The following is a 72,089-nucleotide window of genomic DNA, read 5'->3' as shown; positions in this document are numbered from 1 at the left end:
TTGAGAACTAATGCTAGTGGTATTATGAGCTTAAATAGCTTCTGAAATCGATGATCGGTTAACAAACAATTCGAATAGCAAACCTCGGCTTTGGACGGATTATGTTCGTTAACTGATGACCCATAAAAATAATGATTAAAACATTATTATTTCAATTGTTGTGAAATGAAAAAGTAAATATTTGAAGAAAAGCAATGTTAGTTTTAAAACATGCAGAATATTTTCATCAAAAAATGTTATATAAAAATAGATGTCCTGGTTTTGATATTTACAAATCTGAAAATACGAGGAAAATAATAAATATATACACTCTCGAAATGAATCAACAATAATTTAAATAAGCAAAGTCTATAATTTAGAAACTTAAATAAGTAATATTGTAGGGATTCGGATTGGAATAAATAAAGATTAATCTGAATGTTTGCAGGAAAATTTCAAATTTTAATAAAATATATTAAAAAATAGGAAATACAACAAAAACATTTATATAAAATATTCTTCAGCTTTGACTAGTTTACAAATTCTCTTTGGAATATAATTTATAAGCTTCTTATAATATTCTGAATCAATGTTTAGTTATTTTTTTTCTTGTAAATCTTCCATGCTTGAATATATCTCATAAATGTGATTTTAAATTCATATCTGACGACCGAGAAGGACAGTTATTTCCATTTCTATTTGAAACATTTTTTATTCATTCAGTGAAGACTATTTTTATGCTGATTTGAAGTCTTCGGGACTACGGTTTCAAACAGTGCGGGATATTGGCGGAACCGTTTCCTGCACTATATAAGTATAGTTACTGTATTCACGTAAACAACAATACATTGTATAGCAGCATGCACTTAACCTATCCAGAACTCTGTCTTTCTTCATCACTTGATATTGATATTTCGGTATTTTGATATTTATCCACAATGCAGATTGTCTTTTATCATATCAGTTCGACATGTGTCGGTGTCCTCTACCACTTTCTTCCTGGGCCCTCTACTGTCTCTGGTCATCATCTTCCTTAAAGGAGAGCACCCCTAACAAATATTTTACTATAATGTCCCACCTCTCTTGGCAATCTACCATTTCACAGTTATGCTGCATCTTCTGCACTTTTAATCTATAAACATAATACCTTTGCTGACTTATTTAAGTTTTCCACTAATATTTACTCTTTTTGAAAATATACATAACCATTATACTACCACTTCTATGTTTAAAATAGTTACACAATTATTAGTATCATATGTAGTACTAGGTTTTATCTTGCCTCTTTGATGAAATATGATTAAGTTCATCTTCTCTCAGTCGCTTTATTCTTAATTGGACCACTACTAACTCAATTGAATTTCTGCCGGCATTACTTTTTTCGAAATTCTAAAATATATTTTCAGACTTTTCTATTCTTTCTAAGTCTTCTCACAAAAAAATAATGACTGACTCTAATTTATAAATTTTGTTCTTTTCCCGCCCCAAATCATTTTTTCTTCCATTGTTACTACTTTATTATTATTATAAATATTTATAAATCTTATCTCAATTTGTCAGTATCAAACATAATAATTTTGTTATAAAATTGTTCCTTTTTATCATAGCCAGTTTATTTTTAACTTAATATTTTTAAAACCGTGTAAAAACGAAAACGTATCAATAGTACCGTGTAAAACGAGGATAGGTTATATTCAATATTTATTTTTTAATTTTTTTTGTACCGTGTAAAGAAAGTAATATAAAACAAGGAATAGATGTACATAACATATATATTTTTTGGAGCAAATTTAGTTTTTTGTGAAAAAAATCATAAAAATACCTAAAATCAAGCCAAAAACATAAATAAAAATGTTTTACAAATTTTGATATTACATTCATAAATAGATTTTAATAAAATTAAATAATTTATGTATCGTTCTTTCTTTCTTAACAGTATACATAATTGTTCTCGTGCAAACTGTACTTTTTAGAGGATTTACTTTGTAAGTGGAAGTTGATTGAGTTTCGATTTGAAGCGAAGAGTAAATGTTTGTTTTTGATTTTAATTTAAGGAACAATGTCCTTCGTGGCTATTTTCCTTCGTCCGTCCCAATAAATGGCACAGCGGTATCGATTCGTATCCGAGGATTTAACCGAACACATGCATTGCATTTATAAAGGTTCTGTACGTGTATACACATGCAATTAATCCGTTCCGCGAATCGAATTAATAATGGAAGCATTCTTCCAAACCATCGGAGCCGAGTATGCCGATGAAGGCTCCACCATCAAGATGCCATTCCCATCCATAATTAATAACCGTAGGAATAATTAATACCGTGCCTCCATTCCGACAAAGTAGCAGCGTTTCGGATACACGCGAACCGCACAACCGGGACCATCCGCCCATTGTTTTATACCCGAATTTATCGTCGTCGGTTCGGGTGGTTTTGCTCATACGTGGACGAACATTAAAAACTCATAGCCAGATATGCAAATCTCTGATTGCAGTTTCACAATGAAATTTTCCGCGCTCCATGGAAGACATTGTAAATCACGCACTAATTCCTGCCGGATTACGAAATAAAAGAAAAAAACTAGTACCCTTTGCGGAATTATCTTTTCTTTGTTGCAATCGAATGAATACGATAACGTGCAACTTTGAATTACGGTGAATTTTTTAATTAAAAAATTTAGCTTAAGTTAAAGTTTTCTTTATATTAAAGAAATGGGGAAACCATTTCCGGCTCACATTTGTTGTCGTCGCCAACTTTTGGGCATAGAAAGTTGGAGGGATATTTCAGTTCTCGGAATGCTGAGTAGAAAAAGTTGTTTCAGAGACGGCAAGTAAATTTGCATGGATACACAATACAATACCAGGCGCATCCACCAAATTTTCATTGTTTATATTTTATTTACATTTATATTACATTTCCAAATTCGATTCTTTACATCTTCCGAAATTTAAGCAACTTATTATGTGAATAGTTATTGGATTTTATTATTATGGAATATTATAAAAATATTATATATGATACATGATATATATCGGAGGCCGCTCCCAACAAGTCGATCGCGAGGTCTATACTAAATAATTATGTTATTTTTTACATAAGCAGACATATAAACATAGCATATATTTCACATATCACCCTACGTCTATAATAATCAGTAGATCGAGACACATTTTTAAGATAAGAGGTAGATCGTTTGTACATAAAAGTTGGCCACTGTAGTTCAGTTTGAAAATTTCAAAACAAACTAAATTTGAATTTAACAATATAAAAAATAATTATTTAAAGTCCTTGATTAGTCCACTTTCAAACAGTGGCGGAATGTTGGCGTAACGTAATATTTTCTTTGAAATAATTGTTTTAAAGAATTGAAATATGATAATATTATTTTTGTTATTTTTATTTTAACCCATTTTTGTCCAAACTCCAACACAGAAAAAAAACATTGATTTTATTTTAAAAATCCCCTCATTTATAATAACTAAGCACAAAAAATAACATAGTACATTTTTTCAAAAACATACAAAAATTTGGTGTGTTCGGGTGGGTACATCAAAGCATTTTTTTTACAAATCCATCTAATTACGCTACTACGTAAACGGCTACAAATTCTTTGTGCAAAATATCTAGTATTATCATTTTCAAGGAGTGAAGATTATCTGCGACAAATCTTATTTGATCTAAATAAATAACTCGAAATGAGTTAGTTTTTGGTCAGATGATAGTTGTTATAGTTTCCATGCGTTCGTCCATTCGTCGTCGAACATATATGTAAAAAGTACCTACCAACATTTCTTGTCACGAATGGCAATACAATATGTGTTCACAGACTGATCACTTAGATCGACCCCTCCTTTTCTCGTATTATAATTTTTGAACGCACTGACACTACTTCTCTGTTATTTTGATAATACATTGTAACGGACATTTCAACATTCTATTCACTCTAATTGATGCTGTTGCCCTAAAGCCCTTTTCGGTTAGAGTTTTCATCACTTACCTTTATACAATTTCATTTGTGTTTCATTTGTTTTATATAAAGAGATTTCAAAATCAGATGTGAGTATTCAAAATACTTGGGAAATACTTGGGAAAATATACTGATTAAAATTGCATAGTTAATATGTAGGGTGTCACAGTAAAAGTGGAAAATCTACATTTTAATTTAATTGAACATACCAAAATTTTGATTTAATCGTAAAGTACACATGTGGAAGTTATGTATGAAACAACATATCTGATAAATGTCCTCTTTACTGGCTACGTATTTTTGACAAATTTTGCAAGCCACGTTGGGGCTGGATTTCAGCGATAAAGCGTCCAATCTTCTCCTTCAAGGCTTGCGTAGTCGTGGGGTTATTGACATAAACCTTTTAATTCAAAAATACCCAGAGAAAGAAGTTCAAAAACGTTAAATCGAACGATCTGGGTAAACAATTCTGGTCGACCAGGGATTGTCTTGTGCAATAATGACTTTGTTTCACGTGATTTTGTACAAAAAAACAAAAAACTAGGTTATCATATCCAAGAAAATGACGAAATGTAGCCTTCAAAGTTGAGGAGGGCATTTATCAGATGTGTTATTTCATTAAATCAAAATTTGGGTGATTTCTCAAAACACATAAAAAGAAAATGTTATCATTTTCTTTTCAAATTTATTAAGCTAATTCTTAAATTTGAAGTATAAATATTTTTTTTACTGATTTAAATACATTGTATTATATGTATTTAATAATTGCCAGTTTATGGCAGATTTTATTATAAATAAATTATATGAAAATTATATTTATATAATACATATATACAATTGATTTGTACATAATATTATTATTTATATAAGTAATGTAAAATAATAGTAAAGTTAATATATAAGTAATATTAATAACGTTTATTGTAACAGTCACAATAACAATACCTCGCATAGTGCGGGTTCTGCCAATATTCAGGACATTTTGAAACAGCAAAAATATAAACTACATGTATAATTTTTTATACAATATTTTTAGAATTTATTTTTATTTTATTAAGTAAAAGTAAGTTTTATTTACAAGAAATAAATCGTTACAGATCCTGAATTTGATTTTTTCATAAAATTTAAAAATTGAATTCTTAACTGCCTTTATTTGCGAATCGTTATAATATTATTTAGTATATATCGTTGAGAATCATCAACTATTCGCAGCGGTTTTGATAGGAATCTCTGCATTATTTCAATATTGGGGTTGCTTATTGAAGCAAATTATCTTACTGCTTTGAATATAGCTATGCAAATAAGTTGTTTGTTATGCAAGCAATATTTCGGATAGTTACGTAGAATTCCAAATTATCTTCCTATCACAGTTTGGTGAATTTGCTTACCTTTACCTTTGTAAAAAAAAGGAATTTTTTATTTTAATTATATTTTTGGGTAATCATTTATATTTGGTTCTTAATAATTAGTTTATTTCTTTAAGGGTTTTATGTTTTATTTTTGAATTCATATTATTTTGATGTTTTTTTTTCTTGTTAAATATTCTTGTTAATTAATTTATTATTCAGTTATTTTGTTTTATTATTATAAATAACTGTTTGTACCTGCATATATTTATACATTTCATATGCCAACTATTTTCATATAATTAGTTATTACATTTTATCGATTGATGTATGAAACATGCACTTATGCAAATGACAGATTAATTAAATTATTTCATTTTGATTTGATTTGATTTCTTGCTATAATCCGATATATTGTTGTATTCAATAATATTCTATCTCTAATATTATATTAATTATATTATATTAATTATATTATTAATTATATTATATTAATTATATTATATTAATTATAATATTTAATATAATGAAAACATATTTACTTGTAAATTATTATTTGTTTTGTATTTTCCAAAATAATTAAATTTTAGCAATATATGATAATAAGGCGGAAAGACTTAGGTCGATAGGCATTTGGTTGCATTGTAACTAATAAATTTGAAATATTAAGAAAGAAATTTGAAATATTAATGCAGCAGGACTAAAGGTGAAAGCCTGTTTGGCCACAGTGAGTAAAGGAAAACTTACTAATTATTGATTGACTAAGACTAAGACCAACAAAATGCATCGTTTTAAGCATATAAATCAGGACAATATAAGCCATCAATCTTTACCCAGTATATCAGTACTGTGGCCAACAGATCAGCAGAGTCCACTACGACTGTAAGCAGTCTGATGCTAAACAATGATTGAAGAAATGATTGCTTGTACAATCTATACAGTGTCTCTATATGGAAAGACGCATGCGTATCAATCTAGCATAGAAAATTCTCCAAACAGAGAGAACCACATAACAAATTCTACCAAGAGGATATGCAAGTTATAGCTCATGTGCCATCTAGAAAGCTCCTAACTAAGGACAGAGATGAGATACACAGGAAAGTCAACAAAGAGGCTGCCAGTCAGACTGATTGAAAAATGTCACAGTTTAGAGACGTGAGTCTAATTCAAGACAAGAAATAGAGCATTGTATAAGAAGAAAACACGGCGAAAACCTACCACCAGAGACTAGTTCTTTCTAGTTGGTTACTTAAGTACCTGTATTTCATTACGAAAAAGGGATATATAAAATGTTGGTAGTGTAAAGAAGATAACAGACCAAACCATACTTTATTTAGATAATGTAGATAAAGAGTACCGATCTTGTTTGTAGATTTAAAAAACTAGGTGGATTTTTATATAAAAGTTCATTATGCAGTGGATGTGTAATTTTGTTAATAATATTATGTTTTTTTTTAAATAAGTAAATCCAACTTTTACCGAAAATACAATTCTTGATGATACGTAATTTATAATTAATTATTGTTGTAGATATTTTGAAACTACAAATATTTAATCAAAGAAGTTTGTAGTTTATTTCTATATTTTAATATTAAAAAAAGAATCAAATTCATTAAAAAAAATCATAAAAAAAGTCGTATTATTTATAAAAATTTCAATTTAATTATAATTTGGAAAAAAGTACTTAACCAAAGTTTTTCTGCCTGAAAAAATATAAATTAATTGTCAAAAACCTTATTTTTGTAATTTAATGTACATCAAACGCTTCAAAAACTTTATGTAATAAAAGTAATTACGTACAGTAAATATTTTGTTTGACTAGTATAGGATGTGACCTGAAGTTGTAATTTCCTGACAGAGGAAACATCAAGACTCGCATGGAAATGCACGATGATTGGTGGGAAATCTTCGTTGAAAACTAATAGCATTCGGAAAAACTGCCAGGCTCTGTAATTAAGTTCGAACGAGATGATTATAATTAGTTGGTGCGAAAATAAAAGGGCGCATAATTATAATTAGTTCGTTCTGTTTTCGGTTTCAACTTTCGACACGTAATGAACCGCACGAGGTAACAACTTGTAATTATTTACACGACGAACGTTGTTATTTCGATCGGCACTCTTCATTTATTTACGTTTTAATCCTATTGAACGGACGAATGAAGCATTCGAACATCATTGAATTGAGAGCTTTTTAATGATAAATGAATAACGTAGAAATGACAAATTGGCAGGTGCTGCGTTTTGTCGTTTTTTTTTATTCCCTGTTCCTTCGCTCTGAATAAATCCTCGTCGGGTTTTCCATTGGCAGAGATTAGTCCGATTGATCGGTCCATATTTCACGTTATCTGCGTTCCAACAGTTTCAAGGATTTTCCATAAGAAATAGTCATGTACTCAAAAAACATATTGTGACATCAATATTATTTAGTCATACTTATTTTAAAGTTACCTCTGATAACGAAGTTTCGATATAACGAAGTCTACAATACCAAATAAAATGTGAAGAGAATGTCAGAAATTTATTGAATGAAGGTTATGGTTTTAAGAAAACTTAAGACACATAAAATTAAGACAAAATTAAAGAAATTCCTGTCGAAAAATATTGTTAACCAAAGATTTAACTTAAATATTATTGATTTTATGTTTTTTATTGAAATTCATATAGATTTATTAAAAAAAATGTTAGTGTTAAATTCAATAAATGTGTTAAATCAAAAAAAACACAATCAACTTATACTTTAGAATGTCATTTTACTTTGTATATGTATAAATGGACAATAACCAAACTTTTCTTTGTTCAAAAAAAGAAAAAGCTTTTTGTTTTCTTTACTGTATTTATTTACTTACCTGCAATTTTGGTGCAATGAATGACTCAAAATATTATTTGTTATTAACTATAAGAGAGAATATCTATATTAGACCACTATTGTGATTTCACTTGTATAGGAAATATATATTGTGTGGTAGCCAAAATTAATTGTCTAGATCACAAATTGTCTGTGCACAAAATTGAAGAAAAAGTTCACCCTGAGATAGACCAATTAATTGACTTGAGGTACAGCGAAAAAAATCTGATATAGGGCAAACCAAAAATATTTGGGAATCCCTGCTCTAATTGTAATGCCGACTGTAATGTGTGCTAATAAGTAGTCAATTGTATTCCTGTAAAGTATAAACTTATATAATAAAAAAAGGTAAAGTTGCTTTGATTGGACCTGCTAACGTATATTATCAATTGCATTTTATTTTAATGTTCCTTTAATTTGTTTTTCTCTAAATACTTCGTTTTTTTAAAACTATTTTTTATTAGATGGTATAAATATATTTACACGCAATTAATAAATTTAAATGTAGTTGATTATACGTATTTGTATATAACCCAATAGATCAGAATTTGAGACTTGATTTATTAACTTCTTGTTGTTTCAGGTCCTTAACCTTCCTCCGAAATTTTCGTCCAGTGTCAAACATCCATTTACTTTGCCAATGTCAAAATCCCGTCCTAAAAAATCTATTCGTGTCCTCTCCAAAATACGACATCTTAATAATCCTCTCCAAAGTCAAAATAGTTTCTCTCCTTGTCCGATACCTTTCGTTCTACGTGAAACTTAAATCCAAAGAATCCAATATCGCCTCCCTGTCTAGATACTATAAAACAAGAATTGTGTGAAGAGAAAACAAAAACGTAGCACAAATTGGGACTCACCATCAAGGTATATTAGGTATTGGAAAAGGGTTAATATGAGATATTTAAATTTGGGAAGGATATTAGCGTTTAGAGGAATATAGAATCTATTGAGGGCTATATTGGATTGTTTGGATTTAAATTTCATGGAAAGGGTAGAATTTTTACATAAATAAAATATATAGGAAAGTAACAAAATAATTATTTACTTTATATATCTACTTACCTACAATTTTGGTTTAATTAAATAAACTTGGATTCATTTGATTACAACCGTATTTATAAAAATGATAATAGATATTGATATTTACTAAACTAAATGATATAGAAAATAATGTAATTTAGTAAAAAAATATTTTAAAAACAATAATTTTCCAAATTTATTTGTAAAAATTAAATAGGTATAGGATAAATAAAATATATAGGAAATAATCAAAATAATACTAATTTATTATACCTGCAAATTTCGGTGTAATTAATAAAGTCGAAAAGTGATAAGTTTCAAATTTATTTATAAGAATTAAATTGGTATAGATTTGGGATATTTACATAACTAACAGATGTAGAAAATAAACAAACAATACTAATTTAAATAAAATTAAACTAAATTTCTACACAATTAAATAATGAAACAATAATGAGACATGTATGTACATTGAAACAGCTTACAGAGTAATAGTGACATAGAACGTATTGGAAAGTCTTTGTGTTTTATTTATATATTTATTGATTTATACATTTATTTAATCATTAAATTATTTATTTATATAATAGTTCATTTATTTGTAGAGTTAACGTAGAGAGCGCATTTATTTCCCCCCGAGAAAAAATATATTTATATTATGTAATATATAGATATTCATTTAGAACGGAAGATTCAGATTATATAATTCGAATAAATATTTCAACACTTCGGTGTTCTGGATGCAAGCAATTGGAGCATGAGGAACAAAGTGAAATAAATGTGTTTCCCATGGATTAAGCTTACATATTTTTATGTTTTATTCTACTATTTTTTTTCTCCTTGTACTAAATTTAACTTAATCCCTCGGACACGTTTATTGCGTTCCGAAAGGCGTTCGGGTTTTTCACTTATCTTACTTTTATTAGCGATAAAGTGAAGCGTTTTGTTCCATTTTGCATACCAAAAATTTCTTGCATCCGTTACTCCTTTAATGTACATTCATTTTTTACATATATTCTCACTCTATCTACAATAAAAAAATATTTGACGAGTTCCTGCTCTTCGATTCAACCATCTGCCTTCCAAATCTCACCTGAATTGAAATTATACTATTTACAATTATGTTTTTTTTGGTATTGGATAACATTTACTTCAACTTTCTTTCAATTATTCCAAAGAAACAACAACAATTTTTTGCTGTTATTTTTGTCTATAATGTTGATCTGTTGCATTATTTAGAACAATTTTATGGCAATTCTAATAATTTATATTAGAAGAATATGTTTTTCAATTAAAAATATTTATGACAAACAAAAAATAAACAAATATTAAAATATTCATTGAAACACTAAATGCAAGCGTTTAATTAATATAACAAATTGTAAGAATTAAGAACAATTTATCCAAAATTCTTACAGATTATAATTAATTATTTAAAAGGAGACTTAATAATATAAAAAATACTAAAGAAGTGTACACAATCGATTGTACAATTAGTTTATAATGCAAATTATTGTATACAATTTATGTAATAATTAACATATTACCAGTTTCTTATAACTTTGAATTACTATATTGTATGTATTTAATCCTTTATTTAAAAGCTTTTGCCTTTAATTACAATAAGTTTTATTGAATCAAAACAAAATAATGATATTAGTATATTAGAACGTTCTGTAATAGGGCTTCCTTCCTGATTACCGAAATTATCGGTAAATTTTGAAAAGAAATACCGCTAATTTCAGTTTTTTTTTACTTGAACGTGATATTGCACGTAAAGTACATAGTAATCTTGTTTCGTATTTGTTCCTATTAATTATTTCTTTCAATCATTTTTTCTTTTTTATTAGGTAAAAGTGTATATTTTTGTTTTTAAACACAAAATTTTCAATTTTAAAAAAATTACCGGTAATTTATCGGTTAACCGCTTTTTCCTTAAAGAGTTTTACCGTTTACCGGTAAATTACTCACAAATTATATGCTATTAATAAACAACTTATTTATTTATGAATATACAGCAATACTTCACATAGTGCGGATACTCGATACCGCCTATATTTCGGACTGTTCAAAACCAGAGTAATAAAAATGACTTGGAAAAGAAAAAACTGCTCAAAATGAAACTTAAAACAAAAAAGAAAGTGTACTTGTTTTGTCTATTCAAATTTTGTCTTATAATATGAAATATTACTAAATCTAGGTAATTCATTTTTTTTACTCTTCTGTATATTTTAAATCATTGATTATGTAAATATAATAAATTTCTTGTTATGATTAATTCTTGAATGACAGTTATATAGAAATATGAAAGATACTTTAAAATTTTTCTTGTATCTAGTTTGGGCCAAAAGCTATGACTAATATTATTTTTAATAATTGTACGTAAAATTTGTCGAACATATTGTCGTTACTTTTGGGAACTATAGTTAGTGGTGATGTAAAGCTTTTTGTAATCGGTAAATAAACAATTATCCTTGAATAGCGATAATTGTTCTCTAACATAATCCGTTTGTTAACTGATCATCCATTATATAATAGATCGTTGACCAAATTCAATTTCTTATACAGAATTGTTGTTTTATGCTTTTGTAAGGATAATTATTTATATTTGGGCGGAAAGTCTACAGTGTAATAAAATAATTTATATTTATTTTACTTTTTTTTATATTTGGATAATAAATGATTTATTTATAATAACTGTGAGTAATAAATTATGTTGTTTAATTATTCTTCTAAATTAAAATTGTGTGTATTACTAAGAAGCAATTTGAAGTAAGTTTCGAGTTAAGTAAAATTTGTTATTTTGTAAGATTGTTTGTCTGGGAGAAATATGAGGGACGTAAAACGCCCGACCAACTGCCATAAAATGCAGAAATGTCTTTAAAACGTAAACGGTTGCAGTTCAGGTTAAACGGTTCCATTAAAAGAAATGTTATGGCTTTAATTGAATAAAATAAAATATCAAACATATAAGCAACAAACCTTAAACCGGATTGAAATTTAAGCAATATTTAATAAATAATAATGTTTACCTAATTAAAAATTACTATTTTAATTAATTTGTTTTTATTTCAAATATACATATTTTAAATTATATTAAATAAATTAAATTATTTTCAATATTTTTTTTATGTTTCCTTTCTTTATTCGTTTGAATGAAACAAATCAAAATATATAAATTAATTAAATAAGGGCGGAAAGTCTGCTGTCAATAACTCTTTGTATGTCGTTATACAATTATTTTTGTTTGTTATTTTATTGAAAACATAATTTTAATTGGAATAAAAAAATAATGATTATTCATTATAATAAAAATATTGCATATACCAGATCAGTTTGAAAAGTTTTGAAAGCGACACATATATTCCAGTAATACAACTAAAATTTCTTTGTATTTTTTACGGGTTAAAGTAAATACTAGAGATGGGTCAGAGTGACCCACCTGATATTTGTTTTCATTTGAATTCTATTGTAATTTAATTGCGTGAGTTGACCTTCTAGCTGGTCTAGTATTTTGTGGTGCACTTTTCAGAAGGAGCAAAGCATTCTCGCTGGGAGGTACTTATTTTAGTTTAGAGTGTATTTAGGGTCAAAGTGACCCGATTTAAAAGTGAAAGAACTTTAGTTTCTCACGTACCAAAACGGGGAAAATTAGTTCTGATATCCAGTATGCACCACATTAATTAAAATACAAAAAAAATGATACATTCGATGAAAAATGCGCTAATGAATCCTCACGATTGGGAAAGTACAATTCTAGGTATTCTTTGATAAAATAAGTAGGATGTGCGTCGTGTGAATCACAATAGAATGTGCAACCATAAGATTCCCTAAATAGGTTAAAATGCCTGTTGAAATACAACCTAATGAACGAATTCCTACATCAAAAAGGAAGATATATGCAAAAGACCAATTTGAGCATCAGTTTTAAATTATATTAAATTCATTAAATAATAAGAATTAATCTGGATTTGTTTCAAAAATTAATAATTTGTTCTATTTTTTAATATATATCTGCAGTAGTTACGGGTTAATCTGTTTGTCAGTTGTTTACCAGCCTTTTAAAGTAGACGTGTCTGTTCAAGTTTCCAAGATGGAAAAATAAGTTTTTGAATGTTTATCGCCAACAAAAATTGATACCAAGATGGTAAATGTATTAAAGCAATCTGCTCATTCATTTACAATGGTTATAAGATGGTTGAAGTACACCAAAGAAAGCAAAGACTGTTCCATCATCAGGAAAGGTTATGGCAGAAAATATTAGCTCGCAAGAGTGAATGGTAAAAATCAACGAATTGAAGTATGAATTATTTGAATATCCATCATATTCACCAGATTTAGATACATCAGACTACCATCTACCCAAACCTAAAAAACATTCTTTTTTGAAAGCGTTTATCGTCCAATCAAGAAGCAATTGATGCTGCAGATAAATATGGTATAGAATTGTTTAACTCTTCGAGGAGCGGTGGTATACGCATTGTATCACCTTTTAAACATGCCTATTGGGGCATTATTATAATTTTCTAGAACATATGAAGGGAAGAGGAATTAATTTGGTTGGTATGTTATTTATAGTCCATACTATCCGATGTTGATTCAGTTATCTGATTCAATTGCCTAGAAATTTGTTGGGTCTAGAAATTTCGGAATTTCTGGCCTTTAAAAGGGTTAAATTATCATTTTTCAATAAAAATATTTTTAATATTTACAAACTTTTAATTAACAAACAGTTCAAATACTTGTTGTTGAGTTGCACAGAGACATTGTTTTAATGATCAATTAACGACGTGTATTGTTTGTTAAATTCCCGAGAAAGGGAAATGCGGTTCGGAGAAAATCCAATTAGATATGTCATATGTATTATACATGACGAGGATCTCCGTATTCAGAATAAAGTTGAAGCTTTGTTGAAAAAAACTGTCACTGATGAAGTTTAATTTAATTCATTTGCAATTCCAGTATGATTTTCATGGTTCAATGAATTTAATTTAATTTTATGTTAATAATTTACAAAAGTATAATTCATTTAAATTTAAATTATTGTAGTATTTCAATATTTTATTTATTGTTTTACATCACTGATTATTTCAAAACTATAAAAAATACCTCGATATACGTAATTTGTGTTAAAATTTAAAAAAAAAATTACATAAGAGAAATAATATTGAAAATTATTAAATGTTAAGATAATTAAAATCCATTGTAATATTTTGAAAAGTATAATTATAATGAATAAAAGTAGATTTGTTGTAGAGAAAAAAATATATTTTCCTATGTTTTATTTTTAATATCAAATAAGCTAAGACATTTAACTTAATTTTGTCTTAAGTAATATACATGATGATTATTATTTATTTGAGGAACTATCTAAATAAAACTTAGAGAAATTGTACTTTGAAAATAAATGAATAGGTTTCATCATGAAATAGATTTTTTTTTAAAACTATGAAATAAATACATTTTATAGTAAATATTTAATGTTACTAAAAATTATTTTTTTTTACAATTTAATAAATTTATAATCTTTAGTTATTAAATCAAATATGTGTATCATTGACTAGTTTAATATTAAGACAAAGGGAGTTGAAGATTATTGTAAATTACTTTTTTGGTAAATTATATTTATAATATTTTGTATGTTATAATTCATATTTAATATTTAATTATTTTACATTTAAAGTGTAATTGTACCATTATAAAGGTTTATTTTTACTATAGGTATGTACACGCATGTATATCAGTAGTACCAACTGTTACATATTCCCGGGACACGGGAATTCGCGGAACTCGAGAAATTAAAAAAAAGTCACTTTGCTGAATGTTTAAGCAAATGAAATCATGGCTAATATTGAACAACTAGAAAAAAAATAACTTCTCCAAATTTATTAGTTTCTAGATTAGGAAGATATTTCAATAAATTCATAATTCGTTTATCTCTCCGTTATCCAAGTCTATCTAATAGTTATTATACTTATCTCTTCTTAGATCATTATCTATTTTATTAATTTTTGTCATGAGAAAATTTATAATTATGTCAGCTGTCAAAGAAGTTGCATCTTTACGAATTAGAGCTTTCACTATACATTCAAATGACAGATAACTTCTAATGTGCCAGATGACCCATAATTAAGATAGTTTAATGCTTTCTTAACACATTTTTGTAATCATTAATAATATCTCTACATATTTAAGATATGTGACATTATATTTTTCCCGGTGTTTTCACGATGTTTTCAGATGATGATGATAGCAGTTGGTACACCCGATAAACATTTATATGTAATGTAAAAGTAGTCTGCGAGCAGCTGTATTGGAATAAATTGTTAAAATTTAACAATTTGACTACTTAATCTGCAAAATTATTATTTAACCAAAGTTGTGTTGAGTTTGATGTTGTTTTTCTCAATTAATTCTAACGTTTGTTTATACAATCTAAATGAATGCATAGACAATACAACTATTATATTTAACGCAGTGTTATGTAAACAATTGCGAAACTGTTTCGAGCAGCAATTGATTGATTATGCATGTAACTCGAGTTAGTTTGATATTCAAGTAAATGACTATCCAATACCACTCTCATTAATATTATGTAATATACAGACACGTATCTAAAACTTTCTATTGTGTGGAAGAGGGATCACATCGAAATTAGTTTTAACCTTAGTTGCGAGAGAGTGAGAGAGATTTTACCCTAAAGTAAGTTTGCCTCCTTCAGTTACCCTGTAAACAGATTTTGCCTCCGCCCTATCACCACGATCCTCGCCACCCGACAATTCCTCCCTGCATCAAAATTCGGCGTCTTTAAAATTACTTATATCTTATTTATGATAAACACTACACGATTTTCATTAGGCCTTAGTATAATACAATTCATTGATTTTTCCCAACTAAATGAAAATAATGCTTTTCGTGTACAACTTTGATACTATATGTTATTATCTACAAGCCAAAGAGAAAAACGTATAAACACATGAGAATTACATTTTTATTTACAAACTAATTATTACAGTGCTTTGTAATTTGAAGAAGTCATATTAGTTTATATAAGAAATATGTAATAAGAAAAAGTAACTAGTTACATGATGATTATTGTACAAATTAGATTTTTTTTTTCTCGTTATATTGAGTTTTCGTATACACGTAGCTTGCTAATACGGCATATTCTGTTATAAGCGGTCTAAAGCTGCTAATCATGCCCTTTCGACAGAGAAACGGGCGTTTATGAAATTTATTTTTCAAGAACACTGATTAGTTAATAACATTTCGGATATACGCAATAATAAGACATTTACCAAATAAATAGCACCGTATTAGTAAAGCGCAGTATAATCAATACAAGTTCAAGTAAATTGCGACAGTCTTCATATTTCTTGTGAAATATAAGTACAGTGGAACCTCTCTTAACGAGTTTAATCCGTTCCTAAATTTCTGGATTTTTATTTGTAGAGTGAAACATATTAAAAAATACATATAATATGTGTACACAAGTTTTAAAAATGATGTAGAAGGTGCGCAATCTGGGACTTCTCTTCTCATCGTCACTCGTTATGCGAAACGTAACTCGTTATGCGAGATGATCGTTAAGCGAGGTTCACTGTACTTAAAAACTAAGGCCATTGCCGCAGCTGTACCTCGTATAGTCTGGGTAATCTATTCCTCTGATATCCCAAACTGTTTGAAACCAGACAAAACGAAATACATACAAAAAATAAAAAGGCGACTGAGATGAATAACATAATCATTTATGTATAAAATAATTTGTTATCATGAATTAAAATATAGTTTGTTTAGAAATTTCCTAACCGGACTATAGTAGATCCGGGCTGGTTATAGCCGCACTATGTGAGGTATTTCTGTATAGTATTAATGATCAAGTATTTGTTTGACTGTTTCAAATATATTCATTTACTTGACAACTGTTTTAGATTTATGAAACCATAATGGCAATAACGTTTAATCACTTTTTGATGAAAATATCTTGTTGAATAAATTTAAACACATTATTTAAACGTTTTTCTTTTCGACTTTCCATTTAATGTAATAATTTGTAAGAACATATTAAATAAAAATCTCTATTCCCAGATGAATGCACACAAAATCATAATAACTTTAAACAATATATCTCACTTTAAATATCCCAATTATTATTAACAATTTTTTATTAGCACAAGTGGACCAAAGTGATAATATAATTAATTTAGTTTGAAAGTTTTATTAATACTATAAAATGTATATAAGAACGTTATTACTAGATTCCACTTTATGAAATATTTACATATTATGAGGCTTGTTTTGTCGAATCCAAGAAATTATTTTTTACAATCTTCTATGTTATAACTGAATTTGTTAGGTTCAATTCTACAGTGAATATTTTGTAAAGTTATATTTTACGAAGTATTTTTATGATATATTAATTATTTACCTAATATTTTTTTTAGTTTCTTATCCCGATTTACAAAATCCGATATATAAAACTGAATTTCACAATATCTGGTTCTAAAATTATTTTTTTTTTAAATAAACTTTCATCTATTACATTAATTAGTTAATTTAACTAGGTGAAACGAAATGATCGTGTTGAAATATGTTTTATCCATACTGTTCCAATCCATGATACAAATGTACATTTTTTTTAGTATCTTTTAACCACCAACTTGCATAGTTATGAATGGGAGTTAGAGAAAGTACAATTGTAAATATTTAAGTAATGTTCGCGCATCTTTCGTAAATATGAGAGCAGTTCACCATATACGTAATAGAAAAAATATGATAAAAATAGAAAGACTATTGCACTTATTATTTTTACTAGGATTGTTACTATTTACAAGGAAAATATGTAGCTTATGTACAGTATTATTTGTTGTATATTTGTATCATGTTTCCAATATACTCTTTTAGATAGAAGTGCAACTATCTCGACAGAGCCGATAGCGTATTAAGCTGTTATGTATACCAAATATAATAAGTTTATGTCACTATGTAGATACTGTAGGAATTAATTTTCGGATATCTTCGCTGTCATTTATGTCTCATATCAGGCTTAGTGTGGATGCAGTATAACAAATGATTCATGATGGGATTAGAGATATTTATGATGTTTGATTTTATCTTCTAAGTAATTGCATTTGATGCAACATATTATGCGCTAAGTCTAGGTAATCTCTTGATATAAATAATTGAAGCACTAAAATCGCGATCAAATGCAATACATCTGGCCTATCAAGAATTATTGGATGCATGGTTCGACTAGAAATAAAAGTGTGGGTTAGTTTAGAAAAAAACCTTTTGGTCCGTGGAATAGTATCGAGAAAGTATTGGTAATAGTTCAGAATCCGGTAGAATTGGTCGAGGAAGATCCGTTCTGCTCCGTCCAGTCGGCGTTTGGAACAGAGGTTTGCGTGTTGAAAGTGGTAGTTGCGGCAACTGTGGTAGTGGTAACCCCGTCCTTGCCCCTCGTCGCAGGATAGTAGACGCATGGTCCAGGACTCGGCGCCCGTATCCTGTTGCTCCTCTTGTCCCTCACGCTTGTCCCATTCGTTCTGATATTAAAGCCGTTCCGACTGGCGGCGGTGTTCTGCCTGTGCAGACGAATGCTCGTCCTGTCGCCGTTCGACATGAAGCTTTCATCGTGAGTGGCGCCGTCCGGCGAGTCACGACCTCCGACCCCGAAGAAACCGTGACTGCAGAAGAGCATCAGAAAGAGACGCTTGAACTTCTCGCCGAAGATCACGTAGATTATGAAGTTGACGCTAGAGTTGATCGTGACGAGAAGGTTGCTAGTCTTGATCATGCGGTCCAGCATATCGGCACCCACGAACTCTAAACTGAACGACTCTATAATGTTTATCACGAGGGGCAATATGTTGCATAGGAAGAACACCATTACCACGCACATCAGCATCACCGCTAACCCAATTTCACGCCGCTGAAGACGCGACAAACGCTGCCTCTCCCTATCCGCCTTTCGTATCTGCAATCAGAAAGCCCACGCACGTCGCTTTTATAGACTTCAGCTTAATTCACTCTCTCGAAATTGATGCCTTCCAGATTCCACTTCGCAAAGTTCAGGCCCGTTTCGTTGAGCAATCAAATGCTGCAATTCGTGCAACCCTAAATGCCAAAGACATTTTCGTATCGATTTAGCCCGGAAGGCACCAACTTGAAACACAAACAGGAAACAATTGAATCCAGTTATAATAAAAAAATATAACCCAGTTTAGTTTCAACTTTAATAATACACTGTAGATACACTACTACATAGTTGATGCTTCACATTTTTAAACTCTATTAAAAAACCATTAACCATTGTTGACATATATTAATAACCGCAGTAAGAGGATAAATCCTTTCATAATGTAAGTCATTTTTTTAAATGCTGAAAAATAAAATTTATGGCTGGGATCAAAAGCACAGTGTAGACATGTCAAAAATGATTTATAGTCAGAGCCACAAGATACTGAAATTTTATTTTTACAAAAAACACCATAAATAAAAAATATATCACTCGAAGTATTATACTAAATGCAGATCAAATATAATAATTATTAAAAAATATTGTTAATTATTTTAATAGTGACAGTTGTTACATAATATTGACATTCCAAAAGTTGATTCCAAAATATTAGATTATAAAAAACAGTGAAAAAGTAAAAATCTATACCATTTATTATTTATGTGAATCAAGCAATTATAATGGAAAGTAATATTTTGAATTTGATTTTACTTAAAAACTTTGAACCTCATATATATAACAATTGCAGATCTACAGTGTATTATTCAATATAATGAAATATTGGTTATGTAATTTATATGTAGTTATATTATTTGTTACTCACTTGTCTGTAGATTGCTACATTCAGAACAGCTAAACTGACGAAGGGTATTAAGTAGAGGAAGATTAGGTAGCACCAGTAAACGTAAATAGTGACGTACTTAGGACTTTGTCGAAATTCTGAAGGGTAAGCACAGTATATGCTCATATTTGCAACTGGGTCCCATTCTTCCTGGACACTAGCCTCAAAGAATCTAGGCACACTGTAGAGCACAGAACATATGAAGATCCCAATTACGTAGACCCTGGCCCTGCCGTACGTGCATATGGATCTAGACTTTAAAGGATGGCAAACAGCCACGAATCTATCCAAAGAAACCATAACCGTTAGATAAACAGAAGCAGTCTGCATGATCATAGCCAATGGATATACAATCGGCACAATATGCGGATACACGTTGAAGTAGTACGTTCTCATATAACCAGTATAAGGATATATTCCTGGAATTCCAAAGAGTAGAATGCTGGTAATGATCAGTACGGTGTCCACCCTGGCAAGGCCGGTCAGGATGTAGTTGATGCTAGATCGCATTTGAGGTCTTGATAGGATTATCATTGAGATTATGTTTCCTACGATCCCAAGAACTCCTATGACGTTCAGCAGGATTCCGTTTGTGATGAACCGGTAGAGTTCTGTTTCTGGGGACTCTCGGTCTTGGCAGGAGAAGGTCTGATTCATCGACCACATCGCTTCCGAGGAACCGATGACCATCACCTCAGACTTATTCATCTTTGTAGATTCTCATCCACGGTTTAGCAAAGTTTTTTCCGCGAGTGCTGCCACATCCACATTTCCAACGTCCGCTCCGAAATCCTCAGCATTTTCTACGAAGATCCCAAATATCTTCACTATCTAGAAAAAAAAAATAAGTATAAGCTTTTGCAAATATCAGAATTTCTACATAGATTTTTATGTCGTATATACATAGACAAGTCATTATTTCACATATATGTTTTTTTTTTCAATTTTGTGTTGTTATTTTCATAAAAACAATAAATTGTAGTATTATTATTCTTGTCTACTTTCTGAAACAAGGAATGTTACTATTAATTGTAAGGTACATTTTAACATCTTGTATTGTATAGTCTTTATTTCCTGTTAATTTAGAGAAAGCCTCTTATAAGAAAGCTATCGAGAAAAGTTTTAGTAAGTACAAATTTCGAAGAACCAGCAACTTTAGAAGAAGAATAATTACCTGATGGTAAATTTTGAGAATGGAAATACTTACAAGAACTAATGATTGATTAATTCCAATTAATTTATATAACATATTAATTAAAATATCTAAGACAATAAGACAAGGCTTACAAACATCGTTCTTGTACAAAGTTTTTATACACAAACTTTGGCAAAGTATAAACAAGTATAGAAAAACCATGCAATAAAAATGATAAGATTGTGATGAACACGGAGAACGTGAAAATAAATTCCACGAGAGAGATGTTATTTGTCTACATTATTATTTTAGTTAATATCTTGTTCCATTCTATTTACTTTTAGTAATAAATAATAAATGTTAATGTATTTGGTCGGCCTTAAATAACAAAATCTGTTATATAAACAACAAAATATAAGATTTCCAAGTAATTGAAATCAAGAAGTATAAATATTTTTGCTCCTAAATACTGTTATTCTATGTCCTCTTTTCTCTCCTTTTTCTTTTCCAGAAATAAGAGGAATAAACTCATAAATTTTAATAGGGTTTGAAAGTATTTTGGCCCGTAATCCTTCCAAGCAACGCTGTTCATTTTAATCAGTAAAAACGTATAAGGACAACTCTGAGACCCCCTCGCAGGACATTTTTTTCACGCACAGTTCCGCCTATTCCTTCCTCGGATGCCTTTTCACTTCCACATCAATTATTTACACGAATTCCGACCATGGCCTATACGAAAATCCTTTCAATCCCATTCTATTACAACTCCTACATATTTCTTTGTTGTTCTTGTTGCTGTTGTCCGACTCTTCCTCTTTCATTTTCTCTCCAATTTTCTTTTAATACACTGGGAATTTATTCGGGCTATATCAGGCTAATAATTCAATTTGACGGTGGCAGATTTATTCCAATATGCTTTCCGGTCTGTCCCTTAGAAACTTGGCGAGTTTGATTAAAGGTTTTCCGGGTCGTAGGCGCGTTTGCGGAATCAAACTTTAAACTATACTAATCTTATATGAAGGGAAACTTGTTCCGGCCACCTCGCTTCCTGCCTTAATGTTTATTTAATAAAACGGCTTCGAACTAATACTCGAGTACATCGACAGTTCGTTGAACATAAGAGATTAAATTAGATCTCACCTTAAGAGAGACACTGTTTGAATAAGGAAATATGTTTCAGTAATTAAATATTACTTTTATAAAGTATAAATTGTTTTTTTACAGGTTTACAGAATTGATCGAAATTTTTCTACAAAAATTTACAAAGTTAATCTGCTCACCCCAAGTAATTCACTATTACCTCATTTTGGGTAATTTACCGCGATTCACCGACAACTGATGTAGATAAAATTACTGATTTTATAATGATACTTTTACAATAAAGAAAAATATACGGAATGACGTATTTTTAAAGTTTTGACGGATATAAAATTATATAGGCATCTTCTTTGATAAGCTTTTTCTATTACAGTTTACATTAACATTTTCTAAATGGAAATGTTTTTTGTCTATTGATAAAAAATATGTTCAAATATGAAAAGACTCCAATATAACGCGGTTAATACGTATGTATGAAATCGTTATAAGAAATCGTTTAATACAAGAATTTTCATCGTTTAACATGGATAATACAAATAACCTATTTGGTATGACTATTGTTATATTCAATTTTATTGTACGAGAATCCCGTTATATAAAAACTACTACAATATAGTATTATATTCAAAAATATAACGTTTTTTATTTAGATTATACAATTTTTAAAATATATAAAATTAACAAAGTTTATCAAGACAAAAAGATTACTGAATTTTCAACATTAAAAAAAAAACCTAAACTAGTCCAAATTTTGCAACTCTTATTAAAGTTGATTAAACAAATTATTACATTATAATTCAATAAAATAATTAAATGAGTACATGAATCTAACAGTTGATTCATATCAATAAAGTAATTAATTTCTGAATGTATTTTTATATAGAAAACATGAAATGATCAAATTTACAATATTGGTGTGGACATCGTTTTAATTTTAGAGCGAAAATCTGTTAAAAAAATTTACGACCTTCCTTTATAACGTTGCATAACGGGATTATTACAAACCTTTTAAAATGTCTGGCTATTCACCCAATTTTTCTCTGTTATGGCCATAAGTGCTTTTAATGGCACTTTTAAAGTCATGTTCGTATTCAGATCAATATTTCTGTAATTATAAAATCGCTTTGAAGTTATCCATAAATATAACAAAGTAAAATCGAACAAATTTTACTTTACTTTTTCTCAATTTGTAAATCAACTGGACAAATACTTTTGAATACGATTTTTAATTGCATAAGATGTTTAATAAAATAGTCTGGCTACGATCAGTCCAGATTCATGATAGTCCGGTTTGAAAATTAAAAAAATTAAATAATTGAGATACATAAAAATAATTTATACAATCAAGTATCTTTTTATGCGTTTTTAAAGTACTTGATTGTTCTGGTTTCAAACAGTCCGATTACCCAGACTATGCGAGGTATTTCTATATTACATTCTATATTATAGAATCTATAAGGAACAATAATATTTGACAACCAAGGTTTCACTAAAATTAATTATTTCAGCGTGGAATCTATCCAACCCGCAGATATTTTCAGTAAAAGCTTGTTTTAGAAAGGAACGTGTATATGTCAAAAGCATGGATTTGATTTCGTTGAAGCATATCTAAATGCGACGTTGTTAAAGAGCAAGTGCATTTCAGAGTTTCGTGGACGTTGGAAGACCGCAGGATGCAGTCCATGTTACGACCGAGTGGATACGATTCAATCGTGAACTCGGAGGGAACCCCTTTTGTGGCTTACTGTAGGTCTTCAGTGCAGTGCAGAATGGCGACTCGGGCCAAAAGTTACATAATATTTTTGGCGCGTGTCATCATCGTGGCTGGGCTTTTTATAGCGATGAGCACTCAACCGTATTTATGGAAATGACTTCTTTAAAAGGACCAAAGAAGTCGCCAGCGCATCCGCGAAATACATTTTTATGTATCCAACAAACCCCCAACAGTACACGCACATAAACCGTGGTGCTTCCGGGGAAGAAGAAAAAAAGGACAGCGAGTGTTTCAATCTTGTTTTTTTATTTCCTGTCTTCCCGTCTTCATTCGACGATATTACTGAAAGCCACCACAAACAAATCTTGCAAGAGAATAACGCGAAGCGCTTTCGAAGACGTCTTATTAAAAGACACAAACGCTATCGTTCGTCTCCATTACGTTTAATATTACAAAGGAAGTAACTTTCAGACGTGGTGAAATGATTTAACAAACTGGGTGGATTAATTAAAAGTGGAGTTTCTGAGGTGCTAGGAATTATAAAAAAAACTACTTTTGTACAATAAAAACCGAATTTAAAATTGAATCATTTTCTAAATAAATGATTTCAATCTGCTGGTGTAGGACGTTGTACAATATAACAGGGTCCCAGAGGAAATAAGATGGAAAACGACATCAACAAATTCAAAATAAAAATGTTATATTGGATACAAAATCACAGATCGAAGACATAGAACAAGAAAAAAGCAACAAGCTTGCTCAAAATACCGGTTCCAAGGAACGTGCCGAACAAACCGAAACTGAGGGGCATACATATAAGAAAACGAATAATAAAAAATGTATAATAAATAATGTAAAAATTGTATATAAAAAAAAAAAAATAATAATACTATACAGAATAACAAAAAATAATAATCTAAAATATATTCAATATTTATGAAATTTGACTAATAAAACGAAATGAAACAAAACAATACAAACATAACAAAAACCTATATATAAAATCAGTAAAAATGTATTTCATAATAATTTATTTTTTTAGAATTTTTTGCAGAAATATTATTACAAAAAAAATGAGAATGTTCTAAAATAAAAATGTATAAATATATATTTTTTATTATCTTATTACATAAATAGAATACTGACTTTTTATTACATTTTTAATTTAATAATAATTATAAGAATCTAAAAGCGGTTTTCTAAAATTTGAAAACCGGTTACCGAATTTTTATAAAATTTAACTGGTTTTAAACCTAGGGCAAATCAATACCATTAAATAAGTTTTGTTACCTTTTTCTTTTTTTTATAGATCTTATCAGTAGGTATTTAGTGCGAACTGCTCGAACTTTAATTATCGCTCCATCCGCACGGATGCCATCCCTCTACCCCAAAATAATGTCCCGAACTTTAATCAATTATTATTATCCCGCATTGTTCGGATGCCGAAACTTTTCGTAATCCTTCTAAGTAATCGACAGTTGAGTTTTGATTAGTTTAATCGATCGAGTATTATGGAAATAGAGCTCATCACGATTTAATCGATAACCATTATTTTTTGTAAAGCGATAATAGACATCAGTCTTATCAGTTTATTATAGAGAAATGTTTATATAAGTAATAGTTAGAAACATATATAGAGATCATTATCACATTAACCACAAAGTGTCTAAGTTGCCAATTTCTTTTTTTGAGTAAGATAAAATGCAAAATCCTAGACAATATTCAAGTTTAGAAAATTTTATTTAACGGTAGAATAACATTAAGATTATTACTAATTTGTTTAGCAAACATAGAATATATTAACAGAACTTTATTGAAATAACATACAAACATTCAACAATTCAATGTTCAATGTTTTAGGTAATATTATTAATTACTTTTAAAAATTGTATGTTTAAAAAGAAATTGAAAAAAAAATTCATTATTTATTTTCATTTAGATTGGATTGGTAAAGTTTGGCGCCGTAAAAAAAGCACGCAGACGAAATCGTGCAGTAACTAAACGCATAGGACAAAAGCGCGCAGTAAAATTACCACGTCAAATGAAAGAAAAAGTGTATGTATTTTTAAAATACAAACCTTATCTAGCTATTTGTTACCAAAGGTACAAGATTGAATATGGAAATACCCATATCATCAAATTGTTTGTACGTTTTTTTAACACGTCTATGCAGCGAATATTAAAATACCAATGAAAATTGTGGAAGTCTGTTTCAAATATTTTTTTAACTATTTGAAAGCGTTGCTGAAAGCCGCAGTTTTCATCACAAGAGCCACACGTGGCTCCGGAACTCTAGACTACCGACTGGATTAGATAGATAAAGCTAGGTTTTAATACAGTACTGATCCTCGATGATTGATGAAGAAGGGAAGAAGTTTTATTACCACATTTCTCTGATACGACTAGGTTAGGTTACCTACAATTATTTGAAAGTTATGGTAGGTTAAAGTAAGTGAAAACACAAATATTACAGGTAGTCCTAGGTTTACGCCGGCTCAGTTTAAGCTGATTCACAATAACGCCGCTGCGTATTTTCACATTGTTTTTAAATTAAAATTTAATTGTTTATTTTTAACACCTAAAATATTGAATACAATCTTGAAATGAAATTAAATCGAAAAAATATTTTGGGGGTTGTATGCGTAATATTATTTGTTTCCCCTCGTTTCGTGTATGAATTGGATTATTTTAACTCGAGATTAATTAAAATGAATAATTCGCATGTATATAAATCGCCGGATTATTTCCGTGCGTTCTCTACGAAAATTAACATTTCTGCTGGAGCGCACGCCACGTCGCCAACATTAGTGACGGATGGAAACAAAGAACGGAAATGAAATAAAACAGAAAGGGAAGAAGTGAAAAAAAATAGAAGTAACGAAGAATGTAAAGAATAAAAAAAGGGAAATGGGAGCGACGAATGCGTGAGGATATAAATTGTAGTCATAAAACTGGATTGTAGAGTTGAAGGCATTATTGTATTTGCGTATGTGCTGAATACAAGTGATGGAAATTATGCAGATTTCCTCCGGGTCTTTTTTTTATTAATTGCTTCAAATCAAAATTGGAATAAAACAAAACTACGTCAGTCTGAGATAAAATGAAATGCGGAGGAATTTCGATCGTCGTTTTGTTGCGTCATTGCATTTTCTGAGCGCACGCACGGATCGCGATTAATGCTCTATTCTTCATTTGAAATTCTATGTGGGCTTGAGTGGGGATAGAATTTATTTTGTATAAGAGATTCGTTAAGGATGGTCGTTAAACTGAGAGCAAGAAAGGGGTGAGCTCAAGTCTAGACGCGTGGGATGTATGCTTGGTGGCAGTAAAAATGACGGTGAGCTTAAACGAAATGCATAAAGCCTTTAGGGATTGAAATTTTAGAGGACACTTATGAAGCAAGTACATTTACGATTCTTAATGAAAATGTACATTTCTGTCTCTATCAGAACGCAACGTTTATGCTACTTTATTGAGATGTAACAAGTTCTCTATAAATATTAACTGTATTTAAGTTTTAAGGTACAGTTTGTAGCGAAACTTGACAAATGCATTTTGTGTTACTTATGTTAGACTTAGGTTTTTATTATTTTATGTTACTTATACTTGTCATAGTAGAGTTAGATCAAGTTATTTCAAACATGAGTTTATGTTAAGTTTATTTAGGCTATACTAGGTATAATTTGGGTAATTTGGAAGAAGATATACTAAGTTATAATATAAACTTAAGTTATAATGCTCTAAGTTTTGCTAGTTTGCATTATGTTAGATTAGGTTAGGTAAGGTTAACAGAAATTAGGTTAAGTCTATATTTTTAGTTAAGTTACATTAGCTAACATTACCTTGTACAAGATTTAAAATTTAATTAGATTACTTTTATCTAAAGAAGGTAAATAGTTATGATAGAATAATATATTAATTAATAATAATTTATTATTATTTTATAATATTAGGATAAATTATATTGGTAATATCTTGTGAGGTAATACAGCAATTATATTATGTTAGATTAAGTTAACTAAGTTTATCTTAGTTTCACAACCTGTTTTAAGTTTATACCTAAGATTGTTTGTGTGTTGGAGTATAGTAAATGTTTGGTTATGCAAAGTTAGGATATGTAATATCTTGAGAAATTAAGAACTTAGGTTAGGTCAAGTCGGCAACCTTTGTGTCGCAATGAGCCGTTTTTAAGATATTGTCTGTTAAAAAAATCGAGAGAGCCGCATTACATTTGCTATTTTTAAATAAAATGTATTTTCCAATATAGCCACCAATATGAAATAGCCGCATTTCTCAATAAAGAGCCGACCTTCTTGTTAGGTTATGTATTAACATTAAATAATTATAATTTTAATTATTTTTTGATATTGTGCTGTCATAATTTGACGTTTATAATTAAAGTCTTTCATCGTTTTGCGCATTTCTATCAACTTACCAAAACTTACAAAATGAATAACACATATTTGTACTTTACAGAACTCCAGGCTGACGCAACGCTCGGGAATGCGAAGGGAGGAAGTTTCCACTAATTATTTGTATAATAACCGAGTAATTATTACGAAAGAAAAATAACGGGAACTCAAGTGATGGAAATGTGTAGGCGGCGATTTGCATAGTCTGTCTGTTTTGTTAATTAAACGTCGACACGGTGAAGAATGTTACAACCTACTGACTACAGTTTCCGTCAGTACGTTACTCCCGACGAAAACCCAATAATATAAGAATATTTACGTGTTTTGAAAGAAAGAAAATGAAGAAAAACAACCGGGATGAGCGGATTTTCGGAAGGTAAGGAAATTGCACTTTGTGAGATGTTTCCGTGTTGGATATTCAATGAGGACAAAAAAACATTGTTGTTTGTTTGTTTTTCATCCTTGATACCCAATCCCAACAAGTCTCGTGTTGTGATTTATGATGACGTTGATATGGAGTGTGCAGTTAAAAGACCATTTTATAAAGCGTGCTCTGAATATGTAACGAGACTATATTTAACCACACGGGCAATAAGCATAACAATGCACGTTTGCATAACAATACTGATTGCAAGATGGATTTGTGGATGTGCTCAAGTGAATCTTGCAACAAGCACAATTCACTTGCACAAAGCCAAAATATTAATAATGACAATTAATCTACTTGATTATCAACATTAATCATGGTTTATTTCAGATTTTTACAATTTTATTTCATTATTATATTGTTGATTAATTATATTTTGATGTTAATCAGTGATATTAGTTTGTGATTTCATATACATTTTTCTTATTTATTTAATATCAAGAAAAATATAAAAGCTGTCATATAAATTTATATCCAAAGAATCCAAGTTGTCCATTCCTCCATTCCTCGAAATCCTATTATCATCATGAACTTATAATCCAACCTTTAGACGACACTTTTCAAAATTTCATGGCAATCTAACGTTTAGTTCACAAGTTACAGTGATTTTAGTGACGGTACTTTTGTAATTTTCAAAAGTAGCGTCAGAAGTGAGTTGTTATTTAAAGTAATACTTTGCCAGCTAGCTTCAAGCGTTTAAACAATCAAGTCTATTTTTACGTGGTTTATATTTAGTTCCTCGATTAGTACGGTTTTAACAATACATACACATATATGAAAAAAATATTAAAGGTTAATATAATATAAATAATAATGTTTATATGTTTCGGTTCTAATAGTTCCATGCATGACGCCTTTTTCATCTCCAATATTGATTTAAATCGACGTGTCTATTTTTAGCAATCACAGATTTTACTTTCAACTGAAAATTCATGTTTACAAATTATATGTTATACTGTATATCATTTAACTTAAAGAAATAAAATAAAATACTTTAACAACAATGAATGTATTTGAAATTGGTTATTTTATAAACATTCAGATCAAGATTATAGGGACGACTAATAGCTGAATGGATAAGTCGCCCTACCCTCGATTTCGTGGGCGTCTTTTCGAATCCTGGTCGAGCCAGGCCCTTTTTGAGCCCTCTTGATGCTTGCAGCAATATTTTATTTAAGTATAATTTTCTAACTTCATATTTGTCAAGATTATTTTTTCGAGATACTGTAATATGTTAGGTTTACTTATTATAAAACAAAGAAATATAACTTCTCACTCAATAAATGATGCAGAATTGAAATTTACAAAAATATCAAGGTCGTTACACCAATATGTACAGGGTCACCCTAACCACAAGGCTAATTTTTTCATTTTTATGTCACAAACTATTATTTAGAAACTAATTAATTTAAGTAAATCTAAAATTGACAATATACTAAAGTATTGGCAATTATATTTTAATTTTGCTTCTATTCTATACAAATGATTAACAGTTATCATAACAATAAATATTACAACCAGTATAAGTTTGAATGTAATTCCGAGCGAGTGCGGTATTTCGAAATAGTAAAGACATCACGACCTAGAGTTGCGATGCTGTAAAGTCTCGAGTAAACTAACCAAGTCGGTTAATCTTCGCTTAAATACGTCGGTAATAACTAACTGTCTTAGTCACACCTTCCTGATTACCGCAAACAGTGATGTACTTAATTACTGAAACTAATATAACTGTACGATTAACTTAAATAAACTACAAATTACATCAAACTCAATGTACACTTTCTAACATGAAAATTTAAACGTTCGTATAATAATATTAATTTAAAATTACGTCACTAATATTAATTATTCTTATGTAATTAAACAAATTGTTAATAATATATTGAAGTTCAGTTCTATAATAACAAAAAAATGACGAATTTTTGAATACAGACAAATTTTTTTGAAATAAACAGACAAATTACTTACAATGTGAAATCATATTTCAGAATATTACATAAAACTTGATTATTTGTGTTCTTTTTCTTTTTCATATATTGCATTTAACACTGATTGTTTTAGACTTCTTTCTAAATGAGAATAATTTTCACTAAACAATATCATTTAATCACATTTTTAAAGTTTGGTTGTTAACATTTCACTTCAGAAACGAAGAATAAAATTGCTTAAAATTAATACTTATTCATTTTCTCCGAAAAAATAATTAAAACGTTTTCAATATAACTTAAGTACTTTTTAAACCTCCCACTGAAAACCACAATTTCTAACATATTTTTTATTTTAATTTTTTAACCCAGTTGATTCAATATCTGCGTAACGTAATTACTAATTAATGTTATTTTTTTCTTGTATAAATTTGGACCATATTTTAACCATTTATTTTCGGATAATTGCAAACTTTGTTATATCAAAGTCTCGTTATCAGAGGTAATGTTAACCAAAGTATAATTATATTCATTACTTATTAATGATAATGTTTAATGAAATTAATTTCGCACATTTAGTATATTTTATTTGTATAAGTTTGAATTATCATATAAATATTTAGTGAAATATTTTATATAGTTTTATATTTTCAATATTATTTAATGTAATAACCTAATACATTTTTTTATTCATAGAAATTGAAAAAAAATCACATCTTTTCAGGAAATCATAAAACTTCCGCAGAGATGAAATTGGCAATAATGAAATTTAAATCCTCAGATTTACTTTCCTTACGGTGGATAAAACTTGGGACTTTCCTTACATTGTTATAAAACATTCTTATATAATATTATTTTTTTGATACGAAAAAAAAAATTGAGTTCACCGAGATACAATTTAATTATGCGAAATAATGTCGACCTGAATAAATCAGAATGTCGATGAGTTATTCATAGACGTTGTTTTCGCATTACATCAACATTAGAAAACGTCCGCATGAATTTTCTTTTTTTTTTGTATTTTCGGTGGATGCAAACTATAACTGGATTGCACATAAATCCGAGTTAGCTTGTGATGCGCTACAAATTTCCACATAAATTTGGATTCGATTAGGGCTCGAAATTTATGATTTCCGATGTTATTATGGTAGTGACCTTTCGTAGTCGCCCTTTTATTGCGCGTACAGCCTTGACTTGTGTGCGTTGCGAAAATCCATTTCGAGAGGAAGAAAAAAATACTACGTTTTTTTATTCTCTTTGTTTTTTTTTTGTTCGTTTCCTTCCTCCCTCAGTTTCACTGCAATAAGCTGTGGCAGTAAATGTAGTAAAAAATATTCTAAGGCATTGGAATTCATATTCGTCCTCGTTTCATTTTTTGTTGGTATCTTCATGTTTATTTCATTTTTAGCGCATGTGGAAGTTAGACATGTAATATTAATTCACATGTTATTTGCACCAAATTTCCTAAAAGGAAAAAATTGAATATAAATAGTATAAAAAGTGAATTTAATACGAAGTGCGTTTTATATACGAATACCCAATAATGATGAGTTTTTTTTTGTAAACTTTTTGATTAATTATTACTACAAAAACATAACCAATTTATAATAAATGCTAAAATTACAAATTGCTAATATGTTTATTTAAAAATACTATGATAATAAATATATTCGGGCAGAATATATCAATTGATTTTTTTTTTAAATTATATATATATATTTAGTTAGTTTTTTTTATTACTGTATGTTATTTTTTTGAACGACTGATAGAATAAACATTATTATTATTCAATATATAATAAATAATTAGAAAAAAGTTGAAAAACCCAACGAGAAATATTTGTTTAATTAGAACGTAATAATTTACTTAAGGAATTTTATTGAAAAAAAGTTTATAAAAGAGATCATATTAGGTCGGGATTTTATTATGTTTTCAGTTTTAAAAAACTTTTCTGTACAAAATTTTACAAACACAAGTAAAGGTTTTTTTTGCGTGGAAACTTTGTAACTTGTTAAAAAGCCAACAGAGAGATTTTTTTTCTTATTATTTAATTTGTGTAATACTTAGCCATATAAAACAAATAATAAAAAAAAAAGACTTTCTTTCTTAGGTAAATGTATATGAAAGTATAATAAAACAATGTTTTAAAATATTTTTTATAATAATTAAGAAATTTTTTCTTCACCAAATATATTGAAAAAAAAAACATCGAAAAGATAATATTATATTTGTCCTCACGAATTGGGTCAGCTTGTGCTGAAATTGAAGAGAATTATTATATTCTTCGCTTTCTTACGTCATGCACGGATGCACTTTCAAGAGCATTTATGTTTTCATACAATTGAGAGAACTTTGCTTAATGGAAGCATAACAATATCTGTAAGCAGAGGCTCTAATTGAAATGGATAGAAAAATAGTCGTTATTATTTAAACTAATTGAAATATAAACTATAAAAATTAAAATATTAATTAAAAATCACGAATCTGACAACACTATTTTGCCTGATAATTAGAGCACAGTTCAAACTCACATAAATTGCAGTACTCTATGTATCAAGTTATCGGCCCTACAACTGAAATCCTGATGTTCGAAATCCCGACGTTCGAAATCCCGAGTGTATCGAAATGCCGACGTTCGAAATCCCGACTATATCTAAATCCTGACTATGTCAAACTCCCGACTACCATAATCCCGACAATCAAAATCCCGAGTATATCGAAGTCCCGACAGTGTCTTTAATTATTATAAATTTCTACAATAACATTTTTATGGTAGTCGGGATTTCGATATAGTTGGGATTTTGATTGTGGGGATCTTGATAATTTTAGACAAATATTTGTACGGTAATCGGACGATTCATATAAATACATTAATTTACTATTTCTTTTATAAACACATCTGTTTGTTCGTACGAACATACTCGACGTTCATGCATAAATATGCTACTTTGCTTCGTACTCGTTTTTCATGCACACGTACACTTTACCGTTGGACTTCGACACTAGTTATATATTTATATATTTTTAAAAAGATGTAAATCTTATAACTAAATCTCAAACATCTTTTTGTTCGCACAAACGACCTTGACGTTCATTTTATTTTAATATATTTCATATAAATGTTTTGTACAAACGTACTCGATCTTCATGCACTCACACACTTTGCCGTTGGATTCCGATTCCATATACATATTTATATACAAATATCCAACACACAACGTAAATGTTCCGTGTACTTCAATTGATATCATTGTACATTCGGATTGATTGTACGTCAATTTTAATTTTTATATACATTCATTTACTATTTAATCACATCTTTTGTTCGCATAAATGTAGAGTACACTTTCATAATTACGTACACACTTCCATGGGATCCCGACGCCATTTAATAATTAAATTGTATATTTTTTAAATAATGGTAATAGGCAGATAACTCAATCGTACTTGAAAAAATCATTGTACGTTAGGACGGATCTTTGTACGTTACTTCAGACAGTCTTAATAATTAGAAGGAAATGAACAAAAATCAATATTAAAAAAAAATATAGAATAAAATCAATAGAGGAAACGTCGTTTTAAATGCGGTTTTGCGTGTAACTGGGTTATTCGCGGTTACTGGGACTTTGATTAAACAGAAAGGTGATTTGATGAGGGATGCGGCCGGAATGCGAATGAATTTGTGCCATGGAAATGGACAGACGTCGGGAATTTGACTTGGTGTACGCCCGAACAAAATTCGTTAATTGCGAAATTGCTTTATTTGGATTTCAGAAAACCGGATTGTTGATTAGATTGTTGATAATTTAAATGGACATTTCTCAATTACAACTTCAATGCATGTGTTTCTATGTATTCAAATTTGGAGAAAACTAGTTTATGATGTAATTAATGTTACATTATTAAAAATATTAAATATATTTTTCATGTAATCAAGATGTATTTAAGTAAATACCATAGTAATACTAAACAAAATTTATATTGGATATTTTATTAAATTATAAATGCAATAAAGTAAATATTTGTTTTCAAAAATGTTCAATAAAATTAAAATATTTTTTTACAAAAGTCATGATGAATTTTTCTTGAAATTTTGTAAACAAATATATTTAAATTGAAAAGCTGATGTTAACATAACTTTGCACGCATGTGCATTTATACTATACATTATTATATAATAAAAGTAAATTGGTTGATAAAAACACATTCGATATGACAATGAATGATATAAGAAAATAAAATAGATTTGATTCATATATTATTCAAAACTTCTTCGTTATTCCAGAGATCAGAATAAAGCTCAATATATAAATCTCCATTTTGTATGTATATCAGGTTTCATCGACGGATGTTCTATGAATATTAATGCATATCATTTCGTCTAGGTCGTATTAGACGATTTTTTTTATTGATATTATATGTTTTTATCAAATCCTTGTTATCTATATTAATATTATAAATTATATAGTTTCTACTTTGATTTTGAATTAAACAATTGTTATATTATTTAGTATGAAAAATATATATATAATTAATAATAGTATTGTGAAAATGTCTTTCTTTACACTGATGAATATGTGAAACAAGTAACTCTTAATCTGAAAATAGAACATAATTATACATTTGAACAGATAGGTTAATTCAGACAATGTAGCGTAAATGACCATGTACTTACTATAGAAGAAATCTTCAAATAATACACTTATGCAACTGCTGATCATTTCTAAAATATATATATAAATAATAATTTTGTGAAAATAATTATTTATTTATATTATATTCAGGGCTTCTAATAGCCGAATGGTTAGCTAGTGGGCACAGGTTCAAATCCTGGTCAAGCCAGGCCCTTTGTGAGCCCCTCGGTGCTTGCAGTAATAGGGTCATTGTTCATCACAGATGGACAGTCAAATGAATGAGGTTCAGCATATAGACCTTCAACCTTCAAACCTGACTCAATTTAAATTAATATGATCTAATTTTATTAAGTGGGTTAAAATTCAAGACTTAATTTAAGTAATTGTAGTTAACTTAACCCTCTATTGCATGAATTTATGTATATGATTCCTGAATGTCTAACCTTAAAAGGTGGCCGGTACACTCAAATAATGGAGTTACCTCATTGGCTCATCTATCACAACAAACTGTGACCAGTATTTTGTTGTTCCCAAAGAGCAACTCCATGCAAATTCTAGAATCAGCTTTTGGGCGCAAAATGGTTGGGGACCTCTGCAATAGAGGATTAAGATGATTTATGTTAATCTAACTTAACTCAAGTTGATTAAACTTACAAAAATGTAAGCATAATTAACATAATTTTAGTATAGATTAATTTTGTCAAATTAACATTGTATGAACTTCAACTTTAGATTCATGCAAATTTATTAATTTACTATTTAAATTGTAAACACGTCCTTTCGTTAGCACAAACTTACTTGGTATTTATATGAACGTACACTTGGTTCTCTATTTATGCGGTAGATACGTTCCAAAACGCATAAAAATAAATCGCACAAAAAAGAACTAGACACACGTATAAAAATAAAGGATACGTTACATATTTTTTTTACAACCGCATAAAACTAAATCAATGAGTTACAATATACCGAAAATCGCATAAAAAAGGGTTTATTAAATTTCAGAAAAATAATTAGTCTTACTATATTCTTTCTGAAATGTTTATTCATAATTTTATAAAAACGTTAACAATCATAGACAAGTTTATTAAATTTAAGAAAAATATAATCTTAACATATTCCTTCTAAATTTATACGGAAAAATTTTACAAAAAAAAAAATTTCTTTAGAATTATCGTCGCTATATGAGAGTGTTTGGCATAATTTTCGAACTGGCTCGAAATCACTTCATCACTAGAAGAGATAGTCAGCATATCAGATCTATGTCCTGAATATAATGATTCTTCACAAGTAAAATTAGTCTCAATTTCGCATGTTGATTTTTTCCCTTCGACAATATAATCAGTGATTAAACTTTGCGATGGCTTTGCTATTTTTTTGTACAATTCCTGATATCCAGAAATGCAATTATGAAGCTCGCGTTGAAACTTGAATGCTCGTTCAGAATTATTATCTTTTTTGATGAAATGGTTTGCCAATTTGTGTCAAAGTTATTTAAAAAAAATGCTTCTTGAAATAGAAACCGCATTACTTCAAAAGTGTACATATATTTCAAAATTTATATCTGATGTTATTTATATTTACTTAAAAAAATAAAAATTATTTTTACAAATATATATTTATAAATAATTATATACTTATTGTATAAAACATTAAAATATTGGTGGAAGTAATAAGTTTTGTCCCATACATCGAGCTTCTTCTTGAAACCAGCCTTAATGAAATGTTCCAAACGGTTTTCTGGCTAATCTTCAGTTCATGGGCAATGGAATAAGTTCTCGCATGCCGGCCAGACTCAACATTTCTATGATTTTCTCAACATTTTCGACGATTGGCCTACCAGAGCGTGTCTCGTCTTCGACGTCCATATTACCATAACGGAAGCATTCAAAGCAACGCTTTGCTGTTGCATTCGATACTGTATTGGGTCCATGAGCAACAAACATTTTTTGGCCGCCTGCTCCTCTTTTCCCCTTAATAAATCTATATAAATAAACTAAAAAGAGTTATCTTTTGTAACGTTCACAATTATGTCTATTGTTTATATAAGATTTTTCATTAAATTGTAATTATATAATCTAATATATATATATATATATAGGTTACTATATTCTTAATATACTTTGAAAAATTTTAACAGTTTCTAAATAAAGAATCGAAATTACTGATTGTACCACAAAATTTAATACATGAAAAATAAATTCAATATTTTTTACTTGATTTTTTGTTAGTATAATAAATATATGCTATTATCATGATTATATTATATTTCAAAATAAATTTATCAAATGAATGAAGCGGATATCTTAAAGCTATTATTCCTGTTTATGTCTATATTTTGCACGTAATTTAATGATATTAAATATTTTCCAAGGCAATTTAATAGCACCATCTCCGATCGAATAATGGCTTTCCGCTGACATTTTTTCTTTCCACATTCCCCTCCTTCCAGCCATAAAACCTTTACGGCTTTAAGCATCAACGGATCCTCTTGATCCTAATTATGATTTACTTTTATAATCCTTAATGGATCATATAAACAATTGCGAACAAAAAAATACCTGAAAGGATCGATGAGAATTGTAATAAAGTAAACTTATATTTAAAAAGAAACAAACTGCAACTGGAGCATTATTTGCGCAATTGCTTTAAAGGGATTTTCACTTTAGGTGCGAATGAATGGATCTTTGCTCTGAAAATATAAAGGATAATACTAGATTTATCTTAAATTGCTTCTGCCGGATTACACTAAACGTGTTTCCACTTGAAGGATCAAGATCTAGAGAAATAATAACGTCCATGTATTTTTTTTATATAATATCAATTATTCATTTTCTAATGTAATTCTTCTCATTAACCATAAACTATAGACAGTCTATTCACAAAATAATGAGTATAATTTTCTATCAAAATAGATTATACCCTTGTCATGTCAGAAGCTTAAAAGTTGTTTCGTACTTCCTCGGTCGTAATAGCCCTTTACGTATGTAGTAATACCTAAGCCTGGTGGCCACATATGCGAATTGCAATGAGGCTGCACTGTTCCATTCATATTCCAAAGTTATTTTATTCTAATTTAACTTTATACTACTAATGAAAATATATTAATATTACATTTATTCTAATTGACGAAAATATGTTTTATTTATAATAATGTAATAATTAAAAATGTTTATATATTTGCAAACAAGAAAAACATACATTAAAACATTATTGTGAAAGGTGGACACTGTCCACCACGAAGCTACCTATGCATTGGCTAGTTACATAAGTCCGTTCGTATTTTGGTACGCACGCCTAGGGGGTGAGTAGTTAGGTATACAGAAATAAAAAGAACAAAATATATATAATTTCAAAAAAAGTCAACTGATACAAAGGGCTATTTGATATGCAATGTTTACGGCGTCCGCAAATTTCTGGAGAGATGGCATTTTAAAATTGTCTGATCTTTGGAGTAGAGACTAGAGTGATGCAAAATAATGGACAATATATTTAATAATAAAGGGTTTTTTAGAATTTATTTTTTAGAAAAAATGGTTTTCAATAAAAGTTTTAGAAAATGAATAGACTTATGTAACAACACAATAATTGAAGTTTTATTTAAATTAACTAAAGGGATTCTTCAAATAAACTTCATATTAAACTGAAGGTTTTTTTACGATTTTTGGTGCATTGTCAAAAACAACATAAATCATTCGAATTAGGACAATTGACAATTTTTTATTATATTTGATTAATATGAATTAAATCAAGAATATACATTAATTTCTATCGTTTGAATATATAAGAACCGTCTTCAAACAGTTTCATTACAAATTGTTAACATATAGGAATTATGTAATAAAATTATGTATACAAGTGTAGGAAATAAAATCGGTCTATATAAAACGGAGATTTTCATCAAAATGTATATAAAAAATTGCATAAACTACAAAGAATGTAACAGACAAATAGACGTAATATTTTTCCAAGTGATTTTCGACTAGAAACTGAGGAATATGTCATGAATCTATTCAGCTGTGATACCACGATAAAGGTTGCACAAACGATTTAGCAATCAATCTGACAGATCAGAGCTTGTCAACAGGTGGCGCACATTTATTGTGATCCATAAATTTATCATCAAATTATGTAGTTATTTATTATTTGTTGATTTCATTTTAGAAAACTGTGGGTTTAGCTTAAAAGATAATTATTTGTTGTAATCAATACCTTGCATCGTGCGGCTTCTATAATAAACACACTGTGTTTGTTTTTTTATATAAACAAATATTAAAAGTATAAAGAGACCTCCTCCAAATTGATAAAAGTAATATAAACAAATATATACTTGCTCAAATATGTGTTTGAATTGGAAAACAGTTTCTGGTGTTAGTGGTCATTCTAGTTGTATCTTAATGTTGTATGTCATCACAAAATCTTCAAACTTGTGTTCAGACATGTTGTTTGTGATTTTTTGTGCAAAATTTAATAATACTGGCATGTCTCCGAATAAAAATCTAAAGAATAAAAATAACCATAGATATGAAAAGCAAAATCATGAAAAATTGAGATTGGTTTATATGAGAAAACGTGTTTCACTATACGAGTAAAAATCCGGAAATTTTGGAACGGATTAAACTCGTTAAGCGAGGTACCACTGTAATTTGGTTAAAAAATGTGAATCATTCTTTTAAAAACTTTTTTTTTGGTACGAGTTGTCAAAGAAATACATTTTCTTCTCGATTGACTGAAGAAATTTACTGAACTTGTCTTAAGAAAATACAGCAAACAAAACTCAGAAGATGAAGATCGATAGAAAGTATTTTCTTTTTACTTCTTGTATCAATAAGTTATTATTTTGTTATAAAATTTATTACAACATTTTTGTTCATATTCATTTAATTCGTTTATATTTATTATATTTAAAAGATATTTTATTATTACGATCATTTATAATCAAAAATATACAACTAAGCTAATCAAATTTATTGATTAATTCATTGAAGAAATAAACAATTTATATGACAATTTGGAAAAAATAATAACGAAATAAAAAATTAATGTAAATCAAATTACGGTCTTCTATAACGTGATTATTTCGTACCGATTTATATGGAAATAGTGACTACGCTTGATGGATAATTTTGAAATGAAGTTCTATTTCTTTACGCAAATCTAATTCCTTTAAATTTACAAATTCTCTAATTGATTGAAAAAAAACATTGAAAATCCCCATTAATTTCAAAAGCGTAATAAAAAATGCACGTTGTAAGCATGTTATAAGTTTGGGAAACCAAGACAAATTGGAATGTTTTTTCTTATTCTTCTTAAAATTTTATTGATTAAGTGTTATTACCTACCCTACAAAATAAGGAAGTTGTTCAGTGAAAATTTTAAGATTTACGAAGTGTTCCGTTATGGGAAAAGTTTGGGAAACACTGCTATAGAGAAACTAGTTATGCAAAGATAGTAAAACCTCATATAGTGCGGTACTCTCATAACGCTGATGGAAAAGACTATATAATCTACAGTTTGTACAGTTTGTACAAACTGCTTTGATAATTTCAATTTGAATGATGTAAAAAAGGGATAATACTAGTTTATTTGATTTGTATTAATTTTAAGTTTCTTATAACGCGATTTCCATAGAACACGATACAAATTATTCCGATTAATACTAATTCTGAGTTTCCCGGTTTTCACATTACGCGGATCAATTAATCATGTTATAGGAGAATTGGCTGTATTATAGAAAAACCGTGTTATTGCGTTATAGCTGTTTCAATGTTTGTCTTAGTACAATGTGGTACTGCATGTAAGACTCGGCAACCTTCGGCTTTGGAGCCGCATGTGGTTCTTTTGATGATATATTGCGGCTCCCAACTATAGCAATGATGTCTATGTTGGAAAGTTCATTTCACTAGTAAAAATAGCGATTGCAATGCTACGTGCGGCTCCCTAGATTGTTTTAGTCAGGCAATAGCTTTAAAATGGCTCGTTGCTCAAAAAAGGTTGCCGATCCCTAGTTTACAGTCTTGAACTCTGAACAGTACTACTAAATAGTAACATAATTGATTTAATATTGCACAATACAGATAGCCGCGGTTCCGTTCCTACAAAAGCAATCGGCATAAAATGAACCCATATTTACAGTGCATTTGTTATAGGTTTAGGAATCACACGTCGGCGTTATTGTGAATTGACAATAGGTGGCGCATATTTATTGCAATCCACAAATTTATTATCAAATTATGTAGTTATTTGTTGTATGTTGTTGATGATTTCATTTTGTAATACTATGGGTGAAAATTATTTGTTCACATAAAAGTAATCCGCATAGTGCCGCTTCTATCACTACGGATTAATTATAGACGTTTATTTTTGTAGTCTTTAGTTATTTTTGTAGTTAATTAATGTAGAACTCGGCAATCTTCGGCTCCGGAGACGCATGTGATGCTTTTGATGAGATATTGCAATTTATAGCTTGTGAATTGACGTAAATTGAGCAGGCGTAAACCGAGGGCTAACTGTATATTAGTAATTGATTAATTCATATAGTCGGGTCAAAACAGGTCATTGATACATAATAGACTAAAAAGAAACAAATAGATTAATCTAGCTTCTCATCTCGTCTACTTACTTTTTTTTAATTCAATCGGAAATCAGCAAGTTAATCACGGGAACAACGCCGATGGTAAACCGTAACGAATTAAGCGAAAGTCCTTCCTCGAGTAGCGGAAGTTTCTGTGGAAGATCGCTTTCCGTTTAATGAAGCGACCTGAATTAATGGCTGTTTCAATTAAGGACCAGATTAGTTCCGCGTGATCCTTTTTTTTTTCTTGTCGCTTCGTGAGTACATTCTCTTCATTTCGATCTACAATCGCTACATGCACAGTAACAAATTCTGCGGAGTTCCAATCCGACTGTTATTGTCAACATTTGCGAACGTGCAAACACCGGAGCCAACTGCAAATGAAAACAGATTGTTCGGCAATTGCATAACGCGATTGGATTTGTTAAGCAAACAAAGTGAATCGGCTGTAGCCATCGATTATCGGGTATTTCCATTTACTTTTGCATGCTTTCCTTCCACCAGTAAAATTATTAATCTCACCGGACCCGACACTCCCAGGGACTTCTCTTAAAAAAAATCGAAAAAAATAAAATAAATAAACGATATTAAATTTTTCCGACAACTTGATTGATGACGTTTCGAATATGCGAGTTCCTGGATCAACGATTTCTGGAACAAACGTAATTTTGCATATTTTTTTAACTCGCTCTGTGTCAATACATAAAAGGATGATAGTTCATATTATTTTCGTGCGTGCCATAAATTTTATGACTTTGAGTGGCGTAAATGAAAAAAATTATAATAAAAGTGTGTGTTTTCATGAGTTTCTAAGTTCCATGGAAACGATAACTTCTATATTTATTTTTTACGGCAAGAAACGTTGAGGAAACTTAGACGATGCTTTTTTTTAGAGAATATTAGATTATCCGAAAATTGTGCAACTTTTATTACGGCCATTCGACGACAACTTTCCACGCACCAGATGTTCCTGGAAGCTGCGTTAAATAGTCTATTGATGGAGCAGAAAGGTTTATTTACGGAACGAACTTTTCAGAAATGCATGTTCCAATTACTCTTTTAATCACTTAGACTTTAATCACTATACATTTATCAAATTTATGTGATGTTTCCACTTAGATTCAACTATATTCATTTCCATGTTAATTATAAATCAAATGGTAAACCTTTAATTATAGTTTAAATGTAGAGAACATTATTAATTATTATTAAAACATTTTGATTCGCTTACTTAATCTATATAAGAGAATATTACTTCGATTACTAATCTCTTGATAATTTCTTAAAATAAATTTCTAATTAGGGAACCATAACTCTTATCAATTATTTTTGAATATTATTCTCAGATTTGGTATTAAATCTAATAAATAATATATCTATTAAAGTTTCTTTATCTATCTACAGGTAAGGAAACTTTAAGATACATCACAATAGATGGGATATGTATTATGATGTAACTTAATACAGTGGTTTCCAAACTGGGAGGCGCGGACTCTTGCCAGGGGAGGCGCCAAAATTTTTTAATAAATTAATTTTTATACCATAATATCTTCAAATACATAAAACGTGTCTATATTATTTAATCTATTAAAACAATAAAAGGTAAGGGAGGCGCGAAAAAAAAAAATTTCTTTTAGGGGAGGCGCGGAAAAAATTTTTTTTTTCGGGGAGGCGTAGTAGCATAAAGTTAGGAAACCGCTGACTTAATACGTAAGTACTATGGATGGGTAATTCTGATATCCAGTATGCATATTTGTGACTGCAAATACAAAAACAAACTTATATCATATATTTCTGTAATGAGAAAGGATGTACTGTATGAAAAATGTCCCAATGGGATTATTTCATGCTATAGTAAATATCGCTGGTGTCAACAGTACAGTTATAAAACCAATGGTAGATATTATTTGATAAAAGAAGTGCAACCAAAAGATTCCCGGAAATCTTAGAATTCGGATTACAAATATCATGTAGATTAAAATTCCTATTGAAACACCTTACATCCAAAACAAAGACGTATTTCTTTGTTCCAGCTAGATCGACAACAAAATAGCAATGTGTTTTACTTTTTCAAAAAAGCAATAAAATCAGTTTTCATTACATAATTAATCTGTTTGTTGTAAAAAATAATAATTTGTTTTATTTTTTTAATATTTAATAAACGAGCCACTTTGACCCATAGGTAGTCTGTTTCATTTATATGTCCGTAGTAATATATTTAATTATATATTATGTAATTGTTGTTCATTTTTATTTATAGCCATTAAATTGTTATTATTATTGTAATAAATTAAAATTTGCGCATATATTTTCAAGTATCCTATAAATTTTAGAATATTATTTTTTTATTAAAATGAACTATATTTTTTAAATGATTAATGAAAACACATTATGTTTCATTAAACGCTTTATTTAAATTTTTACTCCGAAAATTTGAACGTACGATATGTTTTATGATATGTGAACACATATTAATGCTTTAATAAAAATGGTGTAGCATATGTGTATATAATTCAGAGTGGAAAAAGTTTGAAAACTTTTTGCTCGAGAAAAGTGATTCTGAAGCCCTGTTGCAATTAGTCTAGCGCGATTTATTATTTTTCCTCGATGCCATTATTCATCCACATAATTCGTTTAGTCGAGAAGAAAGACGTCGCAATTATATGTTCGTCCCCTTCTGCAGTAACAGTTTACCAATAATGATTGATTAATGTGGCAATAACATGCATCCAATATATAGAGACGTATCAAATGAAATACTTATTTCACAATTTATATTCATGGCACTTGATTAATAACTCGGAAACATATTTTATTTCCGAGTTGAACTGAAGACCCACAAATGTTCTCATTGATATTTTTCATTTCCACAAGTAATAATTTCTACTCATGATATTGTTTTTCATCTATATTCAGGAAGAGGCCATCCTGATATTAGTGAACATATATTGACCGATGCGAAGGTGAGTATGTTTCATGTCCGTGATTATGTGTTAAATTAATTAAATTATATCGAATTATATAAATTTCTTTAAATAACCGGTTTTTAAAAACCGATAAACCCTAGTCTCGACCAACAGAAACAAATCTATCTACCACAACATCCTGAAGTCTGTAAAACAATATTCTTAAATCCTTCTTAGTTTGGCTTATTTTAGAAATTACTTCTTTAATTTCTTTTCTATCTCCGTATAGAAAAATCATATACCTATTATTTTATCATCTGGGATTGCATCGTATTATAACTATTCCATTTATTTCGGTATTTTGACCAGTCAATTAATAAATAATACCAAATAATTAGTATAAAATTGATCTTATTTCCTTTCTATTACCGACCTTTATATTTCCCCCAGCTGATGTCATGAGAACTCATTATCTTTCAAGAAGATGTCTTCCTTTCTTTATCAAAGACCATATACAACAAAACCACGCATAGTTCGGCTTTGATCAATCTGTATTCATTTCAGTCTGGTTTGAAAATAAATATTATTTCAGCAAAAATGTAGAAAATGATTATTTTTATATTATTATTATTAATATTATAAAAATATTAAAAAAATATTAACAATCAAATTTAAAAAAGTTATTAAATTTAAGACGTTTTAACTATATCAGTGAAAATCCTGATTTAGAAAGAAAAGTTGTTGTTAAATTCAGTAACTCCGTATAAATAATTATTAAATGAAAAAGAAAAAAGCACATACAATTAACTATAGATTAATATTATAAAATGTTATTTCACTTTGTATGTTAGTTTACTGTTTATTTAATAAAACTTTTTTGACATTGTTCCAAAAAGCTTTTCATTTTATTTACGAAGTAACGTATCTGGCCATAGTATATTTTACTTCCGAAAATGAAGTTTTGTTTAATAACTGTAGATTCAAATTATTTATATTTGAAACTACATTAATTTAGCTAAAGTCGCAATAAGGTTTCCATATACTTTTCTTTGTTATAATTTAACTTGTATACTAAGAAAATGTATTATTTATTCAATACTGAGAATTTTCACTTCCAATGGCAATTATCACGAAATCAATGATGCGAATTTTATTTCATTTCGTTTAATCTATTTCTTTGCTTCTTTATATTCAAATATGAAATATTCATTTGAAATTCGACCCTTAAAGCAAGAAATGTATGCTTATGTAATTTAAACTTTACCGAGAACTTAATTTAATTTCTATTTTTTTTCAGTCATTTTTCAATCCAATATTCTCATTAAAAGCCTGCAAGAAAACATAATTCTATTCACTTATAATACGTTCTCCTACATAATCATTTGCAGCAGACGGTCAGACGGCTCAACAAATGTATATATGTAAATAAGTTACTCGAGCAAATAAAAAATAGAATAATTACTGGGGAGATCGTGGAACACGAAACTAATTATAATTAAGAAATGAATAAAACAACACAAAAAAAAAATACACACAGAGAGAACTTTCCTTTAGTTTATTTTTCATCAAATCTAAGTATCCAAGATGTAATTTAATTAACTTTTTATGTTTAAAATTATATAATCGTTGTAATTATAATTTTTTTATTAGATTATATTAAAAAAAATATTAAACACAAATTAGTTTCAATTGTATACTAATAAAAATCAATTTAAATCAATCAATTTAATTTAAAAAAAAATCATGCCGCGGTTTACGAACAAAATTTCAGTTCTCGAACTGGTACTCAACGAGTTGAAATGTACAGCGGAATTTACTTCTTTTTTTGTACTAATGTCATCACTTTTTCGTAAAATAAATTGAATTCGTTTATATTGTTTAAGATTTAATGTATCTTCAATGATCTTGTACATTAGTTTAATACTATTATTAAGATATAACTAAGCTTAGAGAACGGATTATAATATTTAAATAAATCTTATTGGGGAAAATATTTTCGGTTCTCGAACGCATTCTAAAAAAAATCCCAACTGATATACGGCGGAACGGATACTTACATCATTATTTCCACTAACATCATGAGTTTTTAGTCAGATAAATAGAAGTTAAATATTGGTATAAATTGTTTCAGATTTTAAGTATTTTTATTAATCTTTTTCATGAATTAAGACAGAAATCACTATTGAATAATATTTAACTAAGCTTCTAGATTGGATTATACCATTAAAGTCATTCTTGTAGGCGAAAATGGTTTCGGTTTTAGAATAATACTATTTACGAATGGCCATTACAAAATAATTATATTTGACAACTGAGATTCTAATGTATATTCATTTTATACTACAAATTTTTAATTGTAAGTTAAATTTCATTATACAAAAAAAACATTTTTAGAAGACAACATGGTTGTGAAAGGTGGCAACAACTTATATCACGAAGCTAGTATTCGATGAGTTAAGCATAGAGAAGAGCCAGATTTAATCCCCCTTCGGGGACATTTCTCACCAAACCCCTCAAAGACAAAATCCTTCACCCTCTCTTCCGTACTAGCACGCAACGCCGACTCAAACGACCAATCATCACTCAACTCCTAGAAACCATTAATACAAAATTCCTAATACGAAACTTTAAAATAGTCACCATAACCACAGCTTTCTTTAATTTTTATAAAAACTACGAATGGAATAACATAAAGGCCGCAAGAGGCTAATGCCCAAATCGGTTTCCACGATTATAAAAACCCAATAAACATATAATTTATAAAAAAAAGAATATTTTGAATTGAATTGATAGAGCAAAATTTAAGCATTGTACAGTAACGACTATTAAGAAGACAATATATAACTATTTCTTCCTTTACCGGCGCAACTTGGCTCTTTATCCAAAACAAATATTCTTTGGTTTACGAACATATAAAAAAACATGTTCCCAAGAAAATTTGAGATCCAGAAACTGATTTACAAACTTTACTTATTTTTTTCCCACAAACGTTTTTACGTTTTCTTATGTCCTCAAATATTTTTTTATAGCGAGATCCTTCAAGTGTGAAATTGCGAATAGATTTTAAGACTTCTCTTCAATAAATAAAAAAAAAACTTAATTTATTTTACACATGCTCCTTCATATACACAAACAACGTCAATATCCAACGTTGTTGCATTTTACTGAAATAAGATATAAATACAACAATTTTAAAAGTAGTATAAGTCAATTTGTTAATACATCGAGATATTCAAGGTTTTGCGTTAACATTTTATAGCTAAATTATTTTGATATTTATGATTATAAATATAAAAAGAGGATATCTTTCTAAAATTACCATTCATTAATTTTTTTCTCCAAAAGTGTACTTACGCCACTTAAAATAAAGCATAATTAATGTATAATATCAAATTCATAAATTATTTTAATTTTATTTAAATAGTATTGAATTTAATAATTATTTAATATTATATAATATAATTTCTCTCGCTAATTAATTATTGTTTTTTGGGGGTCATGTAATTAATCATTTCCATTAACATTACGATTTTATTTTAGGGTATAATTACACGAATGATGTTTTAATGCCTGCACCGGATTGAAGTGGCTTCTATAAAAGTAATCCGTATAAAAGCGGAAATTGAAATGTGCAGGATATGCAGAAATATTTATTCGCTGCCATACCGATATTACAGTCAGAAATAGGATTGTATTTGGCTGCGCCAGTCGCATCCGGGGATTCCTCGTACGACTCGAACAGGAAGTCGTGATACGAGTTCGCAAATTACATTTCTGGTGGATAAATATTATCGGGTCTATATACGAGTAGAGCTAGTCTTGTTCGTCGGAGGGGTACGAATTCCTTCGAGGATTGGAGGACCAAAGGGCACTTCCACGACATTAACACACACCGCCTAATTTACACGCATCGCCGATGAACTACCGAAGAATGTTCAACGTAAATTAATCTATACGAGAATGGAAATTCTGTTCATTCCCTTGACATTTTTGTTTAAATTAAGTGGAATGTCAGGATTGTTAGCAACTAAATTAGAATGAAAATTGCTATTGATTACAAAAGTTTTTTTGTTGATATAATCAAACCTGAATAATTTATATACAAAATATTTAATTAAATATTTTCTACCTATAGAAATTCTAATATGGTAACTGTTCATTATTTTTTATTTTATTTTTTTATTTAGGTGTAATTGTTACAATAAATATTATTATTATAATTAAAAGAAAATTAAGTAAATTAATAATAATATTTATTGAAACAGAAAATTACAAAGTCAAAAAAAAACTCAATACAATAATATAAACCAAAAAAAGTCAACTGCTTCAAAGGGCTATTGACCATAGGTCTTTCTGCCCTAATTAAATTATTAATAATAATTTGATGATACTTTAAACAGAACGAATATATAAGACTATAATTAAAAATCAACTAAAATTAGGTAATTGTAAAATATTGAATTATGTAAACTTGTTAATAAAATAATCATTTTAATAACAATGTTTACATGTTTTTTTTTTGTATAATTGTAAGGTTGATACTATAGTGGATTGCTTCAGTGATACACGAAATTCAAGTGATAGTTTGGGAATATTGCATTGCTTAATTGTATTAATTGACAAATAGTCTTAAATTAATACATTTCACTAAAGTTACAAATTTTACTAAATCATTTCAGAATTACAAATTAAATCTTGTCACAAATTATTTTCTCATATTAAAAATACATTTATTTTTTTTATTGTAAAGCATAGAGCATTTTCTTATAGATTATTTCTATACTTATAAAACTTAATAAACAGTCTAATAATTATTAATTATTCACAGTTTTCATTAACAATTTTCGGAAATTATGTACCAATCATTGTTGCTTAATACAAATATGGGATCTCAATATTTCTATTCAAACGTATCAAGATTAAGTATGAATAGAATGTCCATATAAATAAACCAAAAGACTAGCACTGGCATACTACCAGCATACATGATTATGAACTAAATTAAAGAAAAAAAAGAACCGATATTAACCGTAATTAAAATTTCGTTCCGGTTTCCGTTTACTATTTGAGTTACGGTTACAGTTACGGTTCTGTTAAAAATTTCGGTTAATTTCGGTTAGTTTCCGGTTCGACTCTGACCAGTTCGCAAATCCATTATCGCGATTTAAAGTTTGAATTGCTTCCTCGCACATCCTATTCGCCAGATTTAGCCCCCTCGAATTATTGTCTCTTTCCAAATTTGAAAAAATGGCTCGGTGCTAAAATATTTGTAAAATATATGAAGAGGTATATCTGCTGTTTCAAACATAAAACCGAAAACCTCTATATACTATAGGGATTTGTGAGGTTTAGGATATAAAACTTTATCCTTGTAATTTACTGCTGAGTTCTACCTACATCCAATAAAATGAAGACAGAGATGTCTCAATCATTTTACGACAGTTTTGTCATTTAATACAAATTATGTTATTACGATATTTCCACTCTATACGTTTTCGGTAATCATTATCTCACCTGCAATAAGCGAATGTAATAATTGGATTAGTCCAGATTTTGCACGTTCGCCAATTCAAACATTTATATTACTGCATAGAAAATTTAATTAAATTTCTAAATTGCATTTAATATACTTGTATTGTTTTAATCGCAATTACTTTTTTAATTGTACAGCCACAACCAAATAAATATTTCGCAATAAATTTTATAATATTAATACAAAAATAATTGTGTATAATAAAATATTTGATTATAAAAATTAAATTATTACATACAGTGAAAATAACATTTATTCAATTATAAATAAGTATAAAACAAAAAAATGACTTCTCCACTCAATTAACTCAATACCTCAATACCCAATACCATAGTGCGGTTTTATTTTTGATTTCAAAACAAACTAAATTTTAATTCGGCGAAATAAAAATAAAATTTAAAAATTAGTTCATAAAATTATTAATTTATACATAAATTGTCTGCGATTTATTTTTATATACATTTAGTTCCTCGATTAGTGCGGTTTCAAACAATCCTCGATATTGATATTGGCTAAACCGATTATCTGTATTACTGTATTAGAAGAAAACAAAAACTATGTTTGTTACCAATAAAGAATTTTGTACTGGGCAATAACCGTAGACTTATTTAACCTTGTCAAATTATTTGAGAGTAATCCTCTTTATCCGACCGGAAGGTTACTGAAACGAATCCGATTAGATATAACAAAAAAATAACAAAATACATCAAAGGAAAGTCCACCATAGGTGGAAATCCTCGGAATTGTACATATTCCTTAAGTGTTTTTAAGGATAATCTTCAATTGGGAGATATGGGGATAAATGAGAACATTTAATAAAAACTGGAAACATACATCTAATTCACATAATAATGTATACCAACCAATGTATATCCAGGTTTCTATGATTCACATTAGAATTACATAATATGTAAAAGTTAATAATAACAGTTAATATGTCACCAATATTCTCACCGTTTTCATAAATATACATGACGAGTTCGAATCTCACCTTAATTATTAATAAAAAACCAAAATGTGAAAGATTTTTCTAAGTATAACAAAAATTATCTACTTCTACTACTCCTCTTTTAAGTTCCATTTCGCCAGCAAAATCTACATTCATACTTTTTATCTGTAATTAAAATAAGAAGATATAATAATAAAAAAAAGTGTAAAAAAAGTTAAATATTTCTTAAATTTTCAATAAACATTAAATTATTGACTTTAATATTAACTATATAATAATTATTTGTGAAGAAGAGTTTTTCATGGAAAAAAATGGAAACTACACGTAAATGGTAAGGTTTTTTTTTTAATATTTATTGTCTTCATATTGGAAACTTGTTGTCCAGAAATTTTGTGCCGAATACTTGAATATATCAGATTTTTATTAATCGACACAAGTTTAATTAATTAAAATAAATATTATAATTAAAAATAATAATATAATTTATTACAGAATAAACAACCACAAACAGCAATTAATTATTGAAAAATCTAATTATATTAAGTTAATGGATTACTTTACTTTACAATGTCGGATCCATCAAGTAGATGGATTATAAGCAACTCCTTTGGCGGATTGTCGTGAAATCCAGTATCCTTTGCCAACACAGGAAAAAAACAAAATGATCTTTAATAAAAACAAGTAGTACTCTTTTTAAAATAAGAAGTTTTAACGGATTCTTAGTTTATTTGTACAATATATACAACACAAGTAATTTATTTATCTTTGAATTGTTTAGATGAACTATCTCATAGTAAATATACGAAGTTTTAACGGGTTTCTTATATGATTTGTACAGTGTACAAAATAAAAATAATTTATTATCCTTGAATTGTTGACATGAAATATTTCATAACAAATATGCATATCAAAATAAATACAGTGATTTACCCAGATACCATAAACACATAAAATTTAATATTATTTTGTTATTATTGCTTTTTTTTAGGAAAATGATGTCTTTCATTTGCTACAAGTTTATGCTTAAAATACTTAAACTATTCTTCTCTAATACTCTCCTCAATACTTTACTTAATACTACACTACTAATACTTAAGACTACTCTATAATACTGCTCTTCTCTTAAGACAATTCTAATGAATACTTTACTTAATACTATTCTACTGCATGCTTAACTCTTCCGAGCTAAGCTTCCTCACCAACTTCATGGTCTACATTGTAGCCACCCTTCATAACCACTGTTTGACCCCTTTGATTTCTTGAGAATTAGATGTTTGACCCTAGATGCAAAATTTCCTTGCTGCGACCGAATTTATTATGTTTTTTTCGTTATAATTTGTATATTGAGGAAGTTTAAATAAAGATAATATTTAATTTAAAATATAATTATTTATTTTTTAGATAATTCACCCATACGAAATTGGCTTTCATCGTTCGACGATCTACGATTATCACTTCAAACAATCTCAAATACAATGTCCAAACTATGTCACCTTTAAGGTAAGCAATCACGCATTTTTATATATTTTAAGGCTTTTATCCCATCTGCTAGAAAGATCCTCTTTTTAAATTTTCCACTGAAGAAGATTTACCTCTTTAATCTTATCAAAAATCTTTTCCTAAATGGAATGTTAAAGGTTAAGATTCGCGTCTTCCATTCTTGATTTTTTTTCTTATATAAGGTTTACCATAGGCTCTACGTTTTTTCACATATTATATATTTTATTTTGGTCTGACAAATCCATTAGGCTACTATCATAAACTCGAAGACGACAGTATTCCAAAACTAAACTCTTCATTTATTCTTAATTGTACTAATACTTTTTTTTGTCTATTCGAATCAATTATATTTCATATTTACAATTCTTTACAATCATATTAATTTAATAAGAATATTCTAACACTACTAATCCAAAATCCACTTAAGATACCTTTAATCAATACCATTTTTATTTATTCCTATTCCAAGACTTTGTTTTGTCTCCAAAATAGTTATAAATCTTATCTAATAATATTTTTATATATGAATCATTTATTTTGAACGTTACCTAAGCCCACTTTTCAATTCTTTGTGACTGTAGTAGCGTTTACAATTTGTTATTTTCGATACGTAATTCCTTAATTTCTTGGAAGATAATTTCCTTTTACAAATTTTATCCATATTTTGTGACAAACTTCATTCATCATTTCTAAGTGACTTTTTGTCCAAGAACTCTTTTTTTCGTTATATAAAAGCGTCCATATCATAGATAACGTTGACTGAATTTGTATGATATATTCAAGTAATGCAGTGTACTTAATCCATAAATTATAAATTCATTAGATGTATACTTACAGAAGGAGGTATAGTTGAATTGTTAATAAATGTGTTTTGATAATTTTACAAATTTATATATGTAATTAATTATAAAATCATTAGACAGTAAGTCGTCGACTTATAATATAAATCTATGTACAATTGCAAGAATATTATGTTGAATTTTACACGAAATATAGAAAGTTTGCTTAAACGCGTATTTATAAAACTGTGTAAATCGTGGACTTGCTATGTTTTTTTCTAAATATGTGTCATTTCCATAAATTATATTTTTAAGTAATATTGTGTACTTAACTAAATCATAACAAACAGGGCCGTGTGGTATATTTTCTCAATATTTAAATGCTTACTAAAAAAATAATCTTGGCGCTTGCCCTTGTTTCAATTTTTAAATACTATATAATCCTTCCATTTTTCTTTCTATGAACGGGGGCTGACTTGCAAAATGTTTAAGTGTGAGCAAAATGTTCCAAAATTTGTATGCGAGAACACTGCTTATATATTTTTACGAATAGATAATCTAGGTACATTAGTTTCATAAACATTAAATAATTTGAATGTGTGTTTAATATACCTTTTTTGCTGTAGCTGTATGATGTATAATATAAACAAAGTGGTTTAATAATAGCTCTTCGCTCTAGGTGATTTAGGGCGTCGAAAATATTGTGTGGGTTTTCTTAAAAAAAGCAGAGTTCCAAAGCCGTTCGTGCTATCTACATTACGAGTTACGAGGGGCCGGATGTGCCCGGCGTCTCCACCATTTCGCCCGTAGCCACGAATACGGCGTCGCTGTTTTCGCTTGTTTTCTTTTATTGTTATTATTCCATCCATTTTAATTCCTTTTTGTCGTTATTTATAACCTAGGTGGGTGTCCCAGCTGTGAACACGTGTCGCGTATATGTGTGTCGCTTGCATAAATACATACGACGTAGAGATTTATTCTGGCTGCAGAACTTCCGGTGAAATGATATCCTGCCACTAAGTTCAAAACCGCATATTCACGTAAATAATTTATAACTCTTCGAATTGTACGAATCAAATGGAATGCGAATGGAAGTGCTACTTTCTACTGCGGAATTTAAATCGAACGCATTAAGAGGCGCTGTATTTTTTTCTTCAATTTTATCTTTCTTCCGTATCCGCTGTAGCATCTTAACCACCACGTTTTAAGCGTATCCGTGGCGTTTCTAATTAGTTTAGTTAAATAGATTGGAATTCGCGATATAAAGGAAGGTGGTGGATTTCGTTTTGCCGTGTAATCCGACTCTCTTACCCAAATGGTTTCTCAATGTTCTAACAGCAGTCTCTAATGAGAAACACAAACCATTTTTTTAGCATTGTAACTGTCATAATATCGTTAAAGCTAACATCTTGGTTTATACTTATAATTTCAATATAACTGAAACCAATAATATTTGCTTTGAAAATACAAGATTCCATCTATTTTATGAAACATATAGTTAGTGTTCAGTTAACGTACATAATACCTCTTTAAATACTATACATTAAGCCAGTGTTTTTCAACGTTTTATTTTGTCTGAAAGTAGACTTATGTTGATGCAGCCAGTGCATCAACATATTTCTGTTTTATTTACTGACTTCGAAGTGTAGATATTTTAAAGATAGTTTAGTCATAGGGTCAAAAAATATAATGTACGTATTATCAAACATATGTTAAAAGTATGTAAATTAAGTAAGTATAACATTAGAAGTTCAAAACAAATATTTATTCTACATAATTCATACGCAAGATGCTATCTGTTCTATTAAAAAATATACAGTCAATGTTCAAATAACGTACATAATACTTCACCACCAATACTTTTTGTCGTGCCGTTCAGGGATGAATTTTAGGACAATTACTTATTCTACTTATAAAATTAAGTAAGCAAAGGGGTGGGAGTTTGAGGAGCAAGGCACGGTTTTAAGAAGACGCTCAGCTTCAGGTTACTGCCTTCTGTGGGATATGTCTAATCTGTAGTTTAGTTTTCAGTTGACAACAAAAATACGAAGAAACGTTACAATTGGTCACTGCTTTCCGTGGAATCTGTCTATTCTGCATATTGGTTAATTATTGTCCTCAATGATACCCAAACTTAGTGGTTGGACACAACACTGTGTGATATACAAGAATATATTTCAATTTTATTTCAATCAGGCCGTAATTTAATTTGTTTTTAAAGAAATCCCATCCCATCGCCATCAATCGATCTATTGACAAGATTGTACTTTCATATAGACCATTTCATCAGAGAACCGTACATAATGTACGTATTATCGAACATAAATATTTTTTACTTAAAGTGCATTTGATATTCATACAAACTTACAAGTTGTCATCGGACCTGACTCATACTGAAACATATTTTGGTTTCATACTAATAAAGTCGTGATTTTAATCATTTAAATATAAACACATCAGTTAACTGGATTATTCACCTTATTGTATTTTCCTATAGATTTTTGTACATTAATTCGGCCTCGTGAACAAATTAAAGTTTAATTTCAATTAGATCGTGATTTTAGCTGTTTCATAAACTCATCGATTAGTCGATTGACATTATTGTACATTCCTACAGATATTTGTACGTCAATGCGATCAGCCGTACATAATAAAGTACGTAATATCGAATGACTTCAAAAATATGTATATTAGATAATGAAAGACTGTAAATGATTACAGAACAAATATATTTCAACAAGTATGAACATAATTTTGCATACCTAAAATGTAATATTGTAATATTTGTACTCTATAATCTGGCATATTATGTGTATATTTCTATATAAATTGCATCAAAGTTCAATGTTTGTGTTAATATTAACTACAACTATATTTTTGTTCATTATTTTTCTATAAAATATACGTTTTTCTTTATAATTAGCTAAATTACATTCAAAATAATCAAATTATTAGAAAAAACTATCAATAATACTGTTTGTATTATTAATATTTACAAACTGAATTTTGTCCAACAAAGTGTTATTATATATTATTACTAAAACTTTTAACTTTATTTTTTTTCTTATAATTCTAAATGCTATGACGATAATCCCAAAATATTTAATATTTCACCAAAAATACTAAAGTGCAGATATACAATCATTTATTTGGTTTGTAGAGTGAATTCTTTATGAAAAGGGGTTTCCTCTTCCTACATTTTTTATATCCTTGAAATATTATCATAAGTTATTCCAATAAGTGATATTGAAAAAGAAACGGACAGAAGCGAACGCAGGAATGCCGTAGTCATAAAACGGAAAGTTATTCGCGAAAGGAGAGACGTCAGGTCGATATTTGAATTTATTTTTAGAAACATAACTTCTTTTCCAATGTAACTTAATATCAATCAGTTCTAATAAAAAAAATATTTTTAATTGAATAATACTTATTACTTACTACAGTAACAAATAATAACAAATTTATTTAACATTAAGTATTTTTTTAACTTCATTAACTTCAATTTATATTAATAACATAATTTTTATGCTATTTTAAAATATGTAGTTGAAAAACTTTTCGACTGAGGAAATACGCCGTAGAAAATATATAATTAATTACATGCAGATACCAAGAACTTACAAACTTGTAGCATTCCCGGCTTCCAGTTGAAAAGTTTTATACGTGCAGAAATCTCTAGTGTACGAGACATAATATTATGAAAATTATCACAGAATTAATTAATCTCATCAACAATATGAATTGAAATTGCTCACTAATATAAAAAACGTGTATCTTATTATAGATAACATAGGTAACATAGCTTTAAATAAAAATGAATTGAATATAAAATCGATTCCGATTAATCGGGACACATCTGGACTAGTACAAATTGTCCCAATTAAGCGGCTGGTCCACTTATCCATGGACCAGCGCCACGGAAATTCACACAAGATTACTGTCCCGATTAAACGGAATATTGTCCCAAAAAAAGCGGAGTAACTGTGTGTTATTTCCTGAGTTTTGTTTCCGTTCTTTAGGATTTGTCCTTAATAAGCGGCTGTCCCGATTAACCGATGTCCCAATTAAGCGGAATATATTTTACTTAGTAAAATATATAAAGACCCCATATTGTTGTATAAAAAAAGGTGAAATATTTAAATAATGCAGTAAGACCTTAGTATACGTTTCTAGACGATAAGCGCTAAACAAAACATCGTTAACCCTTTAATTACAGCTGTAGTAATTAGACGACTGAATGAGACACGGCTATCCTTAATGAAAAATCCCTTGAAAAAAAAACTGGTCATCGAAGAATCCCTAATGTTATCCAAAAGACATCAATTTGGAATCAAAACTTTTGTGTCGAAAGATAAAATACTTATGTTGAAATATGAACTAAAAGGGCATTTTTTTTGCATTTAGGCAGCCAGTTTTGTGAATTTATTTCAGTACTTAAATGGTTAAACGAAGTGACTTTTGTATGTGGTAGATACGTAATTTAGTCTTTTAGTAGACCAGTATTATATGGATTGAGCGTTAATCGAGGAAAAACTAAACTAGGTACCTATATTAATATTTACAAAACTTTATTTAAGTGTTTTCTTCATTTATTATCTGTTTGAATATTCAGAAATCTATACAATAGTTTATAATAATATTATTTATATTATAATTATTCTTGCCTGTTTTAATGATATAATAATTATGTTACATATGCTCATATTATATTTAAATGAAATTGTCAACATGTTAAAATTTTTATAATATTTTTTAATATTATAGCTAAATAACATGTAATTATGATAATAATTAACAGACTTTAAACAAATAAACATATTTAAAAAATAATTATCGTATTATCATCTTCTGTAGTAACCGCACTTTCCTCACTAAGCTTGTGCATAACACGATTTCGCCTGTTTCCGCCGTGTGCTCAAATCTTATTATTTTAATCCTTTGCAGCAAAGCAATTTGACATACGCTGTCAGAATTGAAAGCGCCATGTAGTGGCGTGTTTTGGTAATTCAAGTAGCTTCTCTACAGAACTAACATCAAAGCTTAATTAAAAATAAAGATTTATAACATCAACAACACGTCTCCTTCTGAAAAAGACTAGTGGCGCCTCGCCAAGAGCTACCGTTGAACTAAGATTCGATGACTGCGCAAACACACGGTGTGATGCGTAAGGTATTTGAGGACATCCTTTTTTCTTAGTAATTTAACAGTAATGGCAGACCCTCAGATGATTAAAGAAATGAAAAGACATGATATAAAAGAGATCGCGATTTTTGAAAGTCGTTTATAAAGTTCGTAAGGAGTTGGAGAACATAGTCAGGTACATAAGCTAGTCTAGTGTGTAAATTATTAGGCGGATATTTGCGACACTCGTCCGCGAATGCTTAATTCATTGTGATACACCATGAAGTATTAAAAACTTTTATTAAGCTTTTAAACATTATTCATTCATTTCTACTATATCAATGTCAGAATATATAGTAATTAACTTTTCTTTAGTAAAATTTCTACAATTTTACTGTTACTGATTGCAAATTTAATAGAAATAATAACTACAATTACTTCATGTTGACCAAAGCCTTTTCATCCTCATTGTTTAAATTAATAATAATTTTAAGGGTTATTGACCATTTTTCTGCACAATTTGAGTTATAAATATAATTTCTTAATATCAATATTAATGTTATAAAAATTAATGCTCACAATTGCATTGTTTATTTTTTTATTTAAAAATGCAAACATTATCCGGTAAAATTGCATAACATACATTAATTACTCATAATGTATGCAGCTCGCGCTCCAGCACTATTTTTAATCCGTTTTATGTGCAACAAAATAAAATGGTCATTACTAATTTACATCAAACTGCAGTTTAAGTCCCGATTTCGTTTTTTGATACTTCTAATTAGTATTACAGTAAACTCATGCACATAATTTCCATACAATTCATATTTATAACTATTTTTTTCTAACCTACTGCTAATTAAAAAAAAAAAAAATTAATCTATACATACAATATAAATAACAATACCTCGCTTAGTGCGGATTCAATCAGAACGGTTTTAGTATATAAAATTAATAGTATGCATAAAGTATAGTTTGTTCTCTGTACAGTTAAGTGTCTTTATGTGCTGTTTATTTTTTTGCGGTTTAAAAGTCCTCGATTAGTGCGATCTTAAACAGTCCTAACTATTGGCGCACTATACCATGCTGTATATGCATTATGGATTTAAAAACATTTATTTAATAGATTTGGATGATACAAATCTTTCAGATAATCAATAACTTTTCTGGATTAGATGAAAAGATTTCATTAAAATAATCGTAATTCATTTACACTTCTTAAACAATTTTCACAACAAACACTCACTTTGGAAGGAATTAATTGTAGATGATCAATCACATTTTAACTTAAATACTCATTTCAATTTTCTTGTAAGAAAAAAAAATCATTAATCATTTGAAGTGTCTGAAATGGACATTCACGAAATTTTAAATCAAAATTATAAATCAATATAAAAAAGAATTAATCTTACTTTTTTTAAGTAAATCCGTAATTGATGAATGATTTATGTTATAATAATAACAATGAGTTCTTGACAAAATTACTTTAACTATGTAATTGTCAAATATTAAAATTAATTACTTTAATTAATGTACTTAATTATATAATTACTAATATTAACATATTGCACATTGTTATTACTTTAAATTATGCTTTGTTGAATACTAAAAAAAAATTTGCAAGTCGACACTTGTATATAAAATATAAATGAACTAATTTAAAACAAACAAATGTAGAATCCGATTTAAGCTTGAACAATGATTTTTTGTTCAACCTGTATATCATTTTATATGGTTTTCTGCGTAAATTAATCTAATAGAAAAATATTGGATTACGCACAGCGAAACGTGATTTATTGTCACATACTCATGTGCATGTGTGGCCCGAAGAGATTCATTAATAATTGTAATTTTGTCGTAACAAAAAAAAAAGAAGAATCAGAGCAAATGAAAATCGGCAAGGCCGGAATAGTCAAATGGGCTACCAATTAGGTTTCAGGCAAGTATTTCATGCGTTGCACAAAAGCGCTTCCTGAAACGCCCACACGATCCACAAAGCCCTCCTTCGAATGAAACAAAGCAAATTCTATTAACAAAAAAAGTACACCACACAAGTCCTGAAATTTATAACCTTTAAGGTTGGCTTACTTTTTCATTGTTGCAGTCATCATAAATATTCACTCTTTCTTGTTTGTAATGAGATTTGTGTGCAGTTCGAACGCTATAATCGAATTGAATGTTTGTACGTGCCAACTTGGGAATGCCAAATATTTGGATTATGATTCTATTACAGCAGTGGTTTAGTTTGTATTGATTTTAGATGGGTTTAATTACATTTGGAAAATAGATAATACAATTCCTTGCATTCAAATTGTTTTTTTTACTTAGTGCATGTATAAGTTTCCTAATTTGGACTGGTGCCTAGAATGGATCATGTATTGACTTTTAGAAAAGATTCTCTAAATTAATGTAGTTTCCTAATTTGGACCGGCGCCTACATTAGACCATTGCCTTAATGAATTTTATAATACAGTTGAAAATTAGAGTTATTTTACACTATCTGATGCTGTTGTAATAACAAATTTCTATAAATCATCACTGAAGAAAAACTAAAGAAGAAAGTAAAATCATGAAATTTTTAACAATTTGTTCCTTTTTTTTAACTCTTAATAAAAGCAGTATTCTGGCGTGAATTCAAAACTCAAAATGTAAATTCTTTTAAATTATACTCAATATAAATGAAATTAAAGCAGATTTGAGTGAAATATTTTTAATTGTTTGTTGAAGTTGTCTAATTGTGGACCATTTGCTTAAATCAGACTGGTAAATTAGAAAAAATAATAGAAGGAAGGTTGTAATAACAAAAAAAACTAAAGTTATGCGAGAGTTGGATAAAAAATTAAGTTTTTGCCCAAGTTGTGTGATTATCGATCGCCTAAATTGGACCGGTCATATTCAAGAAAACCAAAGAAGGCGGATGTAATAACAAATTCCAATAAAGAAATATTAAAGCAAGTAAAAGTGAAAAGTATAAAGTTTACTAAATTCCACCAGTCTAGTTCCAATTACCAATTATAATAACAAATTCACATAAATCAATATTGGAGCAAGCTAAAGTGAAGAAGTAAAAAGTGAATTATGTAATTTTGCTTTTTATCACAATTAACGTAGAAACACTAGTATTCTGGATTGAATACAAAGTTTTTTTTCTTAATTAAGCAAGAGTTAAGTGAAATATTTTTAACCATTTACCAAAGTTGCCTAATTTGTGACCACCAGCAGTTTTCAAAACTAAACCGGTAAAATTAGAGTAAATTTATAGAAGATAATCATAATAAAAAGTTCGAATAAATCAATATTCGAGAAGAAAACTTGAAAAAAATAGAATTATCAAATTTTCAATAAATTAATATTTTTGTATCTCTTTTAGCATAGAACACATAGCTTTTATAAATTGAGTGAAAAAATAAATAAGTAGTTTTCTTTAAATTATATCTAAGACAACTAACATTAAGCAAGAGGAACCAGTCAAAACTCAAACTTTTTTCTATTTCCATCTATTATTTTTTTAATAAATTATATTAAACACTAGTTTTAAAATATTTACCTTTAAAAAATAGTAAAATTGGGCAAAAATATTGATCTATGGTTCTTTAATCAAAATAGAGCCAATAATTATTTGCAACAAAAATAGTAAATCCAAATTCGGAATCTCCCCTATTAGGGATATGCAAGTTATGGAAACTAGATCATTTCCCGTCTTAATTAGTAGCGCTAATTGATATAAATAGATTTCAAAGCTTGCTTCTGTACCTGTCCGGGACATCTGCTGCACGATTGTAATAATAATTCCTCTCTGTGTTTACACACCGCCAACGTAATTCAAAGGCTGTGGTAAGCTATTACCAGTATTATTTATTATATGGCATACCGCATCCAACTCATAATACACGAGGCTGGATCTCAAAAGGCTCCTTTTTGTAAGTAATTCTATGTAATCCATGTATGGTTCACTTAATGTTAAACCTTCAAGGATTTCTCGAAGCCGAGAGCACTTCCAGTGCTCCAAATTCAAGCTATGATTCGGTTAAGAGACAATGGGAATGCAAATGTTACGTAAGATACGGAAATGCCGAATATGCCGAGTAATATACATTTTATTTTACTTTAAGAATTGCATAAGTAAAAACGTTGAAAATTCTAATGGTTTTCAGTGCAATAGTACATATTTTCAACAATTTTTTTATACAGTCATACCTTAAATAACACGTTATATTCGATACGCCAGATCATTATATAAATGGACTTTTCTTAACTGTACAAGATTTTGTTTAACAAGGAAATAATTAACAAGAATTGAGAAAAAGTATATTGAAAAGAAATCGTGCAATTTATGTACGGTGTTATTCAGGTTTTGTCTGTATATATAAGATGTATTATTAGACATAAACAATTTATTTTAGAATTTTATTACTTACATATAGACAACTTTCGATCAGCGAAATATTAACTTCATTGATAACTAGAAAAAAACAATACATTTAATATTAATTTTTAAGAACCATTATAAAATATCATTTTATGTGTTTTTGAATTTATATTTTTATTTGATAATTATTAATATATTATTCTTAATCCAAAGGAAATCCATATCTTAACTACCGTATAATTCGGACCTAAGACGCAACTTTTTCTTTACATAAACAATCGATTTAAAGTTGCTTTTTTACTTAGTACATGTATAAGTTTCCTAATTTGTACCGGAGCCTAGATTGGACCATGTATTGACTTTTAGGATTGATTCTTTACATTACTATTAGGAGAAAGTTTCCTACTTTGGACCGGCGCCTAGATTGGACCATTACTATATCTAACTATATTTCGGACCTTAAGTCGCAACCTATGAAAAAAAATTATTTTCTAAAATTCTCATGGTTCAAAAAATTAAGTACTTTGATCATACAATAATATCTACTATTTAAAGGAAATCTTTTAATTTAAAGTAAAGTAAAGTTTTTATGTAATAGTTTACCAATGATCACACAACTATCACTAACTATCAGAATTTCTTTTTTATATACTTTTGATTTGTTTTTCTTTTCTTTTTAGACAAAATCTCACAAATAAGATTTTTATACATTGACATTTTCAGTTCATAAAAACTTATATTAACATACAGTCATTATTTTGAAAATATCAGATGAATACATATAAAATATTCGTGTATTTAATTATATAATACATATCAGTAATTACCAATTTTTAATGAAAAATTTAGTGTGAATTTTATAAAAAAAATCATATAAATAATCTCTATAATGTAAACATGGTTCTAGAATTTGATAGAATAATTTAGCGAAATTAATATTTTTTTTTAAGTCGTATAATTTTTTATTCACAATCTGTTCATCTAAGTGAACATTGAGTAAATTTAAGATCGCGGTTGACATTAAATGGATAATCTTTCTCGCTGGATAGTTACCATTATGATGATTTGACTTTTTTTTAGTTTATTGTAGGTTAACTTCAGTAGTAAATTGATGCTCTGCGATTCTACTATTTCCTTTGACTGTGAATCTGCTGCTTTCCTTAACACTATCATTGTCCATCGACCATATGTTGAACTTAATTCATTTGACTGTCCATCTGTGATGAACGATGGGCTGGACCAGGATTCAAATCGGCGTCCACAAAATCGTGGGTATTCGACTTAACCATTCGGCTATTAGTCACTCTATTAATATAAATAATACACGAGTTTCTGTAATATTAATCAGATGATATGAAATTATTGCGCAACCCAGTTCGTTGTTTTTTGTTATACAATAAAAAAAAGATTATGTTTATTTAATTAATCAATTGAAATCGAATTAACGCAGCGCAGAATATATTGTGTACGCTTGGACTAGATAAACATATAAAACCTCACGAACAAATCCCTAATATGTAGACCCAAACAATTGTTCAGTTCGGGACTCGCGAAATTGTGAAAGTAAATATAGTAAATTAACTCGTTTCAGAAACAATTTGATTAACAATTAATAGCAAGATTATTTTTAGAAACGGAAACGTTCAACGATCCAGAAAGTTTCTTATAATTTGGTAATGTGTGTAAGCAAGAATAAGATGAATTTCAGTTCTAATTGATATTGATTGGAAAACTCACTATGCAAGTAGTACAAAGTAAATTTATTTAGTCTATGTAAACTTAATTCGATGGAGTGCTTCCAGTGCAGCGCTATTTTGTTATTTCTTAACAAAGTGAATATGAATTAGTTTATTCAAGAATAATAATTATGTAATTGTTTCTATACTTTCGTCTTATTCGAAAGATATTTATGTTTCATTCTGTAAAGAATTATATTTCATTGTGGTAAACATGTTTATACCCAATCATTTTAACAATAATTTTTTGAATGTTTTTTTTAAGCTCATCAACTTTTGTTATGATTAACCAAAAATCATAATATTTAGATAATTAGTCAAATCTACTAGATTTAATGTCTATGTTTCACTCTGTATTAGTTAATGGCAAACATACATATGTTTATGCCTTTAGTAACCCAATATTTTTTTATTTTTAATTAACCAAAAATAATAATATTAAATCAATTAGTCAAATCTTGTAGATAAAATTAAGTGGAAATAAATTTAAAATTAACTTCATTATTGATTCGCTTGTAAATTTTAACATTACTATTATACAAAAAAAAATCAGTTTTCGAACAATTCAATAATCTGGCAGCCTTTTAGATTAATTTATGTTCGGAAACCGATTTATTTACGTAAAACATAAATTAATTAAAACCCTAGAAGCTTTATATAAAATATTAAAATCTGTGTATAATTAATTACAATTTTACAGCTAAAATCTCTATGTTATTTAGGAACATCCTCGTAAATTACGTACAGATTTCATAGATGTTCAAAATAATAATTAATTGTGGATTATATTGTATTTCTATTGGATTAAATGTAATTATTAAGTTTATAAAAAATGTGATTATATTTATATCCAAGAAACATTTTATCTTTTACTGATGAATAACAATAAATAAGTTACGTTCAAAATAACACAATTTCACACGGTTTGCTAGTCTCTAGAATAGGAAAGTAGTGAAATCGATTATAAGTTGAAAGAGAGTAAAAAGGTAGTTTATTGGATGCTTTGATGATGTTGAAACTGCGTGTAGTAGTCTCAAGGGTATACAGAAGAAAGGCTGAAACGTTATTTTCTAAGAAAACCTCAAGAATAATTTTATATGGCTGAATCAGCGATTTTGTTGGAAGAGAATACAACTTTTAGAACAATTGAAATGCAAAATAATTATGTTGAAATATTGTCTATATTTTATTAATTTATTTTATTTTTAGGCGTAAAGTAAACAATTATGTAATATGTATGCAAATATATAAAGTAGACTACGTTACACTTATGTACACTATGTATACTACTACAGTAGTAGCGTACTGCACACATTAATATATTAATAATAATTTGAAATTATAGAAGGTAAAATTACATTTTCATGCAGGGAAAAGATTAACATTGATTAATCCTTCCTTAAAAAATGTACGTGAGATTATGAATAGGAAAATAAATTTAGAGATATTGAAGAGAACAAACAGAATCGGGATTTGTTTGCTAGTTGCTCAAGTTGTTAGCCTTTATGCAAGTAGGGCATCCTATTTCGTATCGGGTCTACGGAGTAAAGTGCTTAATTTCGAGCACCGTTAAACATTAACCTCACGTGGCACCATCAAATCTAATGTAAGTTAATCTGCATTTTCTCATGCATTACGTCTGAACTGGTGAAATATTGGAATCTCCATCATAGATTTATGAAGAACACTGTTCCTCTTCGAAGCGTCTAATACCGGGGTCTTACACACTCAACCCTCATCTTACAGGAAACAAATATGAGAAGAACAATGGAGCTAATAAACCTATCCTCGTGCCGGATTATCCCCGTTAGTTGGACCACGTAAAATCGTTACGTAAGGGACGTAGCGTGGATTCGCTTTAATTAGTTCTTCAGGTCAAGGAGGTTTTTTGCAAGACAGTAAAATAATTACATTTGGAAATAAAAAGTAGATTCGTTTCTTACATAATATTGGTGATTATTTTTCTGAAAAACTGAATTTTTATTATTAATCATCTATTACAATCACAAGAAGTATTCATCTCTGATTAAAACTTGCGTTAGTATATTTTATTATCTCTATTTCTTACCTGTTGGTAAAGAGATACTATGTACAATTTTATAATTCTGTGAATTACAATAAAGAAATTGTATAATTTGGAAATTATTCTAAGAAAACTTCTAATTTTAGTTTATATTATAAAAATAATTATTTTTTTCCAAGTATTAAGTACTTTTTTTTTCTTGAAACAGTATTATCAATTTTCAGAAATTATCTAAGTTTAATTCATTATTTAACAAATTTTATTGCCCATTTTACCAAAGGACTCTAATCGTTCCGCCACCAAAATTCAAATTTATGGTTCTCATATAAAATTTATCATAAAACTTGGAGAACATTGTAAAAAAAGGGCAAATATTTTTACCTGCGAATAATATGGCTTCTAGTTACGCCAGAATACTTTCTATCGACAATACCAGTTCATCTTCAGATTCTCTTGTGACAACATTAGCTCAACAACGTAGCAATATGCATTTCAGTAAAGTGTTGATTTCAACTCCCAAGGCCAGAAAGCAGTTAGTGTTTCTCGATGATATCTTAACAAATAAGTCTATTAATATGGAGGATATGGCTTATGCATCAGTTTGCGATGATCTGGAGGAGGTACAGACACAAAACAATATTACTGCTGCTCCTAAGAAGAGATTTCAAGGTGCAAGATGTGCAAGGAAGAAGTTGTTCCTTGAAATCGAAGACAAAAGCAATCCCGAGATTGAAGTGTTGGCATCATCTTCGAAAGCTAAACAGCAGCTTGTGTTTCCTGATGATTCATTACCGAAGAGGTCAATTAAAGTACCAGATTTAGATTATGCATCAATTTGTGATAATTGCGACGACGTGGTTGAGACGCAAAATAATATCACTGCTACTCCTATCAAGAAGAGACTTAAAGCATCGAGAAACTCAGGTGAAATACAACTAAGGAAGGATTTTCTCGAAGATAAAATCGATATTAACAAAATAGAAAATAATCCCGAGATTGAAAAGTTGACTTCAACTCCAAAAGCCAGAAAGCAGCTTGATTTTCTTGATGATCTGTTACCTAGGAGGTCAATCAAATTATCAGATATGGATTATTCATCAATTTGCGATGATGAAGATTCAGACATGGCGAAGATGCAAAACAATATTCCTGGTGCTCCTGGAAAGAAGAGATTCAGAGCTCCTAGAAGTGCTAATGAATTACTGGTTAGGAAGAAATTATTGTTCCTCGACGACGTAGACGAAAGCAAGGATAGCAACAAAATGGAGATTAATTACAGAAAGCGTAATATGAAACCTATGAGAATTTGAATTACGAAAATTTGATAATTCTTTCGGTTTGACGTATTGGTTGGCAATATTTTACTTTTTCAAAACAATTACTGAGCAACTGATATTTTATATTTATTGTTCTTGCAAGGTAATTATTATTGTTTTGAATTGGAACACTTCACTCATTACTTTATTATATTAGTATTATGTGTCCCACAATTTGTAACTTTCTTTAAATACTGAAAAAAAAAAATTAAAAATCCCACATTTCCCTAGAAACAATAATCAGAATAATGTAATATCTGTATTTATTTTGAAAAATTGTTTTGTATCCAATATATTTCATGCAAAATAATATTATAAATTATTTAATAGGTGCTTTGTAAATAATATTTTAGATGTACAAACTTAAAATTTTAATTTTGAAGTATTATAAATAAAGAAAATTTATAAAACAAATAAAGTTCTTCTTTTTTATCAAATCATAGTATAAAGAAAATATGATTATAATTATACCATTTTCGAAGTGAATTATTTTGAAAATGTTTTATACAAAATTAACATCTTTTATTTATAACAGTGTTATTTTATTTCATTAAATAATATCTTTATTACATTAAATAAATTAATATAAATTCTGATTCTATTCACCAGTCGATATCTACTAAAATTATTATCCTAAGTACTTTACATTCGCTTAAACTTCGATATTTTGACAACATTACTACGGTTTATTTTTTTAAATGATTTTAACATGATGTTTATTTTTTTCATTTTAGTTCAAGTTTTAACGACCAAAGTTATTTTTCTTTGTGCAATTATCTATATTGAAATATTATTTAAATCAGGGATCGGCAACTCGCGGCTCCGAAGCCAAAATACGGAGTATTAGATGATAAAGTGCGGCTCCCAGCTTAAGTTACAACCGCCTCTATAATACTTAATTTCTCTCGATATCAATTATGGAACTATTTAAAGTATGTACACTATGTAAACTAAAATGTATCTATACAATAAATATATTAAGAATTGCTCTTTGCTCCAAAAAGTTTGCTGATCCCATATTTAACCATTTTTTTTGTATTATTAATTTTATGTACAATTTTGAACGAATATAATAAATGAAATCCAAATCTTTTTTTCAAAATTTTATTGCAAAATAGAATCTAAATAAATAATTAAAATATTATTTATTTAAAAACAAATCATCCTAATCTGGACCAAAGGGCTAACAACCGAAGTTTTTCCACCTAATTAAAATGTTGTATATATAAATTAAATAATGTTGCGCAATGACTTTGCGTATATTGTGTATACAACATAGACATATTAATTAATTTGATGACTAGTTCATCGGACAATTATAATTTTCATCAACTCAACACCGTTACATCACCAATTAATGTGAAAAAGGGTTTCTGTTAAATTGTAGAGCTGGTACAAGAATTTATTCTATTATTTCTAATTATATAAATCAAGCAATTTGTGATCGGATAAATGTATTAGCTAATTAGCCATCACCAAATAATACCAAATATTTAAGGGCAGATTTAAGAATGGTCTTTATGGGCTCCAATAGTGTTAGTTGAGGTTCTCTAATAATGTAAGTACATTAACAACTTTAATTCAGGGTCCTCAAATATTATTAGCCCAAAGCCACCGAATGGTGTTAGACGAGGGCCCCAAAGTTGGACTTTAACTTCGGTTAATTTAATAAACTAGTTAATTTAATAAACGATGAACGAGGATTTCTTATTTTATACACTTTCATAATTTTTATATTACAGTTACAAAAATTTTCAAAAAAAAAAACTATTAAAAAAACACAAAAAAAAACAAATTAATTGAAATTAATAAGGATGATGACCTTGGTCGATAGTCATTTTGTTCAAGTTGTGACTAACGTTTAAATAAAAAAATGAAATTAATAGGGTAACAAAATAATATTCATTTATTATTATTTAAACAAGAAAATAATGAATGATGATTTTTTATTCTTACAAAAAATTGTACATGCAAATTAGTTTATATTATAAACAAAATTGTTGATTTCCAGGTACAGTGGAACCACACTTAACAAGCATTTCGCTTAACGAACAAAATGAGTTGTAAGAAAAATGACTTGCTTAACGAGCGACGTTCCGCATAACGAGTGACGATGAGAAACAAAGTCCCGAATTGCGCACCTGCTACATTATTTTTAACACTTGTGTATATATTATGTGTATTTTTGAATATACGAGTAAAAATCCGGAAATATTGGAACGGATTAAACTCGTTAAGAGAGTTTCCACTGTACTTAAACACATATTATTTTTACTTATTGAAATAGTTTTAATCTTGAAGTATTATCAATTTTCAGAAATAATCTTTTAATTAATTATTTAACAAATTTTGTTGGCCATTTCATCAAAGGACTCTAATCGTTCTGCTACCAATAATTCAATATTATAAAAAAATCAAAAATGTATTCAAAATACAAATTTATGGTTCTCATATAAAATATTGCAAAAAGTTGGAGAACATTGTAAAAAAAAAGGCAAACATTTTTACCTGCGAATGATATGGCATAATACCCTTCCAATATAAATACGGAATACTTTCTGTCAACAATACCAGTTCAGCTTCAGATTCTCTTGTGACAACATTAGCTGATCAAACATAGCAAGATGCATTTCAGTAAAGTGTTGATTTCAACTTCCAAGGCCAGAAAGCAGTTAGTGTTTCTCGAAGATATCTTAACAAATAAGTCTATTAATATGGAGAATATGGTTTATGCATCAGTTTGTGATGATCCCAAGGAGGTACAGACACAAAACAATATTACTGCTGCTCCTAAGAAGAAGAAGAGGATTCAAGGTGCAAGATGTGCAAGGAAGAAGTTGTTCCTTGAAATCGAAGACAAAAGCAATCCCGAGATTAAAGTGTTGGCTTCATCTTCGAAAGCTAAACTGCAACTTGTGTTTCCCGATGATCCGTTACCGAAGAGGTCAATTAAAGTACCAGATTTAGATTATGCATCAATTTGCGATAATTGCGACGACGTGGTTGAGACGCAAAATAATATCACTGCTACTCCTATCAAGAAGAGAGTTAAAGCATCAAGAAACTCAGGTGAAATACAACTAAGGAAGGATTTGTTCGAAACCCAAGATAAAAGCATCGATATTAACAAAATAGAAAATAATCCCGAGATTGAAAAGTTGACTTCAACTCCAAAAGCCAGAAAGCAGCTTGATTTTCTCGATGATCTGTTACCTAGGAGGTCAATCAAATTATCAGATATGGATTATTCATCAATTTGCGATGATGAAGATTCAGACATGGCGAAGATGCAAAACAATATTCCTGGTGCTCCGGGGAAGAAGAGATTCAGAGCCCCTAGAAGTGCTAATGAATTACTGGTTAGAAAGAAATTATTATTCCTCGACGACGAAGACGAAAGCAAGGATAGCAACAAAATGGAGATTAATTACAGAAAGCGTAATATGAAACCTATGAGAATTTGAATTACGAAAGTGAAAATTTGATAATTCTTTCGGTTTGACGTATTGGTTGGCAATATTTTACTTTTTCAAAACAATTACTGAGCAACTGATATTTTATATTTATTGTTCTTGCAAGGTAACTATTATTGTTTTGAATTTGAACACTTCACTCATTACTTTATTATATTAGTATTATTTCTCCCACAATATGTAACTTTCTTTAAATACTGAAAAAAAAAATTAAAAATCCCACATTTCCCTAGAAACAATAATCAGAATAATGTAATATCTGTATTTATTTTGAAAAATTGTTTTGTATCCAATATATTTCATGCAAAATAATATTATAAATTATTTAATAGGTGCTTTGTAAATAATATTTTAGATGTACAAACTTAAAATTTTAATTTTGAATTATTATAAATAAAGAAAATTTATAAAACAAATAAAGTTCTTTTTTTTATCAAATCTTATA

At 28.7% G+C, this 72,089-nt stretch overlaps 1 protein-coding gene across 2 annotated transcripts; it reads right to left on the bottom strand.

Moving 5' to 3' along the window:
• Positions 1 to 17,731: 17,731 nt before the first annotated feature.
• On the bottom strand, positions 17,732 to 63,192 carry LOC108559101 (FMRFamide receptor). Of its 2 annotated transcripts, none has more exons than XM_017916244.1 (3): positions 63,146 to 63,192; positions 20,003 to 20,851; positions 17,732 to 19,137 (listed from the first exon to the last, which is right to left on the bottom strand). In XM_017916244.1, exons 2-3 carry the CDS (start codon positions 20,726 to 20,728, stop codon positions 18,493 to 18,495), a joined length of 1,371 nt encoding a protein of 456 aa, XP_017771733.1. In that variant the 5' UTR covers positions 20,729 to 20,851; positions 63,146 to 63,192; the 3' UTR covers positions 17,732 to 18,492. The 2 variants fall into 2 exon arrangements, with proteins under 2 accessions (XP_017771733.1, XP_017771734.1); XM_017916245.1 differs by lacking the exon at positions 63,146 to 63,192 and adding an exon at positions 28,403 to 28,452.
• Between the last annotated feature and the right edge of the window lie 8,897 nt (positions 63,193 to 72,089).

Source organism: Nicrophorus vespilloides, unplaced genomic scaffold (genome assembly GCF_001412225.1).
Source record: "Nicrophorus vespilloides isolate i.1.1-1 unplaced genomic scaffold, Nicve_v1.0, whole genome shotgun sequence".
In the NCBI taxonomy this organism is placed as follows: domain Eukaryota; kingdom Metazoa; phylum Arthropoda; class Insecta; order Coleoptera; family Silphidae; genus Nicrophorus; species Nicrophorus vespilloides.
Note: the sequence above shows the minus strand (reverse complement) of the source record. Positions and strands in the feature narration are given on the sequence as shown.

Bases quoted from the DNA above. Each gene is read 5' to 3' on its own strand.
- LOC108559101 (XM_017916244.1), bottom strand. From the start codon at position 20,728: ATGAATAAGTCTGAGGTGATGGTCATCGGTTCCTCGGAAGCGATGTGG. The intron at 19,138-20,002 runs GTGAGTAACAAA...TTCTGATTGCAG, and splicing joins ATGTAGCAATCTACAGACAA to ATACGAAAGGCGGATAGGGA.